The 72089-nt window shown below is 40.4% G+C and overlaps 1 protein-coding gene across 1 annotated transcript; it reads right to left on the bottom strand.

The window, feature by feature from the left end:
* Window positions 1–16028: 16028 nt before the first annotated feature.
* Window positions 16029–69079, bottom strand: SPTLC3 (serine palmitoyltransferase, long chain base subunit 3). Its single transcript, XM_009895428.1, has 11 exons — window positions 68894–69079; window positions 67769–67923; window positions 66671–66819; window positions 54288–54412; window positions 52040–52133; window positions 42668–42773; window positions 35089–35308; window positions 32817–32943; window positions 20004–20139; window positions 18883–19012; window positions 16029–16493 (listed from the first exon to the last, which is right to left on the bottom strand). The coding sequence occupies exons 1-11, from the start codon at window positions 69017–69019 to the stop codon at window positions 16380–16382; spliced, it is 1482 nt and encodes a 493-aa protein (XP_009893730.1). The 5' UTR covers window positions 69020–69079; the 3' UTR covers window positions 16029–16379.
* Window positions 69080–72089: the final 3010 nt, after the last annotated feature.

The following is a 72089-nucleotide window of genomic DNA, read 5'->3' as shown; positions in this document are numbered from 1 at the left end:
ACTAAAATAAATGGATCAAGAGCATCTCATCCTGAATTCTCTTGGTAAAGGCATCCAGCAGAAATTACAGCAACATCACAGATATGCAGACCAAGTATCTTAGACCAGCCAAAGTATCTATTATTGCTTGTTTTTATCTTTCTCTAAAGAGAAGCTATGTTTGACCTCTAAGGAAGGTCAACAACTTAATTATTGTACTCAAGACAAAGCTACTCTGTGCACAGGAAATGAAAGCTAAAGAGAAGCACTTTGAAAAGAAAGACATTTTACTCTCTTAAATAAATGAGACCTGCATAATTCAATATTGTTTTCATCCTGACCAAGTCTTCTGGCTGGATGCTAAGTGATGTTCATCGGGTAGAGACAGGAAGCCCAGGAGCCTTCCTGCCTTTGGAACACAAGAGTTGTAGCAGGGCAAAGCAGCTTGGAAGACAGTAAAAGAAAAAAAGTCTGGGGGGGGGGGGCTCTCACAGCCATACTTTGTTAAAAAACCAAATCCATTTGCTTGAGAAAACCAGCACCTTGAGATATTTTGATTAAAAAAACCCAATCGCTTCTTATGCTAAGACACTGGTAGAAGAGGACAGCTCAGATCTTCTAGAAAGTTGCAATTTGAAGAACAAGGACGAGGCACGAGCAGTTAGGCTCTGTGACATGTCACCTTCTGAGAGAGCACCTAACATTACAGTTTGTCCAAAAAATCCAAAACAGAACAAAGAAAAAAGCTGCTTTGCCAGCTTGTACCTCAGTTTTTACTTTACTGCCATACATAGGAGCTAGGAGAGGTTTGATTAATCTTTGAGGTCCTTTCAGTAAATGCTGTGCTGTCATTTGGGTTTGAGCTAATCAGGCCAGCAGGAACGACAGGCTGTTGTTCACGGAAAGCAAGGAAGGGGACAGCAGGGATGTGCCGCTTTTTCAGGAATGTGCAGCATTATGGTTACAGAGGGAATCCAGCTTCACCAAAAAGTGCAGAAAAGGGATGCTATTCACCGGTGTTGGAAAGGCATGAAACTTTAACTAGGGTGGTCTGGCAAAGGGTGTAAATCACCAGCCACAGGCCTTTTCCAGAGAGGAAAAAATGCCACTTCCAGTGAATAACGCAAGGACTGCAGCCCTGCTCTGAGGCAGGGAGTGACCACTTTACCATCAATCAGATGAATGGCCAGACTACATGAGCTTGGAGCATTTCTAGTCAGATGAACACGGGCAAGCGTGTATGTGTGTGCTACCTCCTTCTAGAGCTTAACAATGCATTTTTCCAATATTTGTACCCCAGTTTGTGCCCATAGGCCACAAGTTAGCACCTCCATAGACATGGCTTGATTGTTACCAGTGCAGAGTGTTGCAGCTTCTCCTATAGTTAACAAGAACCGTCAGCAAAGGGCACTGTAATAGCCAGGTTGCTTCTGCTGAGACTTCTGTTTATGGACTGAAGACCAAACCTCCCACCACCCATCATCGGAGTGTGGCCTCTTCCCACCCTGCGGCACAGCCAAGAACCTCCACTCACTATCACCGCTAGTCCTCTCCCCACTCCATCCTACTCAGGCTTTGAGATACCTCTCTGGCATTATAAGGAGGAGGGTGGGAAGTCCAAGACAGTAAGAAATCCCTTCTGGCTCCCTATCTGTGGTATATCCCTACCTGTGGGGCTGGCTGATGCTCACTTTTGGCAGCTTACCTACTCAGTAAGGACTCAACGGGATGATGTTTTCCAACAGCACTGCAGTGATTCACAGCTTGAGTTGCATTTTCCGAAGTCAGATAGAACTCAGGACCCTGTATTAAAAATAATGCAAATGGCAAATCAGTAAGGTAGGAGACCTGTGGAATAATCAATAGCAGTCATGTAGTAAGAAGCTATCTTAATCCCTGCTCACAAGGAAAATTGCTTTAGTTTGCACAGATAATCCTAATCCTGGCATTTCTTACCATCTGGCAGATCTTACCATATCTGACAAAGTCTTTCTTATGTAAAATGAAGAACAATCTGAACTGCTCAATCTTGATGTGTTTATGAGCTCCACATCATAACGCAGAGTGATCTTTCCAATCCAACATCACCATTTATCCAACAGATCTTTAGTGATATTTTGAACTCTCTGATTTCCACAGGGCCTTGTTTATTCACTTACAATTGGCAGAGCTGCCCTAAAACTAGACACCTCAACAGTTAATTGGTGTGATAACCAGAAATGTTCAGAATTGCAGGATATTGACTGGAGATGACAGGCATTTCAGAGGGAGAAGAAAACTAAGTTTCGAGTTCAAAATCAGGTACTTTCTGCCTTTTTCCAACTATTGGGCTTATGAGGAAAAATTGTCCCAAGCAGGCAAACTTTCAACAAAGTCTGCACAGTGGCTGAGAACTGAATGGTCTGGCAAATGAGAACAACCGATTATATAGATTTAACACAAACAGATTTTAGAATGGTTGGGACTGCATTTAATCCGTCCGCATGTATGTATTCACAGAGCCCACAGCCTGTATCTTGGCCAAGGCTTTCACAGTCACTGCTTCCAGGATGTAAACTGTCATCTGTAGTATTTGTTCTCAAATGTATGACCTTGTATTTTGCTGTTTTAAAACACATGTTCAAAGGAGTGTAGTTTACCAAGTGTTGCAGTTTGCCTCGCAGACTTCACCCGTCTTGTTTATTTACCACTATGGCGTATCTGCAACTTTTCCAGCCGCTAATTTATTTATTTTTTCTTTCAAATCCTTGATAACAGTAATAAGTAGTCAGGGGGAAAGAACAAATCATTGCAGAACCTTGATAAAAATACCCTTCTGATACCCTTCAGTCCTGATATACAAGTTTACTCATTTAATATGTGCTACATTTTGGGTAGTAACATTTTAAAACTACAACGTACAGTCATTTTTATTATCAAAACTATACTGACTGGTATCATTTATGTCACCATGTCTTTAACTAGATGTTGACTATTTTGCACATCTGATTTTCTTGCAGTTGTCTCAGAACTGACATCAGGTTAACTGGCCTATATTGACTCGGGGAGGCTGGGAGAAGGGGATCACCTCCTTCATCTTTCTAAATAATGAAACATTTGTACACTTCTAGCTCTCTAGAATTTCCCTAGTGCCTTATGAAGTAAGAGGGTCCACAAGAGATGTTGATATAAAGCACAGACTGCTATAAGCAAGAGAAAAAAATCTCGGCCTTAGGGCTTGGAAACAACTTTGTAACTCTTGGTTTCAACCAGATCAGTATGGAAATGGATAGTATTTGTTCCTGTGGATTTGATTCTGATGTAGTCAGCTTCCTTAAAACTACATTCAGTTTCTGCAATTTACACCCATCTAAAATCTCCAGTGTCAAATTACAGAATTACGCTGACTCCAGCAGCAGCACGATGGGGCATTACTAAGCACTGCCTGGTTTCCACCTGTTACAGTAAATTTCTTGTGTTCCCACTAAACTACACCCAAGTTTACAAATATCAGCACAACTGGCCTGAACTGCAGGATTTTATTAGACCTGCCTGAAGTAGGCAATTTTACCTGGTTTCGAGTTTCATTAGGAAAGCTTTGCCCCAGCTTCAACCATTTTTAAGGGTAACAGGGTATCACTGCACCTGTTAAAAATGGAGACAACTATTCATCCTTCAGGAGAACATCACTGCATGGAGACATCACTAGGAGACTGCCTTTGACAGCAGACTTGTTTTTCTACTTTTTTTCTCAACCTAATTTGAAAGGGTCAGAGAGCGATGGTCTTTGGCTTTTCCCTACCACAGTAAATGAATCGTCTCCTCCTTCACAGTTCTGTATTTGAAGTTCTGTGAATGCACAAAGCCATTTTAATGGGACAGTAGAGTCGCACTGAAGTCACAGAGTGCTCTCTGAAGGCCTGACAGATAAACAGATGGCAAAGAAAGGGAATTCCTAAACACCAAGGAGCAGTAGTCAGAAGATACAGCTCCGAGAACAGCCTGAAGTATGCCCCGAAGTACAGGCAGCTATGTCCACCTGACATTTCTGCTATATACACTGAAGAGAAATTTATTCTACTGAAATTCTGCCCATCTTTGACGCTAAACCCATCTGAAATCAGATCCATAACTCTGGAGGAAAAAGGGTACTTAAACATTGATATTGAATTAGGAGAAATTCAGCAAATTAGACGTCTTTGGTTAATGATCTGCCTTTAAGAGACTCTGCATAGATTTCCAGAAAACATACAGTAGATTCAGCTGTTTTCCCTCATTTTTTCAGGGGGGGGAGAAAGACAAAGACATAGCTAGAGTTAGAGATCCCTCATCTTTTTTGTTAGGATACATCGTATCTGTTTGCTTGGGACATTATTTTCCTTTCATCAAGAAGTATGGTTTTCACAGACACACTGTTTACATGGGCACAGGGTCATTCTCTGCATTTTCTTCCACCCCCTACTCACAACAGAAAGAAAAGAAAATTGCATAATAACAGAATAGCTTTCACCACTACTTTTAGGGCTGATCCAGTATCAGCATTTCTCTTTCAAGAATAACTCCCACTCTCAACACCACAGAGGTAGAACTGGTCTTTATTTTTCATTAAACATCCAGAGGGCCCAATACCCTGCTGGAGTGCATTAGGGTAGTGGCCACTGAGCTCAGATAGAAAGAACTCATTCTGCACCATCGTTTCTTTCAGTTCTTTTGGACTCTGAAGGTTGGTTTCCCCAGATTAAGCCTCAAATGCACCTGCAGAGACAGATTCCTAAGCTTGAGAGGCAGTGCCAGCTCCACATCTGTCATTCTCACACCTGTTTCTTTCAACATTTATTCAGGAGGTCAAAGTCTTAAACTATTCGATGCCTTTTTGCACTCCTGTTCGGTGACTATTCCATGGCAGTACAAAATTGACCAAAAGGTTTGTTCAACAAGAGTACGTGAGGAATCCCAGTGGTTTAGAGAAGGATGGAGAGCTCCAGCTGTAGCCTTTGCAACTTAAAGTTTACTATAAATTGATTTATGCCCTGTAAAGTTCCTTCTATTCCTTACATGGTGTTTCAGGACATGTCCTATATCCAATTAATCTTTTTCATTGACGTTCCTCAAATTTGTAATGGAAAGATTGTGCTGAACAGTGACACAATAGTTCAACCAGACTCCTCTGGTTCTTGACATTTCTGCAAAGACAACACAAATTTGGGAGCACTTGCTATGATACACAGCGAGTGCATTCACCAGTGGCCAGGCAGGGATAGCCAGCCGCTCTTTCCAAAATGATAGCAGTGGAGTCCCAACTGTGCTTTTCCTCAGGTGTGTCATTCAGATTAGGAGGAGGGACCACTGTAATAACTGCCTGGTTCAGCTAATTTTACTGTAATCACATCCCATGTCTTCTCTGACCTAAACGGGTGCAAGCTGTCAGCAAAAATATGCAGGCTGCCTCTTGCAGTATTAATTCTGCGAGCCTTACAGATATTATTTCCAAAAAATGGAAACCTGTTAAAACGAACATGTCTTTTTGTCTCCATTAATAACAAAGGGTGGAAATCAATGCTATCTTGATGCATCTTGTTGCCTTTTAGAGTTGCCTCCTGAAGTATAAAAAGCCACTGAAAATCAACGTGTTTTGTTGATACAGCATGGATAATAGAGAACTTTAAAAGCCTTCGCTGTGCTGCTTCTTGTGTGGAGAAGGTGGATAACTCTGTCCTTACACACATGGGCAAATGCTTCAATTTCTGTCCGTAGCTTGTGTCTTCGGCTGCAGCAAACAAGTACTGCAATTTATACCAGACACTGGAGAATATGAATATTTTCTTTACTACTCAGCTCCAGGAAAGGATAATTACTATAAGCAAAACCAGATGAAAATCTGAGAATATTTTATGATCCACTTTCATTAAAAAAAATCTCTATTAGCCTTAGAACAATGGGGCCAAATTCACACTTGGGCTAACATCACTGACATCAGTAGAATACTACAATTAATTTGGCCCATGGGATCTACTTGAAAATATAACATACTGTCACAAGGATGACAGCCAAATTCTGTGGAGAAAATCTATCTATACAGCCTAATTTGGCTTTAAAAAGACAGAACAGCTGTACAAGCAGTAATCCAGTGGGCTGGATCTTCAAGTGCAACTCTGCTTACATCTGTACAATAAAGCTCAGCAATAACTACCTGCAAATCTGGCCAAATGCCTTTTCCAGACTAAATGGGAGATCACAGTATAAATATTATTTGGCACCAGAATGATGCTTATGTGACATTCAGAAAAACAAAGAGAAAGATACTGGGAGGTAGAATTTAAGAGCAACCAGGTAGCCACAGATCTAAATGAAACACTGATACCCCTCGCTAATCCCTTCTTATCCTGTCTCCTCTCTCTCCCACCAAGCAGTCTCCTGAACCATATTAAGCTGCAGGGAGAATCAACAAGAAAAGCAGAAGGCTCTTTGGCTATTTCTGTCGTCATTTATTTATTTTTAAACAGAAAATTCTTGTCTGTTTCAGTGATGACGTTTTAATGAATCCATCAATCACTGCAAACTCCAAACTAGAATCCTACATAAAAGAGACCTATTTGTAATACGTGACCTAAGCCCATACCTAACAAAATTAGTTCTCAGGGAGACAATGCAGGTCTTTCATTGCTGTCTCCATGGAATCGTAGATGATTAAGCTGGACAGGGCCTCGTGGGTCCTCAAATCCAATCCCCTACACCTAGCATCACTTTATCCCTGCGTTGTTCCCTTGAGTGCATTATCTAATCCTTTGCTGACTGATTGCGACCCACCTTACAGCTTCTCTTGCATGAGCAAGTTTTCATCGTGTGCTGCCTAAGCGAGCTCTTGGTCACCCTTACTGGTCTTCAGTTCCCCCGTATCAATTATTTTCACAGAGTTTGGATCCATGCTATCTCCTCTTCCCTTGGTTATTTTAAGTCTTTCCAACACTGCCTTTTGCTTTCCTTGATTCCTCGCTCATTTGCTTTGTACATCTCAGTGCTGCGGGTTCTATTTCAAGGGCAGCCCAGCCAATGCTGCATCACACCTCTGCCATGTTAGGCTGCCATGTTAGGCTTCTCCAGGCACACTCATAGCCAAATCTTTGACTTTTTTTGCCACTGCCACATGCAGCAAATTCCCCAACTTCACTAAATCATGATTCAATTCTTTGCTTCCCTTTTGATGGCTAATAGACCTATTATGATTTGCTTTCATTACCTTTGCCCCATTTCTCTCAGGTTAACGTTTCACAGTTCTCACTTTATGCCTCTACTTTCTTACCACAATATTGCTTTTCTTTCCCACTTGTCCTGTACCTACAGCATCTGAGTTTACTTCTTATACCAGCTTGAGATGATTACTTAACCAGTTGCATCAAGAGCATTCTCCGTACCATCTCCTCTTCCCCAGGACTCCCCCCAAGTGACACCACTGAGATGCAAATACTTAGATGATTTTTAAAATCAAATTTGCCTTTGAGAAGATCCTGACTCCACATTCAAAATTTCTATGCTCTCCACTCTTCCCTGATATTTTGGGTACTGGTGATTTAAACTTACGTAGATAACTTAAATGCATTCAGTGTGCTGCATCCATGGATAAGTCCATGGACAAATATCCCTACTGGCTTCAAAAGTATCAAAGAAAGCAGTTGCTGCTCTGTCGTGGTCATCAGCATCATCCCTGTTCTGAAAGCTACCATTGCCTAAACTTTGCTTCTATTTATTTATCATCTTCTGTCTACTGTCTGTCTACAGAGATGCTTTCATCTATGCCCTTGGTTAAGGCAAAGCAAACCGAGGTAATGAAGATTACTACTGCAATGTCTGCAGTCTCATGTGATGACTCAACAAGACTCAGATTAGGAGATTGTTTCAAGCAGCAGTTTCTAAAGCAACTGGGCAATCCCGAACTCAATGATTTCTCTCCGTTTTTTTCCACTTTCTTTTTTACCACTTGGTAAAGTGTTTTCACTGACTACATCTCCTGTCAGTACTGTCTGGCATAACTATGAAACAGTTTTAAAACTTAGGTGGCCCCTTGATTTTCAAAGCACAGAAAGAGAACAGAACACTTATATTGTATACAATACAGAAATCAAAGCTTAGATGTTATCACATAGCTGACTTCCTTCTGTGCTCACCATGGATGGCATCACACAGTAAATCTGCAGTTATAAAGTGAATGGCAATTTCAAAACCTTTAGAAAAAAAAAAATCTTCTGCAATTGGCACTAGCACAGAAAAACTAGTTTGCTGTCAGTGTGCCTTTCTTCTTTCGAGGTCCATTGTCGTGCGGTTGTCCTTGGCATCACACAGTAAATCTGCAGTTATAAAGTGAATGGCAATTTCAAAACCTTTAGAAAAAAAAAAATCTTCTTATATTGGGACTAGCACAGAATGAATACTTTGCTGTCAGTGTGCCTTTCTTCTTTCGAGGTCCATTGTCCCTTACTATATTCGCTACCAAGATACTTCTCTTCCCATCTGTTAAAACCCAGCATGAAAATCAGACAGGGCTCTTGTGCCCGTTCCTCCCTATTTTACACTTGAAAGCTGGCTTTACTCACTGTTGCCAGTTTTAGTCCTGGAAGGCTAGTATCACAAGTGGCCAAATGGAGACCACCCTCAGAGAAGAATCTGCTTTAGCTGTTTGCCTCTCAGTGATCAAACATGCCCAAATTTCCTTCACAGAGCAAGTTCTGAGGAAATATATCACTTTTTATTACCTTATCGTTTTCCATTGGGTCTGGAAGAGTTCTGTGGAAAAACTGCTGGAGTATCTGTGTCTTAAAGCATTGTTCTCTTTCCATTTATAGTTGTTCTTGACCTCTTTCCACAGTATCACTTGTCCTGAACAGAAGACAATCCTTGTTTCCATCAGCTTTCCTTGTTTTCTTTGCCACTGGTTCACATCTAACATTCCTAGTTATGGAAGAACAAGACATCTCTCTGCTTTTTGGCTCCACATTGCTCCTCCTTTGTTCTAAACTACCAAGGAACCTATCTGCTGTCAAGGACACCCATGTCATCCTGGTGTGGTGGGATCTCCTCTTCTTTTTTGTTTGTCTGAAAATCAGTTTCTCTTTTCTTTCCCCCTCATTCTCCCTGTGGAGTCTCAATCCTGGCTGTCTCTACTGTCTTGTCATTTTGTCTTTGGGGGGTAGTTTCCCTTCCTTTCTTCTTTGTCTCTGAATTGTTTTCCTTCTCCAGTTCAACAGATTTGTTGCTCAGCTTCATCTCTACTGCACTAGCTAATTTCATCCTCTCTTTTGCACTTGGGTAGGGTTCTCCCATGGATATCCCTTCCCACCTTTCTGTTCCCCAGGCCGCCTTCTTCAGAAGGTGTTGTGCTCTAGTGTTGCTTCTGCTGTGTCCTCAGGATATTTCTCAATCACATTTTTTAATTCCCACCTGAATTTTGAGTTACTTCCACTTGCCTCTTTAGTGCTTGCATTGTTTCCTCCATGACCAAATTGCTTCCTCCGTGATCAAATTATGTTTCATACTTATGTATCTTCCATCATGTGCCACACCACACTGATGTGCAACTGGGAGCTTCTGCAACCATCCATCATCTTTGTGAACCCTTTCCTCTTTTGTCCATTTCAAATTATTCTTCAAAAGAGCCTAACAGAGTTAGGTATCAAAAATCCACTGACACTTAGTAGGTGCTAGGTGCATTGGTTTATAATACATGTTAGAGAAACAGGAGACTATCACAATCTGTTAAGCAATAAAAATCCCTGCAACATGATCTGCTGTGCTTGGAGATTTTATTGAAATCCTGGATAGTCATTTGCAAAAAAGCTGACACGCAGGGTTTGGATTTAATCTTCACATTTCCACTCAAACTGTGGCATTGTCTGAACACAACAGCTTTGGGATCCTGGCAAAAGAGTAAAACTGTCCGAGCTGTTCCACTCTGGTTTGAATTATCTGGGGCTTTATTTATTTATTTTTAGCTTTGAAGTCTGTGTACTTTAAAAATCAATGAACATCATATTAACAAGCAGACACTAATTACATTTTAATAAACTGAAAAGGCTTGGCTACAAATCTTTGAAAAGATAAATTCACATTTTAAAAAGCTTCCTAATCCAACTGGCATCACAGTAGTAAGACACTGACAAAGCCTGCACAGAATGGAGACGTTAAAAGAATCTGTTTTCCAGAAATTTTTTCTATGATTTATAATTAGTCTTCATCATTGTACTGTCTCGTACACTAGGTCTGGTAAACAGAGCACTCGTGGCTTTTACAGGATTAACGGAGAAGTTCTGAGATGTAGAAATTAAAAGATCACTCAGATAATAACAACACTTAGCTCTTTTGTAGCTCTTCTCATCAGTTCAACTTAGTGTTTTACAAATAAATCAGGATCACTATCACAGTTTTACAGAGGGATAAAAATGAGGCAAAGAACGCTAATGTGTCTCATCTGCAATTACTTAGCAGAGCAGAGACAGATCAGAACTGGGTCTCCTGTATCCAGTTTAGACCTCTGGTCCATAGGTTAGAGTGGTTTGCTGAGCAATTTTTAAAATACGGGTATTGGAGCGTGCAGTGGGAGTCAGAGTTTGTATCAGGGTGTTCTGCACACTGGGAAATGCCAAAAGTGTACATAGATGGTCCAGGAACTATGAAAAATATCATGCCTCTTCTGACCACTCTGGCTGAGAGTAGCTGCATCCTTGGCGTTAGGGTTTTTTGAAAAGCAGCTCCCACATGAAAGCAGGATCCCCAGCAACGCGCAAAACAGTCTGTACAGTGCAGAGCGCCAAGTCATCACGAGGTTTGTGTGGTAACAACAAGGGGAGAGTAGGACACACAGAGGAAACTTGTGTCAGAGCAAGCTCCAGGAAACACGGGGGAAGCTATGCTTTTGAAATGTCCCCACTGATTTCATCACTTCTGTGCTGTTCCAGAACAGCTGCTGGAGAGATCACCAGATGAGGAACCTGCTTCACACAAGAGGCTGTCTGCAGCACAGCAAAAGCCAGCCTGTGCCAAGAAACACTTGCCCACTGCAGTGCCATAGACCATATAGGGTGATATTGCACCCCAAAAGGCTTAGCTGTCCGCTTTATGCTGTGCTCTGAACAGGTAAGATAGACCCGACGCTTGCTGTGCCAGGAGTGGAAATGGAGCTACCAAAGATAAGGGCAACAAACACGATGGTACTTCATACTTCATGGCATGAGAGATCAGTTCTATGCTCCAGGAACTGGAGGATACATATACCTTAGCGCATTCACAATATACCAGAGTCAGCTCATGTTCATAGCAAATTCTTTGAGACAATTTCAACCAGGGTGACAGAAAAGCAAGTTTCACCCATTGCATCTGGCACCATTGCTCCATGTCACACATATCAAAATTTCTCTGTCTGTTACTGCAAGTACTTGACTTACTTGTGAAAATCAATTTTCTAGACTTCCTGGAGTGTCCTGCTTTCATGGCTACATCTTCTGGTTGAGATGATTTGCCAGAAAGAAACTCATCTGCTGGAGTGACCTGCAGGCTATGTCCTTCTGTATCTGCAAAGAGGGTAGACTGTCGTGCCTGTCCTGGAGCCACATCAGTTACACCTGGCAAAGCAGCACAGGCAGTTGTCACCATACCACAGCCACTCCCAGCAGTAGCATCCCAGCAGTGATGCCCAATGAGGGCATCGCAATCATCAGTGATGCTGTGCACAGTTGTCACTAGAACGATCTCTGAACAATTTTCAGAATCAGCACTGCTGTCTATGGATGGTGGCTCAAGCATTACTGCAAACCTGGTTACCCCTGCAGCACAAGCTGTTGAACTCAGGTATACCGCTAACAATTAACACTTGTTGGCCTTGGCACAGCATCTGGCAGAAGTGACTCTCCAAAAAGGATCTACGAAATGTAAGGTATCAGGGACATCTGCTACGGCACCCTATCTACCCTGCCTTCTCTTCATAAATAAATGAGTAACACACGGGGTGCAATACCTCTCTTTGCCTACTTCACAGTCAATATTTTGATATTAAAGACGATTTTTTCCACGTAGCTGGTTAAAAAGATTTAACAACTGCTGTTAACACTTGCACAAAAAAATTCTTTGAACACAACTGGATCTAGTCTAAGTCTCCAGGTCCACCACATCTCTCCAGATCCAGTGCATCTACATTACCCTTTTCATTTGATTAGCACGCGATATAAATGGATTTATCACTGTCGCTTGTCAGTGACATACTACATATGTGGAAAGAAACACACTCACCTCTTAGGTAACTGCTGAGCAACTGGACTGATTCAGACCCCATACTCCTGTCCTGATGGTGCTGAATTATTATTTTGTGTGGTCACTTGGGTGGTGGTTCTGGGACCATCCTGACAGGTCTGAAGCTCTCTCACTAATGGATAGAGTGAGATTCTCATTATCTTGTGACTGGTCTGCAGTGAGCACAAACAACACTGGGTATGTGAGTAAATGAGGGAAGCACCTAGATATTTTTTTTTGAAGGCATCTGGAGGCTCAAATGTCCAGCTGCCAATATTGGAATGACATCTGCCATTCCTCAGCTGGTGGTGTGGTTTCTTTAAAATTTGGTCCTGATTTGTGTTTCAATTTGAAGAAGAATTAAACTTCATGAATAAATAGAAAGCAGACTATATATTAGAGAATCTCAATTGGATTCTAAGAGGGCTAGAAAGTATGTAAACACCCATCAGTGGAGATTGCCTTTCTTACATCATTATTTTGTTCCCTGTCTTAGCAGAACAGGGAAACACGTGATGTACCTTCAACCAAACATATTTAGGGGGAAAAAAAAAGAAAAAAAAAAAAAGAAAATTGAAATCTTACCTTAAATACATCCACTCCCATACCTTGGTCCTCTGTGAAGAGCAGCGACTGTGAAATAGTCCAGAGACATCAGCGTTCAAACCCCTCTGTAATAAATGCAGGCAGCTCACCTCACACTGACAGCTTGCTCTCTATAGCTGCACTAGTTTTAAACCAACAGTATTGACTTTAAAGCAAGATTTAACCTGATCTACATTTGCATGAATAATAGATCAAGCCCATTCTTGGTTCAACAGCTCGGGCAGTTCAGATTCGGTTCAGCTTAGAAACTCAGCACCATCAGTAGGAAACTTTTATTTGAAAAGGAAAGATTAAAACGTGTAGGAGCTGATGAGGATACCAGGAAAAGCAGGCAGAGAGAGGCAATGCCTAAAAAACCAACTCTTATATGTCAAGTCCTCTGCAGCTGCCAGCATGCTTTTCCCTAGACCCAGAGGACAGAAACTAGCAGAACACAGAGAACAATATAAAGAGGCAGGAAAAGTGGGTGGGAGAACCACCTTGACAAGGTAGATAAGCTCAGGAAATGAAGGCTAAAAGATGAGGTGGGATGAAGGTACAGGAAAGGGCAAACAATTCAGATACTCTGTCAAACAGACAGCTCTTGAGTCTTCCCATAGCATGAGGGTCAATCAAGATTTTATGTAAGATAACAAGATGCTAGAACTGCAGCTTGCCAACAAAAAGTTAGTGTATTCATACTTACATTTCCACTGGATTAAAATATGACAACTTGAGCAATTTTTATTTATTGAAGGCAGTTCTTCTTCAAAAGCTTCTAAAACAATTACAGAGAAGTATATCTCCCAACAACATGCATGCCTGAAGATGGAGTATATTCTAGGAAATTTGTGATCCTTATGCTAGATGTGCTAATTCTCTAATAAGTACTCGATCGTTTTTTTTCTTAAACTACCTAAAAAAGAGTCTCCAAGTGCTGATCAATGCTAAATCTATTAAAACTGATGTAAATCTGGAAAACCTTCACTGAAATTGCACTGATGGAAAAGCCAGTGCCAGACCATAACTAAGCCTCATGGGGAAAATCTAAAAGTCTGAAGTTCCTGGGAGTTTTATTGTTGCACCAGTGGAGCAGGGATTTCTTCCTAAATGTTCCCCAAGCCCTGGGATACTCGGCCTGTACTTTCTCTAATGTGTAAGGGATGGAAGAAATCAGAAAAGAGCATATAATAAATCAACTGACAGTCTCTGAAAAATAGCTGTCCTGTCTCCTTAATATGAGAGAGAGTAATGTTCTGAGGGCAGGAGGAATTCGGCTTTAGACAGAAAACATTCCCCTATAGGGGGACAAAAAGTGATCATTCTGTAGTTTAATCAATCTCAGGCCTCTCTTTGAGGCAAATAGTGTGTTGCCTGCAACAGCACGTGTAATAATGTTTGCTGAAATATAAACTACGGCTGTATACCCCAAGATGGAAGGTCAGAAGTCAACTGAGGATCTGGCTGCAGATGTTCGGCAATAGAGATCAAAACGCAATATATCAAATTCAGTACTTTTCCTGGAGGAACAGGTTGCAGAAATTCCTCAACCATTCTCCTTCGCAGTAAGTGCACTCACCCTGCATGTAACAAAACTGTATGTCACAAATTGCCAGGTTACTCAAAGACAAAGTTCACATTTTCTAATTTCACTGTCCTGTGTTTGAGTATTTTAGTATTCATACCGTGAGTTTGCTCTTACACGAACATAGCCCCCTTGAACCTCTGCAGTGTTTTTCAACACGGTCTGTCTACCAAAGTGAAGAATCATATGACACCATTTAGTCCTCCCCCAACCCTTGATATATGTTTCCTAAAGCCGACATTTGATATTATGGAATGTGTTGTAATCAATTCTTAAAGTTATAGCACCACTGGATTTTTATTAACTTGCACAACAACAACAAAAATCCAACAAAAAATGGGCCCTCATAACCAATCAGCCTTGTTATATCCTGAAAGCTGCTTTAACAAGCAGGGAGTAATATAGTGTAATTGGTACTCCGCAATTTAATTGTTCTGTTCTTAAATCTAATATTGCAGCTGTGGGTTAAGTTTACACCACAGCTTTCAAGAGAACATGAAAGTGTGGTACATCTGTGCAACAGAAAGCTAAACATCTCTCATCTGATGTGTTTACAATGACATTTGATAGCGTGGAATGGTTTAGAGTTCATTCTTAAAGCTGCAGAACCACTTTTCAACGCTGCAAAAAAAGGGAAAAAGCCTCCAATCTCCTTCAAACAGCTCAGTGCACGTAAGCCTGACAATAATGCTGCTGCAGGCATTGCAGGGAAACTGCTGGCTGTAACGCTTTCTTCAAGTATCTCTGAGCCTTTGTCACTCGGGCAGTGAAAAAGGGGGCAAGGACATCTTTCCCCTCGGATGACATAATCAATTGTTTGAAAAACAAACCACTCAAAAAAGTCTGCAACTAGATAAGTAAAACAATCCTTGACAGGCATAAAACCCACGAGAATATTTCAAGAAATGTTATTAAGTGGACGACCTTAGCACATTTAGAAATGGCAGAATTTTCAATTTAACAGGTGGCAGAACTGCTTATGGTATCTTGAACTTTACATTCTGTATAACTAACAGCTTCAGCATTATGTACTTGTTAGTGAATTTATTAAGCCCATAAGTAGTTCAAGAAACTTAGGAATGGGCTCATAAATGTCATCTGCAGTTTGTGAACTGCAAGTATCTGACTGTTTTGATCAAGGTTTTTACAGGAAAGTTAAATGGTTATTAAAATTATTTACTACTGCTACATGAAAAGGGAGCAAGCCTGCCGAAGAACTTAGGCTGTGATAAGATGTGAAAGGCTGTAGGTCAAATGTGTTAGCAAAAAAGCATTTCTGTTTAGGTCTAAGCCTAAATTTTTATACATTACGAAGCTGATAGTGTATTTAAGTGGCTGATAAAGGGTCCGTGGAAGGGAGCTGGCATTTTCCCTTTCCCATAATCTGCTGCCAGAAATATATGATCTGATCAGGCCACTTTTCTTGTTCTCAACATTAGCCACCTTCTAACATTTTCTGTCCTTGGAGAAACGCACGATAGGGCAATTTAGTTAAAGAGGTCACTTTCTGCTCATTCCTCTGTAGCAGTCCACACCAATGTCTTGATTTATGCTCTTTAACAAACAAAAAGTTAATCTCACTGATGAAGCTCAGCTATATTACCATACTACACTGGAATACATTCAGTTTTTAAACTTTATTATTTCAGTCATAATTAAGACTATCTGAAGCCTCTTCATAAAAAGGGGCCATAACAAAGGCTATACATTAGCAACTCGATCAATGGATGCACTCATTCTGCATCAAAAATACCGTAAGAAGGACAGATCTCCTGGGGAGGCAAATCTGTATCAATATTTCAGTCTCTTGAATACAGAAATTTGATACAATAAAATGCAACACCCGAGCTTCCCCTCCTTTCAATTAACTGAGAAACAAAAATTGTCCTTAGAAGGGAAGAAATGCATTCTTATTTTTAAGTTTTCGGGTTTTCCCCCCTTTCATAGCATCATAATGTTCTCTTCATGTGTGGAAAACTTAATCTTCAAGTTCAAGCCTAGTTTCTTCATACAGTTCGGGATGAGATGACTTGGAATACCGGGAATATTTCAGATGTAGAAAATCACCCAATTCATCCAGAGCATTCAAAACCTGTAAGACCATTATACTGCATCAATTCTCTTGGAAAAGAAAGGAAGTTCTAGTAACGTCTACTTTACAGCAGAACAAGCAGATCATAAAGGCATTAATTAAAGAAAGCTTAAAGGGCAAATGGACAAATTTTGCTTTCATTCTCCTTTAGTGATGCAGTCATAGATGTACAATAGCATCTACGAGAATGGAATTTACCCTTTCGGTAGGTTATGGTTTATTAGTAAGTACATTAATTGAGCACAGATGAAAAAAAATGACCTTTTTCTAAAAGCACAGGGAGATAATAATCTAGATAAAAAGTTATCTTTGCTCGTGCAAAAGGAATGTGAAGACAATGCTTCAATATTTCCCTATAGATCCCAAAGACTAGAGTTGCCACTGCATTTTCTTAGATGGGACTCAGCCCATTGTGCTGACCAGGGTCATCATAAATAGTCTGAAGAGTTTAAGATATTTTTAGGGCATTCCGTTACCTTCTTGTATTGCTATCACAGGAATAATTAATAATGCATTAATATTGTAATGCAATTTGCTGAGCTGCGGCCCCAGCTCTCAGTAGATTCAAGAAGTAGCCAGGGAACTCTATACCATAGAGAAGCAGCTCAGTGTTTTGCAGCATCTGATCCACATTCAAAAGCAGCCGACCTTTTGGCATCAAAGAAGAAAGCAGCAATTTTGATTTTGAGCCTGTTTCTGTTAAGCCACTAAAATGAACTCAAGAACAGAAAGGAGTAATTTAGTAATGGTTTATGCAGAGAGATAGCTTCAAGGTCATTAAGGAAGTTATTCTTGGGAGCCTGCCCTTTCATGGATCTTTCCTCTTTTTAGTTCCAGGCTGAGATTCAAAACAAATTTTGCCAAAGGGAAAAGTTTTCGTTGTGCTTGTTACCTGTTGTTACCCTGTTTTTAGGCATATTCACAAAGTGTTTGTCCTAAAAACTTTCCATCTGCAAGTAATTAAACTCAGGGCATTTCCACTCCCTCATACTGTAAAGACATTTAAAGAATGGCACAAGTACTACAGCAATGATCCCACTTTCAAAGGCAAAAATACAGCACGTTCAAGAATGATGGCTGGGAGTGTTTCAGACCTTCACTGGTACCAGGAAGCACCAACGTGCAGGTAGCAGGAAGTGAACATGCAATGACTGGCCCAAAAACATGATGGGCTTGACATTTGGGGGTGAGGGAAGAGGAAGAAAATCAAAGCAGCAACCTCAAGAGATTAATCTTCAGATCAACTTCATCACCTATTGCTAGTTATATAAGCCAAAAATCTACACAATCAAACTGCAAAAGCTGACAATGACCAACACCAGTATGCAGCTACGCCCCGTTCTATGCAATATTATCTTTGTGGTATTATACCTTGTTAATAACTACTGCACCTTTAAGAGCAGCAGGAATTTTACGCTACACACATGCAAGGCAGACTTTTCGATGTTGTTTGAAAGGGGTCTGCAGTGGCGTGGGAGCTGGTCAGCCATGCAGGGCTCTGGCCTCGAGCTCCATGTGAATCTCAGGATGCAAATAGAGAGCCAGGGGCTCTCTGCAGGCACAGGTGCTTGTCTGCATGGAGGACTGGCATCTTTAACTCAAATGCTCTCCGTGATCTTTTGTTTTGACCATCAGACTTGTGCAAAGAGAGGAAAAAGAAAGCCTGAAATTTACTTTTAAGCCTCTGTGTTTCGTGCCTTCAAGTCGGCTTATTCTGAGAATGAAAGAACATATAACAAGCCAGGCCAAAAACACCTTTGGCAAGAAAGGGAGATGGAAAATTTCAAAGCGTTTATTTTAAACACATTTCTCACTGCACTGGAACGGAGCTTTATGATGGAAGTCTCAACATACTCTTAACAGTATTTCTGATATCAGAGAAAGATACAGAACTGAGACAGGCCGGACAGCACCAATTGAACTTCATTAGGTTCAAACAGTTCCAAATACTGTTTGCAATTTCCACCTGTACCCCCAAGGCTGTCCCATATACTTCTGCAATTCAGGAAACACTTGGAAGTATGGAATGAAAACAAAGGTACGGAAAACTTGATTTTCAATTATTTCCATATCGTTTCAGGTTTCCTACTCTGATAGTTTTGACCTAGCATTTAACTTTTGTCTTGCTGTGCACTTCATGTAGGTCTTTATTAGTGATGACAGATTTGGTCACTATTAGAAATAGAAGAACATAACAAGTTAACTGTCCCATAATTTTTTTTTTTTAAAATAAAATATATAAGGCTAAAATGCCTTTAAAGATCAAGTGACAAGGCCAGAAAAACAAATGTAAAAATGAATTATTGAGATTCAAAGTAACAGACACACAGCTTCTCCCAACCTGCTTTGCATCTGAAGTTAATTTCAGCAGGACATCTGCTGTGCTTACCGTGTCTAACATCTCCCGTGTATGTGCAGCTGACACACAAAACCGAGCCCTGGATTCTGTGATAGGAGTAGCTGGAAATCCAACCACAACGACCCCGATATTTTTTTCTAACATGCGTCTTGCAAAAGCCCTAAGGAGAGAAGAAGAAAAAAACCAAAAGTAAATTATCTCCAATAAACTGACCACAGAGAGAAAACATTCAAGTATAATAAAACAATGGGTAAAATCCTGTCTTCAATTGAAGTGGATGGTAATGTTCCCATTGAATTCAATACGAGCCAGAATTTTACCAGTAGAACTGAGATTCTTTGCTGCTTAACAACTCATGAAGCCAAGTGGGTGTCAAATACTAGAAGTGCAACGGCAGAGAGATCACTGTAAAATAGACATGACTCATTTATGTCAATGAAAGGCTTTGAGTGCAAATCAAAATGTGTGGGCATTCCCAGTCCATAAGCGCGAAGAAGCTGGGCTTCTGGAAGGTATGAGGGCTGGGCTCCTGCACACCAACAGCAATAAAACAATCTATATGATGGTTTATTTGCTCTCACAATTACTCTGCCAATTTAGGAACCTTTTGTGTGGAACGTACCAGACCTAGAGCATATAGCCACCCTAAGCTACTTGCAAACATTCCCTACAGCTCAACCCTTACATTATGCTACTACTGACTTCTGGTCTGCATGTCCAAGTCAGTGCACAAATGCTGCTTGATAGGTACTGAATGGTAAAACATGCAAAGAGCATTCCAAGGTCAGATGGGGAAAAAGAACATCTATCTAAAACAATTCATACATCAAAGGCAATATTTTTCATCAATCATTGCAATGATTACAAATTAAAAAAAAAAAAATCCAAATTCAAAATGCTATCAAAAGTATTATTAAAAAAAAGATGAGAGAAATTTAAAAAATTCTGAATACTAGAACAGCTCAAAATTAAGACTGGGGCCAAATTAAAAATAGAACATAAATAAACAATGAATTCACCTAACAGTGTATGTTTCTCTTCTGAAGAGAATTACCACACGTAACTACATTTTTCACAGTGTATACCAAATAACCTATGAACTTGAATAGCATTTGTTTTGCCAACAGTTTGTGCTTTTTTTCAGTACTTACCCTATCTTACCAGGCATATAAAGGAGTAAGGGGACAACAGGAGAATCATCATTGCCATAAATGATGAAACCCATTTCATGCAGTCTTCGTCTGAAGTATCTTGTGTTTTTCCCCAGCTGGCGCACTCTTTGGAGCCCTGAAATGAGTCAGTCAGAACAGTCAGTGCAAAGATCATAACTGGAGTCTAGTAACAGGCAAGAAACAGGGCCATGGGTAGCAGTTCAAAAAAAGTTTGGCTGAAATGTATATGTTGCTATTTGATTCAGAAGAAAAACATGGAATGAGCTAAATGCAACTACATTGATTATTACAGCGTTGTAGGACAGATGGCTGGTACCCCCGTACTTGTGAGTGCCTTCCCACCAGCAGAAACAGTATGTCTTCTGAGGACAGACAGGTGAACAATTCCTTTTACTGTACTGCACTGAATGAAGCCTACTGAGGGACACACACCTATAGGGAAGTAGTCGTATGTCTCTGTGGATATAGGACATGTAAGTAGAGTATGTTCTCTCTCATCGTAATTCACTATAAAGGGAAACAACCAATGTCTACAGATGTCGATAGAGATTTCAGCATATGCGTATCTTTTCTCATTAACAACATCCCCCAGGGGTCCTCTTATATATCAGTTAGTTCTGTGCGTACACATTCGTGGGGTTTTTTTATTCTTTGACTGTACTGAAGCTTAAAGTAGAAAATACTGCATTTTGGGTCAGCTCAAACTGATGCTTTTGTTGCAATATTTTAGACAGGAAAAGCATGTGATAAACTTTGATATTACACAAGGTCTGATCTTCTGCAGTTAGTTACCAACATTCAGCAAAACTCCAGTTACTCTAATATGCATCTACGTAAGTAATTCCTTGCTGAGTTCTGCTCACTTATTCTGTCCTCTTATTTTGCTATTAGTACCTCAGCATCATCATCTGACAACAGATTTTAGTCATCCAAGAATTTCAGACAAGTTTTGTTCTCTTCATTGTCCCTGGCCTCATTCAGTCACAAATCCACTGATATGTCCCCCAGCAAAACTGACAGGGGAGTTGAAAACAATTATTTTTAATGAAGGAAAAAGACAAAAAACAGCGGAGAAAAAACGTGCTTGAAAAGTCATCGCAGCCTTTTCCTTTGCAGCGTCACTAAGGAGGTGGTTTCTGACAAGTGCAGTTGTTTCCCCACCCATTGCATACAAAAGGGAAGAGCCACACTCAACATTACTGTAGGTAGGAGATATTGTATGTCCTTTCCCACTCCACCTGCACTATATTTCACCAGTGAGCTGATATATGCGCCTCTCTCCCAATGCTGTAAGGCGCTGACAGGGATAATGCCACCTACCCTGTACCCACATGCTGCTCTTTCCCACTGCCTCCCCAGTACCAGTCCTAGGTTCACACAGCCACACGATGAATCAAGCCAGGTCTGTCATCTGCCTGACCTCGCCAGAAAGAATACTGCCAAACCAATGTCAAACAGATCGATTCTCGGAACCTAATCGCTGTGCAGCTGCTTGTGCCTGCCCAGCAGAGGCGGTGGGAACATGTGGTAAGAATGCCGTTCATCAGCCCATACTTTCAATATCACGTACATTATGTCACCAGACATGAACACCGAAGCCTCCAGTACAACTCATTTCCTCTTTTTCCCTTTGCTTTTAAGGTGCCTTTGCACAGATGTATTACGTTTTCACTCTCCACTTACTTTTTCATTTTCCTTCACTTTTCATTTGCTTCATTCTTCATTTACTACTTTCTGCCATCACCCTTCTCTGACTGCATGCCTGTTTCCTAATTTCCCATCTTCCTCCTTGTAACCACAGTGGCCAGTTAGCCATTTGTAGCTGCCACATACCACCTTCGGCAGGTTTGTCCTCAGACCACATTCTGCCCCACCGCCCGGCTATGGCTTTTCTTCCTATTCCCTCTTGGCTAAGGTAGGGATCACCACACCTACATAAACCTCTTTTCCATTAATAATTTCTGAGCGCATGTAGGTTTGAACAAGATCTACTGCTTCATCTGTTCTGTATCTTCCCGAGTCAAGGTTCTGTCAATGTTCTGGCTGGGAAATTTATAGGGAAACTGGGACTTGCTTCACAGTGATCAGTGTTTTGCTGAACAAATTAAAAGATCTCATAAAACCAGTGCATTTGTAACTTTATGCACAAAACTGCCCACGCAGACAACCTGTTAGTTACAGTTTCAGTCATTCAGTTTAAAGCATTCAGTGGAAGAGCTCTGCTGGGTTAGAAAAGGCCACAAATAGTTTAACCATCTCTCTAATGCTGCTAAAACAAAAACAGCTGTGCCAGAGCAAGGAAAACAAATGAAACACAAAAGCATCCTACTACAAAGCTTTCCAGTCACTAATAAAAACAATAGTCTGTGGTATTTCCAAAAATATTTTTGGTGTAGTAGATCTCAAAGAATCAGGAGGAAATATTGAGGAGGAGGAGGAGGAGAAATGGGGGCAGGGCAGATGGCAAGGAAAGGGAGTTAGAGAAGAACCGCAGAATAATGTGTCTGAAGTCTAAAGAGAGAAAGTTTTCCCTCGCTAGAGTTCATAAAGATGTTATTAGCACCTCGCGAATGCCCAAATTACAAGGAGGAGGGTGGAGGAGTAACGTGAACTGGGGTCTCAGAACCACTCCTGCTTCTTGCTATCTTAGCAGCCCCTGAGCTAGTTTCCAAACTCTCCGTCTACAGCATTTGAAACTACTAGATTTTCAATTAGGGAAAGTTTTCATAAATGCAGATGTTCTTGGCGAGTGCAGTTTATGACTTGCTGCCTTCTCCTTGCTATTCAGCTGTTTACCACAAAGCTGGAAACAAAGTGTCAGCCATGCAAGATTCCAGGCCCTTTGGTATTTATCAAACCGTATGCGCATGGCCCAGACTTGATCAGTTTGTCTCTACTTATTTTAGGTACCGGAAATTTAGACTCCAAAGCAAGAGGGGGAATCCAGCAAAGGAAACCTTAGAGCTGAAAAAGAAGTTTCAGGCAATCCCCCAAAAGTCCAACACCTCTTCCTTTTCTAATCTTCCCTTGTTAAATCTATATCCTCAACCAGTTTGTGATGGGACGGATCGCCTTTCGAGACTCCCTATGGAACTCGTTCCAAGCCAACCGGTGCTGATGCAAAAGCTTTAGCAACTTTCATGCTTTAGCAACATCCCAGAATAGTTATTTCATTTGCAGGGATGCATTAAAGAGCCAAATAAAAGATCAGAGCACTCACATATATCTGGAGGGAAAAAAAGCACATTAGGAGACGATTGCTACACACACTGTATTTGTGGGTGGGTGGCTGGGAGGAACCTACTTCTTTACCAAGTGTCAACACTTTCCTTTCTCATGTTAAGTTTTGTGGTCAAAGACCACATGCACACATCATATACACAGCCATCTTATATGCTGTCCTGATAAGAGCAATAAAAACCTTAAAGTTTGTAACTCTGTTTCAATGCTCTTTTTCGTTCCTTTATGGGACCCTCCAACATCAGATAAGGAGGCTGATCTGAGCAAAATGTTTATTTTGGTCTTTTTGGCCCATTTTCCCCCCTACATTGCAGATTAGATCAGTGTAAGAGTGATGAATTCAGCTTAGAATCAGATCTTAGTCCAAATTCACTGTGGTATGTTTAACCAAAGACACTGCATTTAAAAACTATTTTCTTTGATTCTTGAGGCTGTGATCTTGCATCCTTTATTATTTATTGAGTGAAAATCTGCAGAGTCGGACCCTTGAGCTAAAACGATCTAGTTGCTTCTATTTGAGTGTAAGAATTTACCAGCGTGGCAATAATTAGAGGATCAGGTCCTTAGACAGTAAATATATTTGTTCAAAAATTCTTAGTTTGCAAAATTCTTGAGGATTTACAGTCTATGCAAATAGCTTATAGCACATCATGCAGATATCCAGATAGTTATATTCCATAAAAAATGTGGACCACACCACAGAATATGTTTTGGAGAAAACAGCCTGGACAAGGAAAACTGACCCTTAGCTAATTAAAACTAAGCCCACTAATGCTCCAGAGTTTTCAGCTAAGGTTAAGCATGGCCTTACTAAGAGCTCTACATTTTTTTATTAGCTGAATTAAGAAGGGACAGAAAAAGAGAAAACTGAACTATAAAGGATTCTTAAATTTCACAAGTTATCCTCATGCTGCTTGGAACATAGAGTGATACACAGCCAGCTTACTGGGATTTTGTTGAAATACAGGATTAATTACCTGGATGGTACAACAAAAACAGACTTACTGCAACTGCAGTCCACCTATTGCTGGCAAATTCAGAGTTTACCTTTGTTGCACCACTTTAAAAATATTTGGTTAACTGCAAAATTCTAAGGTGTTGGCAATTCTGGGAAAAACGCTGATTATATTTTTATTTGATATGCATTATTGCATATTGCCAGTTTTAGCTCATTAATTTCTGCAGGCTTTTAGAAGGCTTTATAGCTCAAAATTAATACGGTTTAGTTTAAGGAAAAATACAAAGAGAAGACAAGAGAGAGAGAAATGATAAAAGATACTGGCTTGCTCATAATTTCTTTGAAGCAACAAGCTTTTTAAGAGAGCCACTTGGAGTAACAGACTTGCGGTAGATGCTTTGTCACATGCCAGGCTATGGCTTTAGACCTGCTTTCAGTGAGAGCTGCTCTGGAGTTTGACAGCAGGAAGGCATCCTGACTACATGTCTGGGGGCCTGATCCCAGGCGGGTGTTACCTGGCACAGCTCCCACACACTTCAATAGAGCTTTGCTATTTATGCCAGCTGAAGACCTTATCCTGGCAGCAAAAGAGGTAGTAAAACTATCAGTTCTCTGAAACAAAAGTTTGCTTTCCTCTTCCAGAGATGTCTGCTTTTCACTCCTGCAAGATTTTAATAAGCAGGGAAGCTGGCTGTGTTCAATTCCCGCACAAACATTCTACCTTTGAACTCTTCCTGTACGCTTCTAGCCTTGGAAATTCTGACTCAGTATATTGAAAACAGGAATAAGCAACCTGTAGCCTTTCATATCAAGATCTCAGGTGTATTTTAATTGAAGGAGAGCTATTTTTCCTGAACCCGTTCCAGGAAAGATAATCCCACGCTGTACTTTTTTTTTGGCATGCGGTGGACTCTTCAAGCCACAAATCCACCTGCTTTAATCTTTTCCAGCTGTTGTTTCATAGGGTCTTTCTAGATAATTAGTGACACAATCAAACTTTTACGTACCGGTGTCAGTGTGTCTCTTCAATCTGTGTTCCTTGGATGGAGAACTCTGCTCCCTGCTCTCCCCTACTAACAACTAGATAGTAAAAAGCAAACTTTCATAGGCTGAAAAAAAAGTTTGGAAAACAATAGCTCTTCCCCACTAAACTGTTGCAGATGGACATATTTTCTTTTTTTCCTCTGGTTCCATTATAACAGTAACACACATGTACCTCCATATGCATTAAATCACAAATAGAATGCTATAAAACTGGGGTGCCTAAAGGAAATATGTTCTTAGATAAAAAATCTTTATAAAAAATAACTTTGCTATGAATTGGGGAGAAGTGAAGACATTTTCTCCTACAATCTAATGCCAACTAGAGACCTAGTAATTTCAGCTTAATTCAGCTGCTAAATAAGCCCTTAAGGACTTATTTAGTCAGTCCAATTTTAATTGTGAACTGCTGCAAAACACTTTCCAGAGCAGATTAAGGGAAGAAAAAGTGGCAATTTCAGCTGAAGCAGAAAGGAGAGAAATTGTACAAATTCTGTCATTTTTGCTTTATTTATCGAATGAGTCAGCTATGCCTACCCAGCACCTTATCTATATTCAAACATAGAATGTAAGCATCCGTTGTCCCACACAAAAGCAGGGGCAGAGCAGCCAGCTTCGGCTGAGCCTTATTTACTCCCAGCACAGGTGATTAATCACAAAGCACGTCAGTCCCCCTGCTGAAAGCCAGCCAGTGCGCAACACGCTCCATCTGTATCACATTAGGTGTTTCTGAAATGCCAGTGATCTAAATGCCGTTAGAAAAGGCACTTCTCTCCTTTGTGCTCTTCAGGCTGATAACAGTGCTGGATTCCTTGTGCGGCGGCAAGAAGCATCTGGAATGGAGGAGGGATCCTCACGCTCTATCCCGGCAGCAAAGGTACCTTTAAAAGGTGACCGTGTCACGGAGCTGCGTGTTGCTGTCCCTGGGGAAAGCGTAGCTTTCTTTGCTGGGGGACAGGCTACGAGTCACATCCAAGTCTGATCAAATCCCTCCTCTGCCTGCTGTTAACACTTCTTTGTGAATACAGGGGACACCTATCCACGGGTAGGGTCTGCTAGAGGACTACAGCACTGGTTTAACTTTGATTATGGAAAATGTGACTTCATATGAGGTAGAATTTGGTCAATCCTCAGAGCTCTTGGAAATCACTGTGAACACTATTACTCCAAAGCTCCTGCTTATTCAGATCAACTGACCCTCCGTGGATCCATTTGGCTTGCGGTGGACCGCATGGCAGGTGATTCCACTGGAACAGCGTCTCACTCATTTTGAATAAAGACGGCAGAAGTTAGCTCTGTTTCATCATACACTGCTGGGAGAACATCTGTGATATTCATCTCAGACAAATAATAATCACGACAGCATATTATCATCATTAGCATCTTCACCGTCACAGTCATTGGGAGTCCTAGTCATGGAGCCAGTGCTGTGTGAACAGGGAATAAATTCGTTTAAGCGCTTTAAGTGTAAGCACATACTTATTGGGAATATTAACTTACTTAAAATTAAGCCAGGGTTCAACCATTCTGCTTGATGAGAACCTGAGAGAAGCAATCATCTCAGAATGAAGCAGCAAAATGAGAATTTGAGAGGGAACAGTAAAAAGCCATACTTTAGTACGACTGATTCTGTAACCTGTTTTGAGCAGGTTCAAGGGTCCGTCGCTAAGTAGCTTGCAGTATTAAAGCTCAGCTATAGTTTCACGATCAGTTTGGGCTGGCAGAGATTTATGTTCCTGCAAAAGGGATCATTCTTCTTGGCTCCAGCTGCTCAAGTCCTGGCATTGGGATTCATGCAGCCACATGGTAGATCGGCTCAGGGCACCAGTTTGGCCGTGGGCTAACCATTTGTAGGAGGGTCAGTTATTTTTCAGCTAGATCAGTTCTCTGATTCAGTTCCTTACATGGCTACAAGAACACTAATGCTGGCTAAGGAAAAGGGGCACGAATAAGGGGATAGGCAGGGGGGAAAGACGAAAAGGAGGGCAAGACTGCCCTTCCTTGCACCAGTGCTGGTTTATGCCAGGTTGTAGTGGATGTGAAACTAAGTTTTTTGAATTTACAGAAGACCCTGACAGGCAAAGCTAATGTTTTCAAAAGATTGCTGAACACAGATAGCAGTGGAAAATGTTGGAAACTGAGCATTTTAAGAAGCTGGTCCCCCAGTTATACAAAAATCTAAGGCAGACGGAAATGTTTTAAAAAGGAACCCTTTAAAACCAGATCTTTTTAATGCCAAGCCAAAACAGAAAGCAGCATTCTGCAGCTTCTTGCAATCTGAATGAGCTCAAATGCAAGAACTCAAAAGTCTGCTAAAAACAAAAATGAAAACTAGTAGTTGCAAAAAGATAAACTATTTAGCACAAATGGCAAAGTAAATTAACAGTTTAAAGAAACACTTTCTATCTAAACAACTTCAAGAATTATCTAACATAACAAGGACAGTAGATTCCTGAGGACAGGATTTTAAATTTTTCAGCATCCCATAAAAACATACGAAAAAACCTATTGCTGTTAGCGAATTATTGTTTGCCAAACATTAAACAGAAAAATTATGCCTTTGCAAATGCTGCAATTTGCACTATAGCTTATTATCAGTCATCAAGAAAATTGCTATAGATTTTCTAGCAGTCTTAACTCTGCCTAGTCGTTCTATTTTTACCTATAAAATTTAAGTGTAAAAATATGTTTTTGGTATTCTCAGGCAGAAAGGGAAAAAAAAAGGTCCGAGGTCACAGCTGGAGGGGCTGTGTTGCATGCAAATAGGTGTACTTGAAAATTTGTGCAGAGTCCAAACACTCTGAGTCAACTGCAGTCTCATCATGGGGATAAAACCACTAAGGCAGCTGCTGAGTTTCCTGAGGTATCTCCAGTGGTGTAATGAGAAGCCACAAGGAGAACATATCAAGAATATCTATATTATGAATTATAAAGAGTAAATGCCATGGGAACTTCTGCTTCCCGTATCTCCTAATAAATGACGAGACACACATTTGAGATGAAAAGGCCACAAAGGCTTAAAAGGGATAAAATGGTGGGGTTTTTTATAGACTATATGAACTGAACTGTGGAACTTGCTGCCTTATGACATTACTAAAGGAAATACAGCTGCCAGAAGTTCATACACTTTTGAACAACTCTATTATAGGGACTATGATAGTATCTATGACATTATGTTAGCAAGAATAAATGTGTCTTGTTCTACAAGCCATCAATTTTCAGACAGTCCTGTAAAACATAGCATTGAAAAACGCCAGGACTCGTACTCTACTAAAGATACGATTTTACATGAAAATAGAAATACATTTGCAAATTTTGTTTTCATTCTGACTCTTCTGATACAAGTCACTCAAGAAACAAAGTACTTGGTCATAGTGACTCTAGCCTACCCCTCTCTCTCAGGCAGGAACAACTATGCATATCAGTTTTGAGGGAACTACTGTCTTCTCCTAATTCAGCATTTCTTGTGCTTCATTTTCTCAAGTCACAGCAGAAAACATGGCAAAACAAGGAAACTGTAATAGCTGGCTGCGGGCTCTGCAGTATCCTGCCAGTCACATTACCGTGACATTAATGTCTCACAACTATTACAAATATTGATATGGGACATACCCATACATTTACAGGTGGTTTCTGTGGGAGATACTGTGTCTTCTCTGTACCTTTTTGCCTATGTCAGTGCAAGGCTTTTAAAATGAGAGCTTCCTCATGCAAATTGGAGTCTCCTGCTGCAAAGGAAGGTAAAGACGCATCTTGCTAGCCACATCCGCAGCAGTTTGCTGACAGAGAAGAACAAGGAGTGTCTGAGGTACCAGCACTGGTTTGGAGGGTTGTGTGTTTGCTAGTTTCTCGCAGACACATTTTTCCCTCTTTCTTTCCTTCCCCACATCAGGCCTTCTTTGTTCACAGCCCCTCCAGCCCATCTTCGCAGCATCTCATTTTGGTCCTAGTCTCCATCCTTATCACCCACTTGTTATCCATTCCCTGTTGCTCGTCTCCTTTGCTCGTCAGGGTCTCTTCTCTCTTTAATCTTCCTGGCTCACCTCCCTAAGTGCCTGGCAGTGTGGGGTGGACACAGGTGCTGAGGGCGCCAGTCCTCTGCCCAGGCTCCAGGTGGGGGATGCTCTGTTCAGAACCTCCCACACTGAGCTGGAAGATGCTCCTTCACTCAGTGGATCTTGAGATTTGTCACTGTTCCTTTCAAGTAGAGACTTTTGCAGAGACTCGGAACATCACAAGACTCAGATGGTATTTTGTAGACATGGCAAAAATTATAAGCTTAGCTCTCACAATCCAGATCTTCAACCCAAAGCCTGGAGAAACTGAAGCTATTCAGGGAAAAAGGGGTTTTAAAATTGTTTTTCCCCTCCTTTCCCCCCCCCAGATTATCAAATCCCCATATGTATATCTAGCTTTCTTCTGAGGAAGGACCGAACCTTTTTTGTTGATATGAAGAAATTGAAGCCTGAAACAGACACCTGTTGTGGATAATTTCCAGCTAAACAGTTCAGGTTTCATAGAATTATTTTTAAAGTGCTAACTTGTTCCTTCCTTGTAATTAAGCTGAACCCCCTGTGTCCAAACACATTTATTCATATCCTCCAGTCATGCATCCAGTATACTGATCCTGTCCCAGAAATGCACACCCTGATTCCTTTTCCAAACAACCATATTCTTACTAATTGAAAATAAAGAAAGAAAATACGGGATGATCAACCATTTGAATACACACCAGGATAAACACAAGCAGTATTCACCGCATTTCTGGTCTCTGGCATTACCCACTATATAATTCCACCTATGCTACTCTTTTCTGGATCAGCTGCTTAACAAATAAATGGAAAACAACTAGCAAGAAATTGAAGGGAATGGAAAAGCACGATAACTGGGAAAATATAAAAGACGACTGTGTGAAGTGCTAAAAAATATAGAACAAAGTTTTCAGAGCAGCAATTTAAATGACCGACTCAGTCTTCCTTCCCTTAGTTTTCTATTAATCTACTGAGGAGTCAGTCATGAAGTTCAGATCTAAGAACAAGCTGGGTTAACACATTTGTCAACCTATTAATTCGTACTCTTTTCAAGAAGCACCCTCCAGTTAACATGGAACTTGCTAGCAAACTTAAATTTAATTCTTTTCCAAAACATTCCAGTATTTTTTGCAAGGCTCCCTCCATTACAGAAATGCCCTCTGGAGGACAAGCCATCAGTGGAGATCTTATAAAGAATTCTCCAAATCATCCTGTGGGAAAAGAACGCCATTTGAAATAAATTGTAAAATAAACTCCTTTTATTGATTCAACAAGGCTTCCAGAGAACAAAGAGTCCATACCACCCTGTGGCAATTCCAGTTCACTTGAAACTTCTCTGCCAGGTGTCTCTACTGCACAGCTCATGCAGGATTCTCTATTTTCTATGAAAGCAGACCAAAAGAACGCAGCCAAGGCCACTGTTCTCCTTAGAAACAAAAATATCTAAGAAGAGACAGTGCTTTCTCCCTTCTGTTCCCCTTTCCTTTCTAAGCCACCACCTTCCTCTCTCTGATGCCAAAACAGCATTGTAGTGTGGTCCAGCATAACATTTTTTCTTGTGTTTTTGAGTTGGGTGTTTTTTTTTTTTTTTTGTAGTCCACAAGACAGCCTAACGAAGGGAGGCCCACATGAAAGAAAAACCAATAGACTAAAATAATGAGTCTGGCTTAGAAGGACAAGAAACGTTTTTACACATCATAGCCAGTTTGCTAGCCTTTGTGCAACACTCTAAGTCGCGATATATGATTTATTAATTTGTTTTTCTATTCATTTGCATTTCATATTACACGACAAATTTTAAAAAACTGACAGAACTGACAGAACACTAACTTATTTCATAAAGGATTTGCAGAAGACTTAATAAGCACTTATTTTGTGCAGAAACACAAACATCGTGTCATTAAACAACACTGCTTTTGGAAGAGAAAATGCTGCCAACTCTCAGCCCTAAGACAGTCAGACACGCACATCTTAAAAGCCTCCGTCTTGAATCAAGTTCTCCTATTAGCCTGCACTGAACTGCATGCAGAATCACGCTAGCTGAAGATCATTTTTAAGAGGCTTTGAAGGTTTGGAAGTGCTCTGCATGTTTAATATTTTACACACGGCATCTGTGAGAGCCTCAAGCATGGAACTCTTGGGAAGGCTCAGTGTAAGACCGCCCTCTGACGGCAAGCATTTCCTACAGCTAGCGCATCGAACAGCCCAGGGCAGGCTGCACGCATAGTCCCCAAGGTAGAAGAAATATGTCAGAGATGGTCTTTATATTGAACAGGATATAGGCATCAGCACAAGCAACCTTGACCTTTCAAATTTCAAGTTGGAAACAGTTGTTACACTCTGACTTCTCTGCCAAAATGACAAAAGCATCATTTCCTCATTGTCTACACATTGCACTGGAGTTTTGCTGCACTTTCTTACTGCACTCAGCAGAATTTGGCATGGGGACTGGATTCTCTATCCCTCCTGTTGCACACTGGGGTCTTGTAAATTCTGGCCTCATTGAAGGGCTGCGATAAACGTCTTAATAGCCTCGTGTCTATCATGATTTGAAACCGCCTCTAGGGCACTGCAATAGAATAGAGCAGAGCAGTACCTTACCTGCTCTCATATACGCTTTTTCCTTTCCATTCCCACCTTACCCCAGTCATATCTATCAGGGAGAACTAATACAGAATTACCCTGTTAGTCCCACACAGGTAAGAGAAAATAGGACAGCACAGTGCTGCTGGACCAGTATAAAAGAGACTGCAATTCAGAGCAGAATGTGCATCTTCAACTGCATGTTACACACTGACACAATTCTCAGGCATTCCTGACAAAAACTATACAAATTCAAAACCCACGCCCTTTCCTCTGGGTTGCGATTTAAGTCCTAGAACATTGAATACATATTAGTATCACTTTGAAACAGTAACGGATAGATATGTCACACAGTTGTTCTCTCACTTGCTGCATAAAAAGCATGTTACACAAGGGGTTGGATGGTAGCTTCATCTGCAATTTCAGGAGAGGAATATAAATAAACCTAATTTTTCATAAAGATGTCAAGTAGTCGATTCTTTTGGTACAAAACGTACTTCAAAACTAGCTTCAGGACACCATAATTAATACCTGAGTGAGGCAGGAATTATTATAATCATCTTCTCTTACTATTATTTAACATATGTTACTTGTTTTGAAATTCTGCACCATGCTCAAGTTGCTTGCCATTTTGAAGACTCGCACTTAAAAAGCAGCTAAACTGATAGCATCTAGCCAGTAAATGAAGGCATGTCCTTACGATCCCCTCCTACAAAGTCAGACAATCTACTCAAAGGGCAATTAATGTACTTCTATATGTTGCTACAAAGCAGAGTGGGCTGGCAATGGTAGATCCAGAATTCCAGAATATTTCCATCCCTGCTGCATGTGGATGAGCGTGGAAAAAGAAATAGAGTTGACAGTACTTAGAAGTATGATGATTTGGATATCAATTTTACAGTAAAAATTATTTCCTTTGCATGGCAAAAGGTGGCTTACCTTGAGTTGTCCCGTCTAGTCCCATGAGACATTTCATTGCCCTGATGATTTGCTCTGCTACGGGTGGACACATGGATGTGGCGTACACAGCACTGTGAGAATGAGTTCGTAAAAAGTCCACAAGGTCCTTACACAAGCAAAACAAAGCATGAATGAGCTTTGAGCTGGCCAAACAGCAGATCTCCCTCTTAACTACTGCAGGAGTGAGAACATGCAAAAGGAAAAGGATGTTTCACCAGTTATTGATTTGCTTTCTTGGCTGCTACCGTTAATACATGGCCTGAAGAAACATCAGGCAGGTGCAAGTGCTTTACCCTATAAGTGGGGCAATTACAGCTGAAACAGAAGTCTGGAATAGAATAATGTTTACTTCTGTGCTAAGACTTATTATAAAGGAGCCAAAATCATTTAAAGACCAATGAACAGCTGCACTTAAAATACTGCTCAGTTCCTCTCTGGGAATGAAGCAAAGCCTGTATAGCCATCAGTATAGTTCCTCTGCCACAAGACCTAACCCAGGAAAAGCAACCTTACCGGGATCTATCTTTGGCTATTAGCATATAAATTTCTTTCAATTGAAATTTTCCATCAGTGTGGCAGGGACAGTCATGTTAGAGTTGGTATAGTTGCTTTAACATTTCCTTGCATAACTAAGAGCACAATCTACGCTCCTAGAAAAAGCACTGATGTACCATAGGCATGCCTCAAGCATCAGTAACTCTCCTGAATCCAGGGACACTGTAGAATTCAGTGCTTGATTAAGACTATCATTGTTATGACAGCTTATACCTCCTAGTGCAAAACATCAGAGTAACAGTTACCACACTAAAAGCTGAATCATGTTAGGGAGAAAGGGATGAGGCCTGCTTGAAAACTGCCTTTGATAAAACACATCACCAGGAAAAAACCCGAAGAAAGTAACACAAATTACTGCCAAAAAAGCTATATGAGTCTATATGATAACTCCAATGCTAAGGATAAAGATTTACCTAAGCTTATAAAGGTTATGCATTGCTATATTGCAACCGTAATCCTAAGGGTTTGATCAAATAGCTGAGAAGGCTTCTGTGCTCCAGCTGTTGCAGAATAAACAGTGCCACAGTGTGGTTTTGGCTGCGGAAATGAAGTTGTGTCCTAAGTGTGTTGGGTGAGCAGGTGCCACCAAGGCCAGGAAGCCTGAGGCAAAGCTTAGTGATACATGCAGTTGTGAAAAGAGTGACCTACTTTCATTTAAGAAAACTCCCAAGGATTAGACGATGAATTACTTTATACTGCTTTTCATATGCCTAGGCTTCCTATAATTTCTAGCTACTTTAGCCACATTGTCTTTGGCAAGAGTTAAACCTTCAGATACAAACTCAGGAAGCAAAAGAAACAAAGAAAATTATTCTTGATGTATTAGGATAGCCTGTTTTAAGATCTCTAGGGGAAAAAACAAAAAAGACAGTAAGAAATATATACTTCATATCTTCTTATAGCCCTTTTATTCTACTCAAGTGTTACCCTTATTAATGTTATCCTGACAACAACCATATGGGCTGTCTGAACAGGCTTCCTACTCATTTGGCAAGCTACTTAAGAAATACATTCAGTAGGGTATGAAAAGGGTAAATAATCAGCAACGACTTGATATCTCTGTCAAGCAACAAAACTGATGACATTTCACAATGGCGCTGGTTATGCTATCTTCTACACCCCCGGTTAAAGCAAGCTCAGCTCTACATTTTGTTGACATCTGTTGTTGGCAAAAGGTTTTTTTGTTAATGTACGCAGAGCAATTGAGGACACAGATTTTACTATTGCAAAAGGCCCTCAGTAACCCTCTTTCTTCATCCTCCTAAAAAATGCAACTATGACAATCCACAACTGTTTAGGAATTTTATTATCAGTGGATGAAACTGTGGCTTTAATCTCTCAATATTGCTCCACACACTGTTTACAAATGTGAAACAAAGTAACGAGCAATCTGCATGCAAATTAATGTAGTGAAGTATATTTAGCCAACCACAACGTGTCTAAACATTTCCAAGGCAAACAACAATCAGCAGGGTGGCACAGAAATACCCAACCCAAGCAAATTACATAAGATGAACATGAGACGAAACTAAGGTCTGACTGTTTGATGTGCATTTGGGATTCAGACAAAAATGGTACTAACTTTAGAATAGTGCTCCTGCAAAGCAGTCTATACAAAAAGATAATGAAATACATCATACATAATAAGAAGGTACTTCTCCCCCTTGATGTTAAAATGTTTGTGTTTTCCTTTTACCTTTTTGCCAGCTATGTATCCTCCAGCTGCGCCAAAGCTCTTTGTGAAGGTTCCCATTAATACGTCAACATCATCAGGACTCATACCGAAGTATTCCACAACTCCTCGGCCTGTTGCGCCCACTGCACCGATGCTGTGAGCTTCGTCCAAGTAGAGGTAGGCTTTGTATTTCTTCTTCAAGGAGACTATCTCTGGCAGGCGCACAATGGACCCTTCCATGCTGCAGATGGAGAGAACCATGGGTGAAATGTACTCTCATGGATGAACAACAAATCCTGTACTCTCCTTCTCTTTAAGAAAGTCCCAGAAAATACAGGCATTAATTGCCTTACTCCGTGAAAGATCTTCTGGAACCTCAATTTGTATTTACAGTTCAAAGAACTGCAACCCTTTCCCATCCGCAGGTGAGTATAAACCAGTCAAATAGTTTTAGAATTGAAACAATCAAAACCAGTTAAAAAGTCTTTGAAAATTTGCAAATTTTCAACATGCCAAAAAAGAGAAGGAAAGGTATAAAGCGCGGGGGAGATACCCACCCAAAGCAGCACGTTACACTTCATTACAAAACAAATATCGTAAAGAATTCTAGGGAGCCACTGTAATTCAGTCTGATCCTTGCTTACTTCATCGGCAGCTACTGTGTCAATATTTTGGGGTAACAGCTCTAGAGCAAATTACCCTGGGTCTAATATACACAGGAGATGGGCCACTTGGAATGCACAGATGGTGTCATTACTCAAAGCAGCCCCAGTCTTCACAGTGGACAGAATCAGAATTTAGAAAAGGGAGCTCAAATCCTCTCTTGCCAATTGTTTCTCCCAATATGTACTTTTTAGGAAATGTAGTCTGCTACTTATTACTCAAAAGCAAAAAAAGATTCCATTCTTTTTCTTTTTACTTTCTTACAGCCATGTAGGAAAAGGAAATATTTGGAACTTGCACTAATGGTGTATTGAGATTTGTAGAAATGAGAGATGATAATTCTTTTGTATTGTTGGTAATCACATCTGTAAGCTAGAAGGCACAGAGGAGCTGTACAGCAAAATGAAAGCCCATGGAAACAAATAAGAAATATACTCTAATCCCATAAAGATGAAGTTATCAATAGTATTCCTGTGAAGATTATTATGTCCTGAAAACTTTTGTGAGATGACTACAGCTCTGCTTGAATGTACTCTGATACACTCAGTATTCATTTCATAATGAGTTAAACATGTTCTCTTACACTAGCTCTAGCAAGCAGGTCCTTAAACACTAAATACTTCCTATGAAAACCAGAGTGAGTGCGCTGTGTGCCAGGAAAACGAGTGCTCCGTGGCTAAGGCCTGTGGCTAAGGTGTATCCGATTGCAAATGCTACAAGAGTTTTAGGTACGGAGAAACATCGAGTTTGTTCCCAACTAGCATGTACAAAAGAGCAGTGCAATCAACACAACTTTTTGGCAATTTTTAGATCCTGGACCTGTGACTTCCACAGGCTGTTTTATTGCCACTCTAGCTGCACTACGCAGCTGGATCTTGGTACCACAAAAGGGGCAGGATGTCCTTTTAGCACTTGGGAAATTTCTGACAATTTTAGGCCTCCTTCATCCTTTGGTCTCCTTAGTAAGCTTGGAAACAGCTTGGTCCCTAGTTTTGAAGGAGATCTGCCCATAGGCAAGTCTCCATTAGCTTGAAAGAACAGCATGAGGGAGCACCAAGAACAACAGTTGCCTGTGCTGTTTCTACTGGGAGGTTCGGAGAGCCTGGCTGTGTATGCCTGGAGGCGTATTTTTGGCGCTCAGGTTGACTACTGGCAAATCTTGCCCTTCTGTCTTGCCCAGCAATAGAAGAGGCAGCTGTGGGGCTCTGTATCGGCACCACGGACTCTTGCAACAAAGAAGGGGGGGCTTGTACTGCCAGCTCCTGAAATCTGGGCTTTCTCACTTTTCCCAAATGGCACTTGGCAGCAGGGGGAGAAGCAACTTGAACCACCACAGCTATTTTCCTAACGAATACAAAGGCAGAGCCCACAGTCCTCACATAGCCCAGAGTCAAAGAACTAGTCAGCTAAAAACTATACTGAGCCATTGGGTGAGCTTGGGCATGCAGCATCGTACGCGCTGGGGATGGCAGCTTTCGGCTGCATCTGGTCGGCCTGCAGGTTGGCTATATGGTCAGAGAGCGAGTGTGGTGCCAAGGAGCACCTCTGCAGAGGGAAGCAAACAGACATCCCACCCCGCACCTTCCAGCAATGCTCGGGCAGGCCAGCTAGGCAGAGAAGGACAGTAACAGTTTTTCCACATTTACACGGATATCGTTAGGCTTAGTGGCTCATGGAGGTTCAGATGGGAGAGACAGCATTTATCTTCAAAAAGACAAGAGTAAAATGGTAAATGAAAAATACAGAGTTTGATTTGCTGTGTATTTGTGGAATGGAAGCAAAATTGTTGCTGAATCCCAGAATAAAGCCAGTACATGGCTGTTGCAAGATTTAACCATTAAGGAAATTTAATGAAAACTTCTCTCACTAGTATGAGTAGGAGATTTATCTTCGAACTCTAAGCTTTTTAGCAAAACAAAGCGCTTGTATTCAGTTTCAGTGTTGATTTACTGCTCTTGAAAGTTGCTAGCTGACATAAACATTACAATAGCTGACAGAGATCCTAACATGGCTTTGAAATGTCCACGGAGTAGATAAAGCGCTGTGGGTTTCGTGTATGTTTTCTGTGCTGCCATTCAAACAGGCCTCAGCCCTCCCTGATGGCAGAGATGAGAGCTGTTTTGCTGCCTATTCTGTTCCTGGTCTCTCTTTTGACCCTGGGAGATGGCTTGTGATCTGAAGACCGCTCTATTTAGAATTGGTCCAAGGTAAAGCTCGCTTCACATAAGATTCCCTTGGGTAGCCCAAATGGGAAGTTTACTGAATCCTTCAGTAAATATTGATGTCGACCGAGTTTAAATGAGAAAGCCTGAAGTGAACTGTAATCATTCTGTCTCAGGCTGGTTATGTCACTTTTACAAAGCTATCAATCCATTTCCAGATCTGCTCAAGCCCACAGGGCACATCGAAAAAGCTGGATGCAGATGAACATAAGCTGGGTCTGCCCAGGCCAGACGTTCTCATTACATGGTATTACATCCTGTCCGGTAGCAAAAATTATTAGCTTGGTGGCAGGGGTGCAAAGCTTCCGGATTGCAGCTGACCCTCATCTCCCTTGTTCGGCGGGTGGGCACAAAAGCTCGCTTCAGTACATTCTCAGTTTGAATCTACTTCCAGATGTGAGGAGATAGTCCAAAATTTTGAGATCACTGAATTTTGAAAGCTTGATTCAATCCCTACCAAACCACTGAGATTCTTCCTGATGCAGCTGATGAACTGTGGAGCCAGGTGCTTTGAGAGAAAGGAGGTGTGCACTTGTGCTGGTCACTTCGCTTGGCACACAGGCTCACTCTTGACAAGATACTGACAGGTTTTTTCCAGTATATTTTGAAACTTGTCAGGAAAGAGTTTTCCTACATCCTACTATGGTACCACAGTTTCTTTTTTTTTTTTTTTGGTCAGGAAAATTAATGTACTAGTATTCAACCTATTATCTTCTTCATAACTGCATCACTCAACATCTCTAACCATGCCCTATAGTACCACTATCCTTTCAACATTTGAAAACTTTATCTGTTCCCCTTTCAGGCTAGTTTGTAATTGGGAAAAATCTCTCCTTTCCTGACCTGTTATTCCCAAGACGTATGCATTCCATTTTAATGTTTGCTTTAGGTATTGTTTTCTTACATAAACCTTGCACATTCATACAACAATATCTGTTTTGTAGTTTAGAGCAATAGTTTTACGGAAACCTTCCAACCCTGTCCTCAAATGCAACCCATACACTGAAACGATAGAAATGTTAACCTTTAATGCTGGTCCCTGGCCAAAGACATTAAACGTTACCCCATTCTTTTCTGGAAGTCCAGTCACTTAATCCCAGGAAATAAAAAATAACCTGACAAATTTCCTACGGTACTGGCACTGAATCCTAAGGAACTTTTCATGCACATGAAAAGGCACTGGACAATATCTAACTGATCAGAGAGCTATTTTCTGAGCTGGAAGGGAAAATACCGAAATTAAATTAAAAGCAGGGGAAAAACAAATGAAAAACAATCTGTTTTGATCAATTTCTGGTGCTCCATAACTCCTGCTCTGGGCCTTGGCCTATCTGACTCCTAGTTAAATATGTGTGCAAGAGAGCAGAAGCCTACCACAAACCATGTAAGAACACAGTAACTGATTAATCCTGAACTGGAAATGGTAGAAGCCAAGCAAAACATTAGCTGGAATCTAAATAATAGAAATATGATTTAGCAAGTCAGTTTAACTTGTGCCCTGGACACTGCCAAAACTTGTTCATGCTTTTTGTACTGAAGATTGATGGCTAGATGGTCTCTCTGTTTGGAACGCAAATTGAATATATTTGCTCCCAGGCTAGTCCAAGTTAAGAACCAGCTTTCACTAGTAGTTACATTTACTTCTGATGGTTTTTTTTTTTTTTCTTCTTAAGATAACAGAGACATTAAAAAGCAAACAAACATATATGTATTGCTATTTATTTAACATGTAGCTTGAGTACTTCCCAAGTCCAGGGGCCAATTCTGCCTCCAATTGTAACCAAGCAAAATCTGCAGCTTATGGTTTCAAACACACGTCTGATTTCCAGAAATGCTCATGTTGGCTAACAATGACCCTTTTTAAATTTTGCCAGCTGGTAAGTCCGGGCTTATGCACAGTGTAAACACTTTAACATACTCCTAATGGAAAAAGAAGGCAATTTTTTTTCCATACCATCAATTTCATCATACTAAGACTATGGTGTCCCATATAACAATATTTTTTTAAAGAAGCAAAGCTTAGTGTTTCTTTTGCATCTCTGGAAAAAGCATTTCTGTAAAAATTTGCCAAGCCAAACTTGCAAGTCAAGATATTTTAACTTGGAGAATGGCTCCGACCAAGTTATTTAAATTCTGTATTAGTTGTCCCTGAAGTATATCTTAAGTCCTTTAAGAGGGGGGAAAACAGCAGTATTAACTATTGTAAGAAGAATACATTAACGACACTCTATCTCCGCTTAAACCCTCTAGATGAACGTTAATTTGGCATTTGGCAAATCTTCAAGAAAACTAACATTAGCCAATATGGGGTTGGAAAATTTTAGTCTCTCTCAAAAATCATAGGCCAAAAAAGGAAAGAACACGCACACAAAAAAAAGTAAGAGTACTTCTAATATGTCTTCCTCTCGTTTTTCTTTTTCATATGAAATGTTATTAGCTACTCACTGGATTAGACTACACGGCCTGTGAGTCTGTTCCCAGCAGTGCTGTAAGGACAGATCAGCTGCGTGCGTCTCAGGCTGGCAGTGATGGCAAGGATACAAAACGGGGGGGGGTGGTGGTATTATCCCTCAAGTCACAGCAGACTTGCTTTGCAACCAAACCACAATCTTTAATTTCTGATCTGCTTAGACTACGAAAACAACTAAGCAACCAACCTAGCTACTGCTAGGGCTAGTTTCCAATGAGAGACTATTAGAGAGCTGAGCTTTGTTTTTCTTTTACTTTATGCCTTTCACAAGCACAGACACTCAGGGCATGAGAGTCTTAACATTATTTAGCCCTTATAGGGCTAACCCTTTCTTGTTCCTTTTTAGTGAGGTTCTCTGAGGTTTAACATGTTTTTATTTTGCATTCCAACAGAGGGTTTTTCCAGCTTTTGAGAACGCAATCTCCTTTGAAAATGAACTGCAAGACTAGAGGAAAAAGAACTCTGTATCAAATACACATCTGGAAATATAGTTATTATAGTTGCAAATATCTGACAGTGGCTTTGTCCCACTGCTCAGACCGATCTATGCTTCTGTGTCACCAGTCTACCTTCCTGCTCCCTAGTGGTCAATATCCAGGGTAAAGGATTTAAAAGTGAACAAAGCTCAGCAGCTGGAGCATTTTCTGCAGGCATGTGACCGATGGGAATATTTGTCAGTAAAATGTTGGTGGTCCACTTAAGTTCCGCCTGATCAAAGTCCTTAAATCTGAGCTTTCTTTTAGTAGTGCCAAGCTATGTTTATTTGCAGTTTTGCTCTGTTTATTCTGGTTGAAAGGAGACGTTCAGCCTGCTTTGGATCAGCTGATCTGCTGCTGACCTGTTTCAGCTCTGAGTGACAGGTGTTTAGATAAGGACTGATTTGTTCTCTCTGCAGATGGAAAGTGTTAGGTAAAAAGAAGGCACTGACAACTATGAAGTTGTGATGACACGAGATCATAAAAGAGTCCTCATGAAAAAAGCTAATCAGTTCAATTGTGCTAGCATTTCTCAATGAAATGGCATAAATGACTGTCCATGCAGACTGGCTATATTTCAGCAACAAATGATATGGTCACTATATATGAAGTTTGATGTTGCTTTCATAAACCATGTCACATCCTGTGAATGAGTGGTCCTGATTCCCTTCTCTCTGGTGCAGGTGTTGCTACTCTCAACACAATCCTTCTCTTACTTCCCCCACCTCGTCATCCCTTGTAGCCTTGCCTAGATCTCTGCAAACCGTCTTACTGTCCAGATCCCTGCTTTTCAGCCCTTCCTTCCTCTTCACAATCTCTACCTCTCCCTGCTCCAGCTCCTTGCCGTCCACCAGCCCCATGGCTGCCTCCCCAGCAACCTTCTCCTGACTTGAGCGGTTGCCAGGATGAAGCCCAGGATGGTGAGCCCGGCTGCTGCCTCTGCTTTGCTGCTCAACTCTAGTGATGGTTTGTCTTTCTGGTTGGGTGTGAGACGCACCACACTACTGCACCAGAGCTATCTGACTAGGATGCTCTATAATTACATGGTAATATCGATGCTGATGTTATCTGATGGATTCTCAAAGGCACTTCTCTCATTCAAGTTCCTCCAGGGACTGGGGCTACATGAAATACCACTACATAATTCTTTGAAAGCCAGTCTTTCAATTGTTTTTGCTGTTAAAGTGTAATTCCATTAGACCCAGCACTGATTACTAGAAAGGTGCTGGTATCACTTGGCCTACGTTTAGCCCGAAGTTTTTGATTCCAACAGGTGGGTAAGAACTGGGCATGCAGAACTTAATTAGTTCTGCGTAGTTGTCTTTTGATCTGCCCGTGCATAACAAACAACTCTAGGAAACTCGGCTGACTCACTTAGCAAAACTCCTCACCTATTATAGCTCCATGAATTTTATCACATCTGCGACAACATACACCAGCTTACGATCTGTCTTGCTCTCAGAGTACATCTCTCACTTCACTGTGAGCTTACGATCTGTCTTGGTCTCACAGTACATCTCCCACTTCATTGTTATTTGCTAAATCAACATTCAGAACAACGCAAAGGATCTAACCGGAGCAAGTTACACCAGGGCTCAGACTGATGTAATCGAAATCAACATATTTTTAAGATCACAGAATGCTGTTGTAACCTCCACTCTCGTTAAGATTTCTCTTAGATACCTACAGTCAATGTTGGCTTCACTCAGTATATCATTCTGTCCCCAGAAATGATAAAGAGTACTCACATTTCTAAAATACAGACATACCTGTAAATGCCCTCCACGAGGATGATAATTTTTCTCCATGCTCTGCGGCTTCGAGGCTGCCCATATATTATTGCATCCCTCAGCAGCTTCTCAAGGCTCTGCATATCTTTATTTAAAAATAAGAAAAAGGAGGAAGGAAAAACATTAACAAAGTTTTTTTTTTTTTTAAAGAACTTCTGATTTTCTACTGGGCACTATTTTTTCCTATATAGAAAAAGACAAAATTTAAAAAATGTGTCCTGTAGTGTACCCCAAGGAACACTACAGATCAGCTCAAATCGTGGGTAGAGAAAATCAATGACATTTTTTCATGATATAACCCCACTGTTTCAGCAAGATATCTTAATGCAGCTATTACAACGTTCTAAAATAGTACAAGGCTAATCTGTAAAATACAATTGTCCCAAGTGAAGAAAATACACCTTAGGTATATTAATATTGACCTATAGTTTGGTTTCTGCCTGACTGGAACCAGGCCATTGGCAGAGTAACTGTCCATCATGAATAACCTATGACCTGGGAGATGGCAAGGTTATGACCTGTACGCTTCCATCCTGATACCTCACCTCTTGCTAGTACCATTTACTCATGTCAGTGAAAGATAAATTTCTCAGAAACACCTGTGCCACTCCGCACCTTACCATGTAATCTCTTGACCTAGCAAGACCTTGCTATAATTTACAAAGCACAAAACACGCATGATAAGTTGCCCCTTATTTTAATGGTGCAATTATCTGCACAGCTCAGTGAGCTCCAAGATGGAAATGCTATTATGAGTAACGCAATGCAGACAGCACAGTTTCCACTAGATGGCAATCAAGGAAATAGAAGTGCCTCGGTGCTTTAAGAGGGGAATTTATAATCCCCCTGAGCATTTGCAGCACATGCCTATTTCATAGAAAAGAGCTGCTCACCTTCTCTTTTGTTTTGAGTAGATAATATTCAGAAATCCTTTTGAGTTCTGAGCATTAAAGGACTCCCCAGGATCACAGAAAGCTCACTTAGTCACTCAAAGTAAAATTTGGGTGTCCCCATTGCATTATTTCTCTACTCATGTCATTGTCATCTAAACCCTTTTGGGACCTTTGAACCCCCCCGCTCTGAATCACGCAGGGTCTTTCAATTCAATATTATGTCTACACATCAGTCTAGATTGGTTCTAGACTTCAGGAAAGTCAGTTTGCCCAGCCCTCTGAGCTAAAAGCATGGCTTGAAGATTCAGTTCTTTTAACACTGAAAGAGGAGAGGATAGAGAGAAGTGAAATGTATATAACTCTGTTTAATAGAGCTGTTTTAAAAATATAGGGATGTGACTAGCTCCTCTGTCCCAACTAGAGCAGAACATGAGATTGCAGATATGGAAGAATCTCTCTGAGGGATGAGCTCGCCTGACTTTACACATGATATAGTCCTGCTGGCGTACTGGCTAAGGACAGGTCTGTTTGCGGATTCAGGGCTATCTCACTTCCATTTTGATGTCTCATTCTGAAAAATATGTATGTGTGACCCTTCCTTAGGTCTGTAACACTCATAATTCATTTAGGTGCAAATGAATTTTACTGACCTTTTCACTCTGTGTATGTAGTGCCTCATTTAAAAAGGGGAAGTTGGGAGGAAGAGAAAATGTTACCTTTAATCTTCCCCCCTAAAGGCTGCTTCTGTTATTCAAAGTGAAGATGCAGTGCTCTCTATGTGCTTGTGCTTGGACTTTCCAGAAGTGCGATATAATGAACATCAGGAAAAACAACAGTGTAACCCCAGGTGACTTTTGGATATCAAATTATTTGCCTATTAAATATAGTTAGACTGTGAAACACTGGGACATTGAGATGATGAGTTGCACAAGTCCATCTTGAATAACCAGTTATGGGGAAAATAACTGTCCTTCCTTGTTGGACCATCACCAGCCCAGGCTTTTCAGTGGTAATGGCTAACAACTGTCCACCAGCCCAGGACGTGGTGTTAAGAATTTCACTAGATTAATTAGTCAAAGCACAACCAAATCTATCCTTGTCTCAGTTTCCACCTTCTCCCTATGGCATACTGTCTAGATATGGACGATAAAGTTTCCTAAGTGGGGACAGTGGATCTCTTAGGTTTTTCAGAATTTAATATAGACTTGCATAATCCTTGTTCGGGATCCTTCAGAGTTGCTTCAACAGAAATACTAACAACACAAACTGCCAGTGGGTAGAAGCAAGCCTGGACCTGGGCGGGCAGCTGTGTGTCATGCTGCCTCCAGTGCAGGTGGGACTCCAGGCTCCTGGAGGGGCCTCGGCCCTCTCCCAGGCACACTCAGTACCTCCTTGCAGGGAGACAGAGCGTCTCCACCCCTCATCCTTACATTGCAATGCTGGGGATGTCATCACCATTCCTCTTTGTGGGCTGGAAATCTCCTGCGTGATGTCAGCTGAATCCTTTTTAATTAAAATAAACAGGCTACTACTACCCTTATCACATTATTCTTTCCTTTGCCTCGTGTTTGCCGCTCTCATTTTGTTTCTCCCATTTTGCTCTCTCATGCAAGCTCAGGCAGACTCTGTGGCTACCAGTCCCTTCTCAGCCTCCCATGCAACCACCTCTCCCCTGCTGCAGAGCGTCTGCTGCAGCATTCGCCTCCTCCTCTCCTGCTCTCCCTGCACTGGTACCTTTCCCGGCCACTGTCCTTTCGTGGGTGACTTGAGTGGCTAGCTCTAATGCTGTCCCTCATTGCAGACCCCTAACACAACAAAGGGAAACCACTGCAAGGGTTTTGTTGATCTAAATAGTAACTGTAGGACCATTGAAGGTGGTTTTCATTCTAGTGAAAACTAATCTTTGACAAGTCCCTGACTACTGGCAGAGCTCTGAACAGCAAAAGCATCTTTGGAGTTATTTCCCTGAAATGACAGCTCTGACTGTCTTTGTCTGGAATGGGGTGGTGGGAGCAGTGATTACTGCAGCCACAGTAACACTCTGAGACTCCCCTCCCCAACCTCTCAATAAATATAAATCTCTGTGGAAGTAAAGAACACTCGCTCAGGAAAGCTTCCTATTCACACTTGGCAAGTCAGACATGGCTTTCTCAAATCAGAGAGGACAAATGCAGACACAGCATGCTAGGAGCAGGATATACCAGTCTCCTCTCTGTGGCAGCGTCTGTATGTGTCACAGGGAAATACACGCCAAACTGGATTAGGCTGCTGTCCACCTATCTGGTGCAATAATCTTGTCTCTGATAGTGGCCACAGGCTTCAACAAGGAGGACAAAACTTTGGTGGCTAATGTGCCTTTCATCCTGCTCTGTAACAGCTATAACACTGCCCTCCCTTCTTAAATTCAAGGGCCACTTACACCTTTGGAAAAAAATAAATGAAGGAACCATCTTGTACTAAGCCACTGCAAACTCTTTGTTTTTTGCAACCAAAGAGATTTTTTGTTAATTTTTACCTGTTCGTTTATCTCTTTTGTTTCCCCTTATTTTATTTGCTTGCTTAAAGGCATGCACTTAAATTTTTCCACTTCTTTTTTCTCTTCTTTCCTTCTTTTTTTGCTAGAGAATATATTTGCACTGCAAGGTGAGGACCTGCTGCTGCCTAAAAGTTCCTTCAGTGTTACCTACAACTCCTCCGGGTAGCTGTGTTTTCTCTTTAAGGTGTCCTCATGGCACACAAATCTGAACTCCAAAGCATTAATTTGACTGTGTAGACTGAGAAATGACAGAGTTGGATTAACATAAATTCACAACTGCTGTCCAAGTAGGAAACTATATTTTGTATGGAAACCTGAACAGCTCACACCTGCATGACACACTTCTGTCACCACTCACCTGATTTGTAAGAACCCACAAATCCCCTTACTACTTTCACAACACTCTGAAGAGGTGCATAAGGAGGAGCCAGGAATGTACTACTGTGATCCTCATTTCAGATGTGGGTTCGAGCACCAGATTAGAGGCCAGACTTTCATCTAACCAAGGTGCTTGGTTCTGCCTTGCAATTGCCTGCCCTTCTCATAGGATCACTTCCTCTGATTGCACGTTGAAGTGCCCTTGCAATGAAGAGAACGGGAAATTTTTCTTCCACGTAGCCCGATTTCTGTGTGCAGTCACGACATTCCCACAGACTGCTCATGCAATTGCAAACCTAAACCTAAAAATATGACTGCAATTGAGTTGCTTGATTCTATATGGGAAAAATATAGTAGAATTAGAAAGAATAAACAACTCCTAAGCCTTGTACAACACCTTACACAGGCTGATATGAACAGAATTCACTTGGATGTAGTTAGTCAGTAACACCCTCATCTATCCAGTGAATAAACAAAGATAGACTCTCCCTGTATACCAGTATAAGACCCAAAACTGCTGCACCTGATACCAATATAAGACCCAGAACTGGTGTGACAGAAAACCCTTGATAAAATCACAACCTGATTAATGGTTAGCTATTTGGTTTTGCTTTTCAAGTTTTATTGGAAGGGTCAAGGGATTTTGGCTAATATTTAACCAAGATAAAGGTCAGAAGGTCTGAAAAAGTGCTTTAAAATATATGATATTAGAGAGATTATGATATTAGAGCAGGTGATAAGTCAGTCTCTCCCTGGGCCAGGAAATAAAAACATCCAAGAGTATAGCCCCCATATAGCTAAAGGACCACCATGCCGGTCACTTGGGGAGGGTGGGAGAGGCTGCCTGGAACCCAGGCCTGGTAAGGGTAACATCAGACACCTTCTGGCACAAAACTGGCCACGGCCAGGCCACTACAGCCGCAGAGGTGGAGAGATGTAGCATCCCACCTTCCTCCCACGGCATACTAGTTGTTGGTCCGTGCTGCTGGCTGCGTTTCACGGGTAGAAACGCAGCTCTTTTCTAGCTTCCTCAACAAATCACTGCCTGGGAAATAGTAACTTCAATGGTGCCCACACCACAGTGGGGAGACAAAAAGCAGGCAGGTCAGAATAAAGCAGGCTTTACAGGCAGGTCAGAATTATTTTAGCTACACTAAATAATTCTACTACACCACTACATAAATTTAGGACTGCTCAGGTTCTAACATTAAAAAAAAAAAAAAAGTATTTTAAAAATCCCACTACACCCATTCCTCAGAGCAGGGGCTCCAGGAAGCTGAGCTTTGCTGCTAGCATCCACAAAAATTCACAAGTCTCTAGAACAGAAGAAGTCCCTTAAAGGCCAAATACCTTGTGGCATAGTGGTGTGACCTTTGCAGGGTGAAGACTAGCAATAGTGCTAACGAGAGCCCACAGGAAGGGAATGCGCTGTTCAGGCTGAAATGGAGTATTCTCCTAACTTTCTCTCAGAGATCTTCTGTAGGTGTGTGCCTGTGCATTTCTCTCAGCCCAGGCCTGTAAATTCCTGTCTTTTTACAAGGAAGGGACTGTTCACTGGCAGGTAGGATGCAGGGCACATTCCTGTGTCCAAATAAAAATGGACTTATAGGTTCACAGCACATTTTTGTTCTGTTATTCACCTTAAGGCTTGAAAACCTTCTCATACACCTGTGCAATGGTTTTGTCAAAAAGGAGAAACATCCAGATGCCTTTTATTTTACTTAGGAGAAGCACAGAGGTCTAAATTTCATCTGTTCCAGAAAAACTATTCAGATTTTTGTGTGAAAAGTGAAATACCTAGGACAGCTACCCACTTATTGAAATAGAATTTCATTAACTTCTGTAAGAATACGAATTATATTATATATAATTAAGGTAATAGGTAGAGTTTACTTCTTGGGTTACTAATGAAATAAGCATAATTATTTACTTTTGTGCAACGACAAATAGATTCAATATTATAGATTACATGATTTGAAATAACACAGTTTTACAGAATTAGCTACAGCACAGCCTTTGAAAGATGAATGTGCTTCAGTAGCAAATTTAAAATGGCAAGTTTTACTCTCTTCCGTGTGAAATATTTTTCTCATAGAAGAAAGTTTGCTATAATTTTTCTTTTAAAAATAGTTTTTCAGTAACCGGAGGGAAAAAGGGAGGGGAGAGAGATTTACAGTGCCAAGCTTGTTAGAAAGGGAGGTTACTAGCACAAGCCGTGCATATTTTTTGTATAATATTCGGGAAGTAGCTGGTTCAGAAAACATACCATTGCTTCACTAAATTGTTACATAATTATTCCTCCTCGTTTTGATAACCATTTATAACTGCAACAAACATTCACACCTCACCCTTCTCCCAGTGTCTCTTCTACACATGTGCAACCAAGGAAGTCAGAGCCAAAGTAAATATGTTCTAGGCAGTTTTATCAAGGGTATTACCCAGCATTTCAAAAGAGGCTGATGTAAGCAACAAGGAGCACAGAAAAAAGTCTGCTCTCTCAAGCTGCATTGTAATAGAAAAAAGGTAACTTCAAATTCTGCTGCCTGATTTGAATTTATTTTTGATTGTCCTACATAGAAAGCATGTCTCAGGCACTAGTGGTGGTACCGCTTGGCCTCTTTTTTATTGTCTTTAGTGTAGGGCACTACTGGGTCAAACAGTATGTGTGTGCAACTTGGCACAGCTCCAAAGGAGATGAGCCAACTCATGCCAGCACACAACTTGGCCCCAGATAGACAAGTAAGAACGAAATGCACATTAAGCCCTAACCCTTTTGGGGATAGGATTCAGATTAGCTCTTTGTTTCTGCACCTTGCTGGAGAATTGTCCCAACTGCTCATCAAAGGGCTGTAGCCAAGCCTTTGACACAGTAACATCCTCCAGCTGAGGCCCAGGGCCAAGCTCTTTAAAGGATCATTGATCTGCCTGTATGAAATGACAAACATCAATCCCCTGTCCTTGGAAAAAAGAGGCAGGGGGTATTGCCTTTGTCGACTAGAATACAGAGGAGGATTTTAAAGAGTAAGACAAAACACATTACTACTTTATGCTGAAATTAATGCTTATTGAAGATCTTCAAGTGATAATTTGAGGCGCGAAGTTTTCTACTCATCCACAAGGCAAATACAGCATAAGGAACTTTTCTTTTGCATCAAGCAGTATGACATGTATATTGGCTTAATTCCCCTGTTCATAAGCATGACGACAGCACTAACATACTCTGACAATTTGGGCATTTGGTATATATGTTATATATCCACACATTAGCAAGAAAGATAATCTGGGAGCATAAGCAACACAGCTCTGATCTAACAAAACAAGCAAGCACCTGCCTAACTGAAAAGAACCCTTCCAACACAAGCTGGAGGTTTTGGTAATGCGTGTCCTTAATTAATTAATTTGCTGTACTGACCTGTATTACACTAGTCCCTGACAGACCCACAGAGATCAAGGCTGTCTACTTCATTTTGGGTGAAACTACATCCTACAAAGGCAGTTCTGCTGGATTATGCTTTCCACTGCTATCCTCCCACAGTGCACATCTATTTCTCCAGAGCAAAAGTCACATACACACATTTCTGCACATGTGATTTAAAAAGCTGTTGGTGATCATACCATGAGTACTCATGGGTACGATTAAGGAAACATTCAAAAGAAAGAACTTTCTAATCATGCAACTAGCATACTGAGACACTCACAGTGGGCCAAGAGAGCATGAATATGTGAAGCTTCTTCACAGGAAGTGCTCTCTAAACGCAACGAAGGTTAAGACTCTAGGCCTACAAAATTGTGATGACAAAAGCTGACAAATTCCAAACAGTATTTGCATAACTTTCCACACTTCCATTTTGAAAATAATTTAAGGTGATGTCTTGGAAATGGCCTACAAGACTGACTGACTTTGGCAAATCAGATCTCTAATCTAGAAAACAACGAGTTTTTCCAAAGCAACCTGGATGGGCTTCCACTGATGTTTGCTGCAACCCTTACAGGGACTGTCTACATTTTCCAGTGCTGGATTAGTGATTTTTGGACAGGTCACTAATATTTTTAGGTCCACACATTATTCAAAGAATATCAGCTTTAATTTATCGTAAGTGTGAGCAGAGGCTAGTTAGGTATTGGGTTCTTGGGAGCAGAATGAAATATTGGGGGATGGTTAGAGACCAAATTCCTTAAAGCGAGAATGACAGCTCCAAGTGATGTCTTCATTGCTTCCCTAGCAGTTGACAGTAATACACTCCTCAAACTGGAATGTTCTTTGAAATTCTGCGGGAAGTGACACAAGCCAGCTGGGCTGCATGCAGCATAGGTGGGTGGAGAGGCTGAGAACATTTGGATTTAGGTAGTGAGAGGTCATCCTGGAGGATGTGATGCAAATCTAAATTTGAATGGGATAAGGCATGGAACAAACTAAGGAAGAGCTGAGAAAAGACTGGTATGGCATCCATGCCTAGCGTATCCAGATTTGCAGAAGTGAACCAAGTTGGGGTATGCTACAGGCTAATCTATAAATATTTACTTCTGTAAAAACATTCGGCTTCAGATGATCTTTAATTCTTGAATGATCTTCAGAAATTGCTTCTCGCCCAAATTATGAATAGATATTAATTATAACAACACTTTATATTGTAATTATAGTGTGCTTTTCATTCCAACGGATCCTTAGGCCTTTTACAGCGTATGCATAATTAATTTTTGCTCACCTCAGGGCTGAACACAACACTTAATAAAGAGAAGGGACTGTATTAGCTATTAACAAAGGTGATCAGACGTCTTTTCTCATTTCTCACCACTTCTCTAGGTTCTTAACCTCTGTTGCAATCACTGCCTGGTGGCAGCAATGGGGCTGGAAAGGGGAGTTGCAATGGAGAATAATGGAAAAAAAAAAGAAGCTCTTGCCATCAAAGCTAGTCATAATGTCTCTGACAGTAACCACAGCAGCATAAACTAAATAAAAGTTTAAAATCGTAAGTAATTCGGAAGATAATTATATGATTGCAAAGCTAATGTGTGATTTCTATACAAAAATTACACTTCAAAGAATTGGAACGATGCTTTTGATATAACCATCTGCATCTTTGGTATAGCTCCCTAGGAATTCAGGGTAACTGTTTCAAAGTAATGCCACATTAATATAACACTTGTGGCACTGAACCTGCCAGAAACAGAGGCAGGAAATATGGAGTATGTTTTTGTAAGTATGTTTGTACTATTTTGGCTATAGTGACAATAACAATAAAACCTTTATGACAGCACACAGTCATTCAGCATGTCAAAAAGACAGCAACGAGATTAAGCCTCTGGATTTTGAAATCAGGGTCCGACCTGATGACCTGAATCATGCACAACCACATTTAGAGTATTATGCTATAAATTCTTCCCCATCAGAAATCGCTCATAATATTGAACAGTTAATCCTTCTGCCTGGACAATACTGTTATCTGGGAACTGACAGCAAAGAAAGCATTGAAAGGAAGCATTCTTGCCTTTGAGGTGTGAACAACTCTTCTGTCTCTAAATATTTCCAACTTCAATACTCACTATTATGCTTGAAGATTCTAATAGTAGCACCTGAAAGTCTCGCACCAAGAACGAGAGAAGTGTGGTTCAACTCATCACTTAAAATGAGGCAGCCCTGTGGAGAAGGAGTACAATAAGCATCTGTGTGAACTGGCAGGCTGTTGACCTGTGTGCATGTGTGTGTCAGCATACACGTGTGTCTATGATACAGCATTGAACCAATTAAGCTCTAAGTATTAAACACGAACTGGATTTTCTGCCACTCTTCTGAAGGTGCCAGGACCCACTGCAAAGGCAGGCATAAACTGTGGGATCAGATTCTCAGGCATTCCCAGGTGGTGCAAAAGGGCCAAATATTTCCTGTAACTGGAAAGTAGTGAATAACTCTAGTAGAGATTGACTGCTTTATAGTGAAATCAAGTGACATTGCTTCCTCTATCACCTGTCTACAGTCTATTTTGTGTTGCAAGGAAAATGCAGTCACCACCCCATATATAAAGACTGCATGACATTAATGTAAGGAGGAGCAATACTGAGGCTGGACTAACATCAGCACTTTGGGCTGCAGAAATGAGATCAGGACAGACTGATGCCTCATAAATCCCACTTCCATTAAGATGTGAGTGGAGCCCAGGCACGAGGCAGAATCTTTCTCTGGTAAATGCATATACAGCTCACCTGTAGTATATTTTTCATTAACTCAGCTGAAAAATCATTTTCTTTTCAGAAACTAAAATAGAAATGCAGGAGAAATAACTTTGTGTATTATATTAACAGGAACCGGGATTCACAGTTGAAATTCAAGCTGGAACCCTAATTTAGCTCTGCTTTCTATTACACATTTTGTGCTGCGGTTTCATTACCCAAAGGGCAGTAAAACATTGAGTAAATGCTTATTTTGGAAACACAAATTATGCCTAGGTTGAGAGATACACAAATCTGCCTAAAGCCTGGTATGCAGAACTAACAGTAAAACTATATGCCTCTTGACAAGAAAATGTAGCTGCTAGGCTTAATTATAGAGGGAAATTTAGGAATAAATCCCCCCAACATAGGGCAAATACATAATGTATGTAATATATATAAAAGAATACTATATAATATTAATATATACTGAATTGTTATCGCTATATTCTATATAACACATATAGTAATATCTTCATTTGTGCCACTTATTTCTAAATATCCCACCTCTGATAGAGGCCTGAGTCTCCACATGAGGCCAGCTAAATGAGGGAAAACTATTTGATAGCTAAGCAAAGAACAAGTATTGTATGCTGTTATGTATGTCTGCAATTTCATCCATTTACCTTTATTAATTGTCTGTGTCTGTTCCCTTTGAAATTGCTGGACAACTTCTCCAGCACCATTGCAGACTGAAGTTCATGTTCTGGGCAGCCGAAGCAATTCTCCCTGCCCAGCCCTTGTATACATGTATTTTAGAAATCTCTTGTAAAAGCTGGATTCATCTGCAATAGCGAGTGAAGAAGTGACTTCACCTCTACGCCGGTGCTTCAGAAGAAATCTTGATCATACACCACACAGTGAGTTAATTCCATCTCCACCAAGAGGGAAATACTGTTTCACACTTGCATGAAGTCAAGAGGAGCTACCGGTACGCTTTCTCGGCTAACAGCACAGTGTATCTGCTTGTTATGCCAGGAGTTGTGATTGACAGGATGGTGGATTTTCATGCCTCTGTGTGAGGCACCCCAATTTGGAGATGAAGTCCCTTCAACACCAAATAAGAACCCAACTTTTGTCACATGGTCACAACTTTAGACTTGCATTTGCTGCCAGCTTTCTTTGCAGGGCTGGCTGGAGATCTCTTCATCAGGAATGCTAAACACTGTGCTTTCTCTTTTCTGAGAGTGTTGTAAAAAATATCCTAATCATCATCTTTCACCACAGGCAGCTGGGCAATATCTCTGCAAGTAGCCCAAATACTTCATCCCACAACACCTGAGTCATGGGATGCAATGTTTGCTTACTTTTTAGGGAGAAGTAACTTTGTTAAGAGAAGCTAAACCACCATATCACTCATCCTTAAACAGATGTTAGGTATGTGTGATAGCAACACCCAGAGCTAGAAAAAATGATGAAGGAGCATATTTAAGGTCACAAGGTCATCAGCCTTATGAGTCATGCATTCCTGATAGCAAGCTTTGTTCCTCAATCAAGCCTTTCCACTTAATGTGTTCCCAGAATACTGCAACAGTTGTTAAAACAATTAATAAATGATTGTTCTATGTATTACTTAAGTACTCACCTTCCCAACAAGGGCTGGAATATTCATCGAGTTAGTTGCAAAGCCCATGCCAAACACCATAGCATCTTCCACACCAAGGAACTTGGCCACAAGTTTCTCTAGTTCTACATGTTTGTCTAGGGTGCCTGCAGAAACAAGCACAGGGAGTCTCAAATCTCGTTAAACTGTAAAAGTTATCAAATCTAAGGATATAAAACATACAGAAGAACAAGCTAGAAGTGTGTCATTAAGCTATATGACATTAAGTTCTAATGAAGGTTTTCCATTTGTATCTTGTGCACGTGGGATAATGCAAGAAAAAGCAAGGATGTAAACCAGCTATACCTAATGCTAACGAATACAGTTGCTGTTAAGGTAGCAAAGCAGTTGCTTTGAGAAAAACCTTCCTTTTTCCATAACAACAACTTTTGACGTGGTTTATTTTGAAGAGTAATTTTTTGCCTTTTTCTCCACAGGTAGCAAGGACAAAAATACCCCCTTTTTATAGGAAATGTGGGACAAATATCTTAGGCGTTCCTGAGTTCTCTCTGGATGTGAAAGCAAAACCCGAAGACCACAAAATTCTTTCTTTTTTTTTTGGGTGCCTATGTACGTGTACAAATTCCTCAATTACGATTTTATATGGATAGACAAACAAAAGTGTTCTCCATCTTTTTCTGCTTTGGAAGGTGAAAGCTACAACACTCTCCATAACTAATGATAACTCTCCTCTTTCCTCCCTCTCAACAGCCAAACACAAATGATAAGGCAACACTAGAGAGCCTTCTTTATTGCATGTTACTTATTTAATATTAGTGCCTGGAGTCTCCAAATAAATAAGGTGCTCTGACTACCCAACAAAAGGGATGTTTTTCCCACCCAACTCACAATGGGGGATGACAAAATACAAAAGGCAACAAGTGAAAGAGTGGTGTTAAGTGATTGAGATAAAAACTAACTTTAAACAGTAATGAATTATCTCAACTTGCCAGCTCTCTAGTCTTTGGTTGCCTGGCTGTGCATTGCAGGTACCAAGGCAGAAGGAACTCTTACAGGATGATCTGTGGGGAAGAAAAGAGAGTGGCCTGTGGATTCTGACAGAGCATTTCCCCTACGAATAAGGCTCTAAGCAGTGAACAGAAGAAAAAAAAAAAATAGGGAAGTGAATATCTCACCTCACTTGTGCTGCACAAATTGATGTCATAATAGTACAGGCAAAATGAATCATGATTGATGGGAACAAAAAAAATCTGTGTTCACTGTGATGGACAAAAGGCAGATGAATGGAGGAAAGCAGAAGCTTGGCTTAGTGTCTCGAAAAGAATCATAAGTCAGGAAGATGATCTTACCTTCATCATGGAGGAAAGCTCATAAAAAAAAAGAAGTAAAAATGGCAGCGGTACAGTTTCAGCAACAACAGTAACTCAGCCGGTTACAGGGAGGTAGTATTTTTGTTATAATTTCTTGTTAAATATTCAAAGTAAGAATGGCATTCACTTGGAAACAGAATGTCAAAAATACCACGCAGGCAGGTAACTCTCCCATAGCCAGGGAGAAAAGCAGCAAGGATCATATGACTTCTGGAAAAACCTGGATTACACAGACAGTAAAGAACAGTGGTGCTGTGATTTTGCACAGAGTCCGCCTGGGTTCTGCTAGAGCTGAGCCAACTCTGACAGAGCTTCAAGAGTGTCTCTGCACTTGTATCACTCTGGATGTACGTTGAGCTGAGTTGTCTGGCTTTGTGCTCTGATAAGTTAAGCAACGTGGCAAAGAAAATTTGGCTCTGCAGAACCTCCAGTAGGTGTGACCCAATTCTGTATGAAGCTCTTTGACGATGACTATGTTTGGCATTTGTAGATCCTGAGATACACAAGGATATGTGCTGGCTCTGCACACAGCCACCGCTTAGTAGCCAAGCTCTATGAAATACAAAACCATACAGTGTTTCAGAGTTGAGCTGCTCAATGAAGATGCGTGTGAGAATCTATGTCTTAACTTGTAAGCCCAGTAGGTCTCAGGGTGTATTTCTATGGTTATTTCTATATTTTTTGCATTTTGGGCCCAGCTAGTCTTCAATCTGGTTACAGCACCCATTGACCACTGAGGGTTCCAGCATGTTCACCTGCCCTAGTGTTCCCTGCAGATGTTATTTTGTCACTTGAGGGCTATCAGCACACAAAGAGAAGATGCAGTCTGAAATGGAAGCTTGAAGCCAACCACACTATGGTCACAGCTTGAATTAGAAGGAGGTTTGTGAAAGCATAAGAAACGAGCAGTGTGCGCTTTGCAAGGCAGGCATTTTAAGGCATGAGAAAATTGTCCCGACTCTTCCAGGGATAAATCTGACACTACTGGGGTGGAGTTAAATTGCTTTTTGGGGTTGCATCATACGTTTTCTGTTTTTACAAACCAGAAAAGCCTGACTCACTACAGGTTATTCTGTTTATGCATCTATTAGATGAACCAGAAAGGAACAGCACCTTTTTGACCTCTTTTTATTGATTTTGTGATGGTGAAGAATAAGACATTCTGAAAGTGACTGATTACTATTCATTATTTACTAATCCTAACAATGAATGCAGTCACACTGTATATCGCTATCGCCTACAAATCCTGGAATAAGTTGGAATCAATAGGGGTTCAGTTTGCAAAACCAAAACCTGAATGACAAGGATTTGCAAAATGAGCCCTAGTTTTGATTACTTTAATTATAATGACAATATTGTAGGTGGTAGGTGAGGTGTTAAAGAAGCAATACAACACATCAGTACTGACAGTGGGAGGCTCATGACAGTAGTTGATTGAGTAGAGCTGATAAAGCAAATCAGCTTGCATTTTCCCAGATTTAAAGTAAAAGAGGTATTTATTTAATAAATTATGCAATTATTTAATCGTATCAGAAGATTTCTCCAGTATGGGTCAGTCCTTGGACATCATATAAACTGCACCAACTATGTAACTTCTCTCCACTGGAGGAAACAAGGGGTCAGATATGCTTTGCTGGAATGAAGCTTGTCCACTAGCGTTCCCAGCTGGTCATAGCAACTGCCCCAACAGGCACAAACAGCACTACCAGAGAGGTGCAAATTTGATCCAAAGTAACTTCCACTGGCACAAGCTGTTACATCTCAAGCTACATAAGAAAGGAAGTAATTATTCTTCATTAAATCAACCTTAGCAGTGTCAAGTCAGGTTATCATGGCCCTTGAAATGTTTTGCATTGTGCTGGATTCAGACCAGCGTCATGATCCGGTGAATGAAAAGTGATATACTAGATATATTTTTATTAGTACACCATACACACAGATACCTTCTGTACTTGTCCTCTACACAGACATTAGAATTTTTCTCCGTACTCTACCTGCTCTGGTTTATATGCTGACTATGGCTTGGTTTGACCTGAGAAATGAGGATAAAACTAAAGAATGTGTGCCATCTTACCGGGAAAGATTTAAGACAAAAAGGAAGACAGAAAGCTACCTGCATCTTTAAAAGACAAAACGGAATACTTTCTTTGAAAAGTTATTCCTCCCTGATGAACAGTTGTATGCAATAGAGTACAAGTGTTACTGTGTTTCAGGCTTATATAGATGTTACGGAAAGCGAAACTGAAGATCTTATACAAAGTGGACTTTCACAACGTTAGCCACCTCCACAGATTCCCACCCTTTTCAAAGCAAATCCCCTCCTTTTCAAAATCTGATTACTCAGTTCCCTCCATTAACAAGACACTGCACTCTGGTGAAGTACATTGTGCTCTGGCAGGCTTTCATAGGCTTACCCATGCTCTGGGGTTGAAAGTCACTGTCAGTCTGCTAGAACAGATAAAGCTTGAAAATGCCCTTCCCATGATCCACACAATTCATTATTTAGCTTTGATGCTTTGAGCTTGGACAAGGTGGTTTATGCCACTGGTTAGTCTGTCCAGTACAGTCTTGCAGGTTCTTATGTGCTAATGACATATACTGGTTAACCTGCCAACAGTGGCAATGGTATCCTTTAATTGAATTTTTTATTTAGAATTCTGAGACCCAAAGAAGCCAGGAAAATACCTGCTTGCTTCAAGTTAAACAAAAGCTGGAGGATTAAACTGATATAAAAACTGGCATAAAAGCCACTTCGCCATGTGAACAGCAACTGGGAATCGTATGGATCACTGATGTGACTCACCAAGGCGAGTAAGAACCATTACTCTAAGAAAATGAGAGTTTGTCAAAGGTCCTTAGGAAGGCGGGGAATGGAACGAACCACCTAAACTTCCCTGCCACATTTGAAACCTAAGGTCCCAAACTCAATCTGGTAAGATATTTGTCAGAGATAAAACAGTAATATTACTGAAACACATACACACTTTTACAAAAGCAAGATTAGAAGGATTACTACTAGAAGGATGCAGAAGAAGAAGATGTAGAGATTGTTATTTATTTGCACCATTCTACGAGAGTGGATGATGCAGATGGTATCAGCATCCTACAGAGGCCACTACAAGAGCAAAGCCTAAAATTGTAGAACCATACATATTGGCAAGAGAGAGGGAGAGAAGCACACTGTAATATGTAGTTGCCTCATTTAACACTGCAAGTGCATAAAAGAGCCTCAAAAGAAGTGGGTTTTGAGGAAGCATTTGAAAGAAAGGAAATGCTCAAACTTTCTTGACGTTGCTACCAGCTGGTAGGGCTTTCATACCACAAAGATGCTGCAGTTGTCACAGATATAATAATGTACCTGTGTAATTTACTGATTGTCAGAAAAGAGTAGATTCATTTTAACAAAACTTCTAGTTGAATTTAGATTTTCCAGTTTTGTTTGCTTTTTTTTCTTTACAAAACCCCAAGGTTAAAATTTACAGTTGAAGTCCAGCCTCTTTTGCCAAAGCCTGGATGGCAGTATCTCAAGTGTCTAAATATTTGCATATACACAGATAACATTATATATTGGAGATATTTTAGGGTTTAAACAGGTCACACAACCCTTAGCTACTCCTGATGCCTTCAGTTCACCTGCCAGAAGATGGACTGTCCAGAGCTTAATCATGCTTTGCAAAACATACTTCTGCAATGGTGAAACACCAGGAACAAACTTGACCATTTGATCACAAGTTGGAACGGTTATTTATGAGAGGGTAGGCACAAAAAGGAAAATTATGTTAGTAGGAGACGCCAAAGAAGGAAAATTCCTCTCATGAACTGTTTTCTAATTTATAACATACCCTATCATAAAGTAGCCAAGGTTATGATAAATATACACACACTAATTCTCATTTATGTGGCTATATTTCTGCTTAAGCTCCTACTTGGAAACTCTAAATTATGGGAACTTTAGTTCTTTATCTCTTTCTCCTAAGTGAAAAATGGACCATTTATTTCTGTGTTTGCACAGTACTGAGTTTAAAATGAGCCTGGGCCCTAATTAAAGCTTTGAAGTGGTATAAAAGAAAGAACGGCCAAATAACTATTTTTACCTTCTTGAAATGCTGCTAGAAATTCATATTAGGCCTTAAAATCTAACAGAAGGAAGTGAAGGGGATGGAACTACTTTTGTAGTTTAGATGTTGGCACAGGTTTTCAGGTCTGCTTCTTAGAAATCAGATCACAATCAAATATAAAAAAATGCTCAACCAAACAAAAAGCCCTACAACTGAGTGCAAGCTAGGCGTTAAAAGGTAATCTCCTAACCGTGCCCTCCAGAATGAATCACCCTGCAAGTGTTCTGTGCAGGCTCCATCTTGTCTTTCGGTCCAAGGCATAATCACAGGAGAAGGATTTCAAAAGGCAGGAATCCTGTTTGGCTGCTTAAGTAGCTCTAATGATACATTTGCTCCTGTTACTCATGGGTATCATCTCCATAAGGAAAAATGGTGAGCTAGAGATAAATAGAGCATTGGGACTACTAGCTGCTCATGTGACAGCCTCGTCACTGCCCTGGCGCTAAGCCTAGGAGCGTTCAGGGCATGATAACCTGCCTCATCTTAAAAAAGTGTAATACCACTGATTTTCTTATCATCTGCAATCAGCAAGCAGGAAACAGTGTTAAATAATTATTTGCATATTTCTGCCTTAGTAATTTTAAGTTACGTTGCTTAGAAAAGGCTGACTATAAACATAAGAATGACAGGATGAGCTCAGATAAAATGTTTGTGAGCCTGCCTCCAACAGTAGCCAACTCCTACTCTACCCACTAAAATACATGGATTTGCATGGGGAAAAAAGGAATTCACATTCAAGTTGTCATTCTTTTCAGTATATAGAGGGAACACGTCCTATTTCAAATTTAGTTAGATTACAATTTGTCAGCGTTTTTATTAAGCTGAAAAATAACACTTTTGAGACGAAGATTAAAATAAATAAAACATAAAATATAGTATAGAGATTTTCTGGGGGTAGTTTACATGAAATACCCTAACGTTCTGAATACTGCAATTACTTGACTTGTTGGTTTCCAGTTACTTAAATCCTTCATTTAAGAATTATTGTCTCAGACTCAATGTTTATTCCTGGAAAACAAAACTTTGCTTTTTCAAGTCCCAATTAGTTTCTTGACTTATAATGAACTAGCCAAAGAAATTCAAAACATCGATTTTTTCTGCACCTGCAGGAGAGAGTGCTGCTGACAAAAGCAGTTTTAATGTAAATTACACCCACGGTCAGTTCTGTCAGATATGGTAGGGGCAGATCTCTCTGTATCCTCCCTCAACACCTCACACAGTTAATGCAGCATCTTTTCCTCTGACTTCAGTGAGTTTAACCTTGCCATTCTCAGATGTGCTTAGAATGCTCTTGCCATTCTAGGTGAATGGTCCTATTGTTCCTCCCAGCCTGTCCCTCTGACCAAGAGGGTCCTCATTCTACAACTCCAGCTGCTGCAAAATTTTCTGAAGGATCTTACTTATGCTTAAATTTTTGCTGCTTCAGAAACACCAAAACCAGCCAGGTTAGGGCTTCGTTGGTTCCTTATAAACTACCTCTATTGTAAATACTGCCCAACTTTATAAAAATACAAGTATGTTATGTTCCTGATTCAAGCCAAATTTGTATGATAATTTGCTAGTCTGCAGGTCCAGTATTAATGATCGTACAGCAATGGCCGTAGGCATATAAGTAATAACATAAATTACTACTAAATAACTAATTACATAAAATAATGCTAAAACACGAGTACTAGATGCACCATGCCACACGAAAGGGCCCTTTTGCCCATAATCCTTCATCTGCCAGTGATCTTGTATTGATGTCTGAGGAAGAATGAAAGAACAAACATATACATAGTAGTATCCCAGCTTCTAACTAACCTCAGCATAAGGACATCCTGAATCACATAATAGTTTTGGTAACTATCTAGTAACTATCATTGTTCTCTACTCTGTATGTGGCCAGCATCCCCTAGAATGCAAGGGAGTGTAAAGTTTTAGCATCTGCAGCCTTCTTTGCAATGAGTTCCTCGGGTCTGCCAGCCTCCAGTGTGAAAAGCTGCCTCCTGTGTTTAGAAGGAAACCTTCTACCAACTTCATACAACGCCCTGTAGATCTTGTAGTGTAAGAGACACTGAACAGCCAACCCTAACCACTCTTCCACGCCACGCATAATTTTGAAGATTTCTATAGAGCCTTTAGGCTCTTTTCGAACAAGACAACAAGCATTTCTGATAGCTGAAGACAGCTAACTCAACAGTTCTTCACCCAGAAGCTGCTTGAGGCCTTTGATGATCCTTGTTGCCCTTCTCTGACACTTTCTAGTTCTGCTACATGTTTTTGACCAGAACGTCTTAGAGTACTCAAGATGACAGCAAACCACAGATTTATGCAGTAGCATAGTGAGGTGTCATCACTGGCTTTCTATTCACTTCCTAATAATTTCTAGTATTTGATTTGCTTTCTGACCACTGAACGATAAGCTAATGCTTTCACAGAACTGCCACTTATAATCCCAAGATCTTGATTCTAAGGGATAATAGTTAGCTTGGTCTTGAAAAAAGGAAAATATTTTTCTTTCAGATTGAAAGTCCCACAAAAGCCTCAGGTACGTGTCTTAAATGACATTGTTATGCTAAGAAAGTGATTTATTATTATTATAATTTAAAAAGAGCATGAAATTAAAAATGAAGTGAAAATCCCTAAATCTTTTTATGGAGGACAAATCTAGGAAGACCAGCCACTGCTTTTATCAGTTTCCTATGCTTTTGTGCTTAAACAGGAATGTCTGTGCAAGAGGCATGTGCGTTATTATTTTAGAGAAACTAAGAACAGGGCTCTACAGTTCTTACTGAAGTTAATATCTGAGCTATGTTTACACACAGTCTTAAGATGCTTTTCTGGGAATGTAGAATAACTGTTTTACATTTAGCAAGGTTTAGTTTCACTAAGTTTCCTTAATAAAACACAGTTTTGTAAAGCTACAAACAACCATGTTAAAATGTCCATATTAACGTGTTCTGAGAGGCAATTACCTGCAACAACATTCTGATACATCAGCATTTTAGATTCACTCCACAGTCTGCACAGTTATAAGAGGAGGATTTTAGGCTGAAGACCACAAAGGACAGTTTTACCGTCACATATTCTTTCAAACCTCACTCGCATTAATTTTATTTGTTTCTTCTTTGTTTTCCCCTCTCTGAAATCTTCTCAAAATACTGGGATGATCCTTCTCAAAAAGAGATACCTATCACTGCTTTGAGAGACATCTTGGTAAAACCCTGAACATGCCAGAGACTTAAATGCACACAAGCAGAACAGTACTTTCAAAGTCAATTAGCTTGAAATTATAAATAAGTTCACAGAATCATAGAATGGTTAGAGCTGGAAGGGACCTTAAAGATCATCTAGTTCCAACCCCCCTGCCATAGCAGGGACACCTCCCACCAGCCCAGGTTGCTCAAAGCCCCATCCAGCCTGGCCTTGAACACCTCCAGGGATGGGGCAGCCACAACTTCCCTGGGCAGCCTGTGCCAGTGTCTCACCACCCTCACAGTAAAGAATTTCTTCCTAATATCTATTCTAAATCTCCCCTCTCTCAGTTTAAAAATGTTACCCCTCGACCTATCAATACACTGCCTGATAAAAGAGTCCCCCCCCATTTTTCCTATAGGCCCCCTTTAAGTACTGGCAAGCTGCTATAATGTCTCCCCAGAGCCTTCTCTCCTCCAGGCTGAACAACCCCAACTCTCTCAGCATGTCCTCACAGGAGAGGTGCTCCAGCCCTCTGATCATCTTTGTGGCCCTCCTCTGGACCTGCTCCAACAGGTCCGTGTCCTTCTTATGTTGGGGCCTCCAGAGCCGGATGCAGTACGCTATGCTGGGTCTCACGAGAGTGGATTAGAGGGGCAGAATCACCTCCCTTGACCTGCTGGCCATGCTTCTTTCGATGCAGCCCAGGATGCAGTTAGACTTCTGGGCTGCGAGCGCACATTGCTGGGTCACGATGAGCTTCTCATCAACCAATACCCCCAAGTCCTTCTCCTCAGGGCTGCTCCAAATTCACTCTCTGCCCAGCCTGTATTTGTGCTTGGGATTGCCCTAGCCCATATGCAGGAGCTTGCACTTGGTATTACTGAACTTCATGAGGTTTGCAGCTTGGTGTCACCGGCAAACTTGCTCAGGGTGCACTCAATCCCACTGTCCATACTGCCGACAAAGATGCTAAACAGCATCGGTCCCAGTGCTGACCCCTGAGAACACCACTCATCACTGGTTGCCACTTGGACATTGAGCCATTGATCCCCACTCTTTGAGTGTGGCCATCCAGCCAATTCCTTATCCACCAAGTGATCCATCCATCAAATCCATGTCTCTCCAATTTTAGAGACAAGGATGTCATGTGGGACAGTGTCAAATGCTTTGCACAAGTCCTTTGCATTTCCTTTTTGAGTTTGAGTTTCTCCAGGAGCTCTGCATTCATCCACGCAGGCCTCCTGGCATTTTTGCCCGACTTCCTCTTTGTTGGGATGCATCTCTCCTGAGCTTGGAGGAGGTGATCCTTGAATAGTAACCAGCTTTATGGGCTCCTCTTCCCTCCAGGGCTTTATCCCATGGTACTCTGCCAAGCAGATCCCTGAAGAGGCCAAAGTCTGCTCTTCTGAAGTCCAGGGTAGTGAGCTTACTATGTGCCCTCCTCACCGCCCTAAGGATCTTGAACTCCACCATCTCATGGTCACTGCAGTCAAGCCTGCCCTTGAGCCTCACATGCCCTACCAGCCCCTCCTTGCTGGTGAGAACAAGGTCCAGCATGGCACCTCTCCTCATTGTTCAAGTGCTCTCTTGGATTAGGACCCCAGAGGCAATTTATAGCCCTGGGTCCTACAACTCACTGCATTTTAACTTCAAACTGCTTTAGCTCAGCCACACAATAACAATAGAAGTTTTGAAATGTTATCTGCCCAGGAACAAAACCATTCTGTTCTGTTTTTCTAAGATGAAGATGGCAGATGATAATTAAAAAAGGTAAGACCTTTCAAACAGACCCTTCTCTACATCCCTCTTGAAAGTATACCTGTATATATGTTTAACTTGGACAGAATTTTTCAAGTCCACTCAACTGTGAACCAGAATAGAGCTGAAGCAGCGCAAAAGGGTAAAGGAAAAAGAAAAGAAGGTACCCACACTGCTATTTTTCCTTAGGTTGTTGCTAAAGATCTTCGTGGTAGACAGGTTCCAGCAGAGTCAGGGCCAATGAACTAAGCATTGGTCAGAATTGCGCTGCGGAACAACCTCTCTCCACTGACTACACAAGTACAGGCTTTGTTAGCTGCGCAGTACCAAATCCTACGACTACTCATCTATGCCATCTGAGCCAGGTCTTAACACCCTGCTTTACTATTTTAATAAGTCTTGATGTCCAAGCTTCTCTCTGAAATTCACTCCCTAAAAGACTGATACTGATGAGACATGCACAATGTTCTTTATTTGCAGCCCATTCTTGCATTGTGAATAGTCTGAATGAAGTTCATGGGACTATTTGTTGTGAAAGCAATTAGAATGAATCTAAAACTTTGCTCAATCCATCAAGATAACTCTGAATACTGCACAGAAGTTCAGATGATGAGAAAGTCCTAGAAATCTGTATACACTGGCTCTCAAAACAGACCAGCTGAAGTTAACTAATAAGATTTTTAGTATTTGAAGACAGAATCAATCTTTTAATAAGTTGGTTTTTTTTTTTTTGAGAATAAGTCAAAGTTATGCAAGTTTTCCATATAAAAAATTACGCAAAAGATAAAGAATGAGGAACAGCAGGCATATTCTTCGACCTACTGAAAACAACTTGAAAGGTTCTCAGGCAAAACAGAATCCAAGACAAAAAGACACAGAAATGTTCCTTCAATACCTTAGATGACTAGTAATGGTGACCACTTTCAAGCATGCAATTCAGGTTAAACAAATATTGCAGTCACCAGATGGGTCACCTACAAAAGGAAAGTAGGGTCAATCTGTAAACCCTCTCTGAGTGGTGCCACTGACAGATTTATTATTGCAAATCAAGCCACGATGACAAGGTAACAAGCAGATGACAAGGTTTGCATTATTTTTGTCTGGAAATGAGACTTTAAATAAAAAGCCAAATGAAATACAATATTTTTTTCCATAAGATTTCTGGAGGAAATTAGTTTTCTTTGAGAGATACAAACTGAAAATTTTTTAGGTTGCTGGATTAGGGGGAAAAAAAGTCTGTAGAAGCCTTCTCCGTGCTACCTTTTTTCCTTTTGATAGCTCCCAAGAAAGATAAAGCCTGAAGAGAAACCTCCCCTTCCATTTCTCTCACTTTTTTTTTTTTTTTTCTGAGATGCAGGCTGATTGCACCATTAAGAATGCAAGGCTTTGTGTAAAAATATACAACTACAGGTAACACTACACGCAGTCTACAAAACAAGAAAGTAGACAAATCATAAAGGACACATAAACCAAAAAAGTCAGATGGAGCCTTCCTGAATTTATTACTAAGAGGCACACTGGAAATTTCTATGTTATGCCCATTAATGTCTCATGAAACATTACAATATATTCTTAGAATATGGGATTAAAAAAAAATTATGTAAAAGGTCATTTTACTAATCAGAACACTGTGGTAACTGATATAAATCTGTGATGCAATTAAATCTGCCCTAGAACTATTCTTGAAGTCTCAATGTTTATTTTACTTCTTTTAAAAATAAGCTTGTTACTTTCATCATTAAAATTCCCAGGCCACTGTATGACACATTTGGTTGTGCTTTTCCAATAATCCAATAACATTTTTCCTTTTAAAAAAATCCTTATGTGATAACAAATAAAACACAGCATCACTTTTAATAGTGAAACAAACAATTGTTGATATGACTAAAATTCTCTAAGTATCCAATTCCTTCAAGATATCTGCAAGAAAAAGCATACAGTTACAGAAATTTTGGTGGCCGTCTAGCTGTTTACTCACCCATTTCCTGTCTGGTACTGCAGATTCCTGTCCCATATTTTTGTAACTCTATGGTCACAGTTTTCAAAGCATTAACATCCGTTTCTGCAAAGCCGAGGTAGTTATAAGAACCCATATTGATTACGTTCTTGATAATCCTTCCTGTAAACCTATAATTAAAGCAAATTTTGAAGAATAGTGCTACTTTCACTCAAATCCCAAACAAAAAGAAAAGAAAAAAAAAAAACCCAAATTTTCCCACCAAATTTTGCTCCACTGTCAAATCCCTATTTGGGAATTTACAATCCTCATACTTCAACATCCTAAAAGTTTTTCCAGCCTTTCTATTTTCCTGACTAAATACTGCATCCTGATCAGAATCTTTTCCAGATTCCAAACAGTAGATGGCAATATACTGGCATTAGGTGAAACGGTGCTTTTATGGATGTAAATAAACAAACAAAAGCTAGGACTTCATATAGGAAACAACTTAGAGCCACTATTTTTTTCAAGTGAATTGTCAACAGCTCACAGAAAGTCGTAAGTGTTCACAGACACACAGAGAGAAATTACATGATGAAAATGCTGTGAGAAACACTGTGATACATTCTCAATAAGCTGAAATATAGTCAACCTACACATTGTCTATGTAGTGAGTTTCCGTATCTATAACACAGTAACAGTTGCGATACACTGAAATCTTCAAGGCATAAATTGCATAAAACTCACTGCCAAAGACTCACTGTGTAAGTAAGAAGCAACATTTATGCAATGCAAGAAATCCTGATTTAAATCCTAACCAAGGGATACAACAAATTTCGTTGTAATATCCTGACTAAAGGTCTGTTATTATAAATGAAGCATAAGAAATCTTGTGCTGACATAGCCAAATAAAACCCATTTGTGATAGAGTGCAGTCACTTCCATATGCATTTCCAAACAACATTCAGAAGAAAGGGGAGAGATTGTCAGCGTGGTACTGATTTTAGAAAGAAAATGTGCTGAGATGTATTAGTCGAGGATCTAGGTATAAGGGGCTAGATGGAATCTTCTGTGCTTTGCAGATACATCAGGACTATCCTTATGAAGCCGACAGCTGCAAATTGTAAGCTGACTCACCTAAATGTCCAGTTGTAATCATCGGTAACGCGTTCCATGAGGTCAAACTGTGGCCCTGGGACACTGCAAATTGGACGATTCCAGTTATCCCGTATTCTCATATAGAGGTTTCTGGTGTAAAAGTTCTCAAAATCTTGATAAAGTGGCACAAAATCCTGGTTTGAAAACATGCACAGGGTTATGTTGCTAGGAAAATGTTTGCTTCTGTACCCAACTCAGTCCCATTAAAAAGAAAAACTGAATCATTAGTAAACAGAGAGCTATAACAGCCACATGTTCCTATGTCACAAACAACTCCAATCAGAAAATATCTTAATCTTACTTTAATTCCCTTGAAATACAGTTTTGGCTTTTTTAGGGGGTGGTTGTTTCTTGTGGGGGGGTTTGTTTTGGGTTTTTTTTTGTTTGTTTAAATGGTCAACAAGTTTGCCTAATTCTCCAGTCCAATGTTTTGAAAATTGGAAACAGAAGAACTCATGATTCTTTCACTTTGAGAAAACAAATGCTTGAAATTGAGCATTTTGCTACGTGTGGAGCAGATTGAAAAACTAGGATAAGCAACTCATTATATTTCGTGAGTTTCACTTAGAACTATGTGGGACGAAAAAGTTTCTAAGTCGAGACTCACAAGAATTCAGGCTATGTTCACTTTGTGCTGGGACATTGATTCCCGAGTGCTCTGCGACCCGCAGTTCAGCAAACATAAGACAGCAAATACAAAGACATTAGCACTACCTATCACTATGAAGCACAAAGTAAGACAGCCAGATGAGACAAAATAAAATTGGGATTTAAGAGATTTGGAGAGACGATCTATTTAACAATAAGGCCTCTCTGAGTTTTCTTTTTCTGTGCATTCTATTTTGCTCAGAGTGTTCCGACGCTTTTTTGCTCTTAGAGCAAAATGAATGTCTCTTTGGGTGAAAATTAGGATTTTACATATATAGGTACGTATTCATACACGTCTTTAACTATTCTGCAGTGCATGTCATTCCTCTCATGCCTGTGCAATGTTTTTCTCCAAGATGAAAGTTGTCTGCCTTGTTACTTTGGTAGGTTATTGTACATAACTTGCAGGCAGGCCAAAACTCAGCTTTGGATACATAATGTCTTTTTCATACATACTTTTTGTTGTTCTCTTTCTGCAGCAATGTTGCGTTTTTCTAGTCCCCAGGCTCTCATAAAGTCTCGCAGGTAGCCAAATACTGTTCCCACTCCAAAACCCAGGAAAGTAAGAACAGCGACATACATTGGTGCCTGTTCAAAGTGCTCAACAAATTTTTTTTTGTAGAGAGTTCCATTTGATATGCCATTCTTCTGAAAATACAGAACAGAAACTTGTGATCAATACATTTCATCTCATCAAAGCATCAGACCTTAGACCTCGAGGCAAACATTCTTCTCTAATATGCCACAAATTAGGCGAGACATTTAGACCTCACATTGTATCAGCTGATGCAACGTAGACCTTAAAAGAAGGACCTTTAACACTGCAGTTGTTACTGACCACTACAAGTACCTTCTATTTTCTCTCCTCTCCACCAATGTCCTCAATTGCAGGTGTCTTCAACACCACTCCCTTGTCTATTTTGAAACATGTGAAACTCATGAAAGATTGGCCACATATTATTGTGTAATTGGACAATTATTTCAAAGGTAATTAAATGGAAACCACGATACTCTGTGCTTGCAAGACAATGCTACAAAAAGGGAAGGGCAGCATTAAAAATTCACCTACACTGCGCCCAGTCTTACACAGTCTTGTGTAACCCATTGCGGCAACTAACCTATATACATCAAACCCTGTCTAAAACAGGGCACCTTTACCATGATGATATTCAGATCTGACAAAGTATCCGAAACAGCTATGATCCCAGCCTTCTATTTCTGTTCTGATTTCACAAATGCTTTTCATCATATTTTCAGTGACCTCTTCCATACTTCTAAGGATACTTAAGGAAAAAAAAAAAGAAGTGGGGAAGAAAAAAAAAAAGAAAAGGAGAGACACTCAGTCACCCTGCTTGTTGAAATTAGTGACCCTATCGTGAGAAACTTCTAGAAATCTACAATCATATGTGGACAAAATATTTTGTCTTGAAAATATTCTAAAATTTCCATTTTCAAATTAAAGAAGCTAAGTTTTTCAGTTGCAATATTCTCAAACCAACTTATATTCAGTAGGCTTATCAGATTATTCTTTGGAAGAGAGGTAACTCCCTTACTTCTGCAAAATATGACAGCATTTACAGTCACTCTCTAGTAACAGTCAACCTGCCAACTCAAAAATAACAAAACTTTATCCAGAAAAATAATGCCCTATGTAAAAAAAAAAAAAAAGGACAAAAGACATACATTTTTGAGCATGTTATAAAGCAAGACTACCAACGTGTGAAGAAATATCATAAATGCATTGCTGCCTGTGGGATGGATGAACTAAAAAAAAGTAGATTATCTATTTAATGTAATGCAGCAAGCTGAAATAGAATAGTCATATTGAGAACAACTGCAAATTCACGGTACTTGTCAGACCTAGAATATTATTGAACTTCAACCTGCATTAAAATGCCTTTATCCTCAAAAGATTTTGATTTCATTTTTGACTTGCTGCCCAGCCCTGGATTCATAAAGATTTCTTGGGGGAGAGAGAGAGAAAAAAGAAAGAAAAAAGAAAAAAAGGTGTTGGGCACAAGATAGAATATAAAGATATTGAAGGAACCTGCAGTGAGGAAGACGGAATGCAGGGCTGGCTCTCACCATGTGAGGGTAGACCTCTGAAGCAATGCTACGCATGTACTCCTACCTCAAACTAATTGCTCTTTTAGGGCAACTTATTTACCATGAAAAACGTTTTATGAGGATGAGTTAAATAAATGGTCAAGTCGTATTTCACATGAGCCACAAGTTGTGTGCACACAGTGGCAAGATAAAGTAAATATTTCATCAAGGATTAAGCTCAGTCATATTACTTTACATTTGCCATAGGCAAAGAGCATACTTATGTTCTTCTATGGCAATTCAATTGACATTGTAGTTTGTCAAGCTGTGATGATGTGATAATGCACCTGAGCCCAGGGGAGAGAATTAGCACGATGATTCTGTTTATCAATTTTCTTAAGAAACACTTCGTTGTTATATATTTTATTGGTAAAGGAACAGGGAAGCTTATATCAGACTCCCACATTGCAAAACTCTTCTTCAACAATAAAATTCTTATGTTGTGGTACTCTCATTTCAGCTGCTGCTCTTTTACGCAGTCAGCATGACACACGTATTTAAACATGTAACCACTGTCACCTACTATCCTTAATACAAACAGCTAGTAGTAAATGCCATCAATAGTAGTAAAGTACTAAGAACGTGGAGTCAGACTGTGACCCATGTTCTCCACTCTATGAATGATGAAAACCAAGAGTCTTCAAATAGCCCAAGGTTAGTACAAGGCTGGGAGAACAAATTCAAAAAAATACAGTGACATCTCACCTAAAAACTAAAGTGAGCAAAACAGAGCATTTCATCCATGCCTAGAGTCCCACCAAAAAAGTAGAGAAAGAGCCTCAGGATTAGAATAACCAAAGCCAAGTGGATTTGCTGCTTCTGGAGTGTGGTAATGTGGATGCTTTTGTGCAGCACTTCAAATCCAAGCACTGGGGCGCGGGTGACTGACTGAACACCATGAGGTAGTTCAACAATTTCAGCCAACCTAAATGGTCACTGGATGAATGGTTAATCGCCATTTTGCATTACATTACTGTTAATGTTTTACACGTTATCATGAAGTTTTACTTGAGGAGAAAGAAGTGGAATTGGAGACCGTGCATTTAAAGCACCTAGACGGTGAACACAGGTGTAATTAAGCTGTTGCTGGCACCAAAATCAAATACAGCAGATCTCCTACAAATGCCTGAAATGATTCAGAGATCACTAGTTACACACAGGTGCTCTGCTGATTTGTACACTCACAAATATATTATTATCTGTAATAACACCTGTAGTAGACAGTACATTTTCTAGCTCCATACCTAAGCAATCCTAAGCAGCAGATGATTTGGCAAAGATTCTAAAAACAAAAATAGAGAACAAACGATACTTTCCTCAGTATATTCTCCCGAATTCCAGCAATTGGTGGCTTTGAGATTTCATGCACCTGAGATTGTGTTATCACATTTAGTAGTCATCAGGGGATCACTATGAATTTATTTATCATTTTTGAACCCCCCCACACTGTGGAAATAAATAGTCAACTTTGATAATTGATTTAATCTGTAAAAAATTATTTCCTTTTTTATTGTAAAATTGCCCCATAATTTCATTTGACAATTTA

Source organism: Charadrius vociferus, unplaced genomic scaffold, assembly GCF_000708025.1.
Source record: "Charadrius vociferus isolate BGI_N301 unplaced genomic scaffold, ASM70802v2 scaffold112, whole genome shotgun sequence".
Taxonomy (NCBI): Eukaryota; Metazoa; Chordata; class Aves; order Charadriiformes; family Charadriidae; genus Charadrius; species Charadrius vociferus.
This window is presented reverse-complemented; position numbering and strand designations above follow the sequence as displayed.

What these genes read in the sequence shown, in the direction of transcription:
- SPTLC3 (XM_009895428.1), bottom strand. Translation starts at nt 69,019, where the DNA reads ATGTATGTCGCTGTTCTTACTTTCCTGGGTTTTGGAGTGGGAACAGTA. An exon ending in CAGTACCAGACAGGAAATGG is followed by an intron (nt 54,413 to 66,670) that starts GTGAGTAAACAG and finishes TTGTTTCTGCAG; the next exon opens with GCACCCTAGACAAACATGTA. An exon ending in TTCCAGCCCTTGTTGGGAAG is followed by an intron (nt 52,134 to 54,287) that starts GTGAGTACTTAA and finishes CCTTCTCCACAG; the next exon opens with GGCTGCCTCATTTTAAGTGA.